At 36.7% G+C, this 72089-nt stretch overlaps 2 protein-coding genes, 1 long non-coding RNA gene and 1 other non-coding gene across 4 annotated transcripts; 3 read left to right on the top strand and 1 right to left on the bottom strand.

Moving 5' to 3' along the window:
- Positions 1 to 5470: 5470 nt before the first annotated feature.
- LOC140013454 (uncharacterized) lies at positions 5471 to 23622 on the top strand. The gene is made up of 4 exons (XM_072062739.1): positions 5471 to 5779; positions 22295 to 22559; positions 22642 to 22741; positions 22896 to 23622. The coding sequence occupies exons 1-4, from the start codon at positions 5471 to 5473 to the stop codon at positions 23620 to 23622; spliced, it is 1401 nt and encodes a 466-aa protein (XP_071918840.1).
- Positions 15349 to 15455, top strand: LOC113707525 (small nucleolar RNA R71). The gene has a single exon (XR_003452252.1). It is a non-coding gene; the product is annotated as a small nucleolar RNA R71 (small nucleolar RNA).
- Positions 23623 to 51051: 27429 nt separating the features above from the next.
- Positions 51052 to 56061, top strand: LOC140013455 (uncharacterized). Its single transcript, XM_072062740.1, has 2 exons — positions 51052 to 51921; positions 52249 to 56061. The coding sequence occupies exons 1-2, from the start codon at positions 51052 to 51054 to the stop codon at positions 56059 to 56061; spliced, it is 4683 nt and encodes a 1560-aa protein (XP_071918841.1).
- Positions 56062 to 56170: 109 nt separating this feature from the next.
- On the bottom strand, positions 56171 to 58155 carry LOC113707442 (uncharacterized). The gene is made up of 2 exons (XR_011820616.1): positions 58023 to 58155; positions 56171 to 56516 (listed from the first exon to the last, which is right to left on the bottom strand). It is a non-coding gene; the product is annotated as an uncharacterized lncRNA (long non-coding RNA).
- Positions 58156 to 72089: the final 13934 nt, after the last annotated feature.

A 72089-nucleotide genomic window follows, 5' to 3' on the forward strand; every position in this document is an offset into this window, starting at 1 on the left:
CAGTTGTTTTTGTCAATGGATCTTGAATAAGACAACCATTACGAGAAAAGAAAAGGTGAAGATCAAGATCACATAATTGGCCAACAGAAAGAAGATTAAGAGATAATTGAGGAACAAAATAGACATCAGATAAAGAGATGTCATTAGATGAGATGGTACCAATATGTGTAACAGGCATAATAGTACCATCAGCTATGGAAATGGAAGTAGGTTGTAAAGGTAAGGATTTTGAGCAAAAAATGTTAGAGTTATAGGTCATATGGTTACAACATCCAGAATCAATGAGCCATGAAGAGGTACCTGGTATGGCAGAAAAAGCACTTGCAAAAGTTGAGTAGTGCGAGCAAGAACTTGAGAAACAATGGCTTCCAAATCAGCAGCGAAAAAAGTAGGAGCAACAATAGGAGATATAAGTCCCGGAGGTGTAGCAGGAGGGTGGGCAATCTCAGTAGTAGCCACAGTGTGAGGAGAAGAGTTTCAAGTACGCTATCCTGGGCCTCCCTTTCTATGTTGAAGTTTGTGGCATTCAGAAATAGAATGACCTAAACGGTGACAATAACTACACTTAATAGTTGATTTTGAAGCAAAAAATATAGGTGGTCGAGATGCTGAATTAGTTTGGCAAGGAGTGACAAGGAGCATATCAGTAGAGCGAGGAGAAGTTGTATGCCTTCAAGTCTCTTCAGATATCAAGCTCCTTAAGAGCAGCATCAAGAGAAGGTAATGGCTTTCTATTGAGAATTGCAGTCTGAGTGGAAGTCGTCATGTAAGGCCAAGAGAAATTGAATAAGGCAATGAGAATCACAATACGCATAGAATTTTTCTGCTTCATAAGGGTTGTTCCACCAAGGTTTTGATTCAGCAATCTCATCCCAAAGATAGACCATGTCGAACCTGAACAGATTGACCAGGTTGTTGTTTTATGGTATACAATCGAAGAGAAATTTGGTACTGTCGAGAGAGATCGGTAACAATGTAACGATCAGCTAAGAAGTCTCACACTCCCTTGGCAGTATCAAATCGCTTAAGAAGGCAACTAATCGCAGGCACAGAGGTAATCCAAATGATAATTTTATGATTATCACTGCCCCATTCTTTGAAATGCATGTGAAATTTTCAGAAGATTTTCCTTCGATAGCAGTAGGGATAGTGACACCACTAGTGATATATTTCCAAAGTTTACGACCATGGAGAAAATTTTGGAATGCTTGGGCTTAATGAGAATAGTTGGTGCCATAAAAAATAATATGAATAGGTTGAGAAACAACACCTTGAGTCATTAGAGATGATAAATAACCAAAAATATTCGTAAAGGAATGGAGAAATAACAGTATAGTACTGATGAACCGGATGAAATGAACCAGATCTGGCCAAATGATGATGACATCAACAGATGCAATTTGCAAGTTAGTCTCAAATCTTGGAGTAGCAGTCGTAAATTGTGTCTGGAGCAAAGCATGAGATGTGGGTCTGAGCAATACATGAACTGGAGTAAAAGAATATTGGTGTACAAGAGCTAGAGATGCAAGATTGAAAAACCAGCTAAAAATTGACTGATTAAAACATCGGTAGAAATTTTGAGGGAATGAGAAACGAAGAATTATGGAGAGTTTAAGCAAAAGGCTCCGATACCATGTTGTAAGAAATATTTGGGAGAGAAAAATTTATTGAATCCATAATTTCTACAACAATATAGTGCCAATATATATAGGCATACAGAATGAATCTAGACTAATATTATACAAGGTAAGTCTCTAATTGTGATCCTAATTGATGCTAATTAATACAAGATAATAATCTAATTTGCTAATATTATTTACATTAACAACAAATATAAAAATAAATACATTTAATATTATTAAATATACATTATATTTTACTAAAAAAGTAATTATACATCAATTTAGCATTATTTTTTCAAAATCAATAAATACTATTAAGCTTATTCTAAATAATGTATTATTTATTAAAAATATAATTAGATCATTTTAAAATCAAATTCGAACTTGAGTTTGAGCTCGAATTCAGCACATACAGTTTAGCAAGCTAAACTCAACTTAGAAATCGAGCATTTATACAAAAAAAACTAATTGCATTTGAATAATATTTGTAATTCATTAATATTCGAATTGTACTTGAACCCTACTCATATAATGTACGAACAGAGCCTAAGCACTAAGTATTGAGCTTGATTTGGCTCGTTAAAAGCTCTAGCCATATGATATTCTAAAAGGACAATATATCATATTGTCCGATTTTGATTCATCATATGTACGCGTTCATCTGGTCTTAACGTTTTAGGCTGGAGGAAGCATAAAAAGGACAATATGTTAGCTGTAACATTATGGATCACGGCTACTTTAATAGTAGAGAGCCAAGGGAAAATATAGAACATTAGTATCACTTACTTATGATAAGAAAAGTATGTGGCAGTTCATTTGTTTACCAGAAACACAGAATTTTAATCATCATGCATGCAGGAAAATTCATTGCGATAAACAAGTAGTACAAGGGAAAGAGTACTTGGTAATAGGAACTCACGACTTCAATTTCAATGTCAAACAGTCCAAGATGTATATAGCTGCACAAATATCTTAAGTAAACCTTAACTGTTGTTACATTGAAGTTAATTATAGAGATACATGTTAGTGACGTTAGTAGGAATTTACTTCCAAGAAATTGACCTATTCTAGCTTCCAATTGGACAGATTTGGGTAGTTTGATGGCCTTGTTTATGAAACAACCTTAACAAATGCCGAAGCTCCAAGCATGGCGTAGTTGCACAAACTCATCCAATGTTAAAATTTCATCTGTACATCAAAAAACTAAGATAAGCAATTTAATATTATTTAAACAAAAAAAGTTCAAACTGTAGCAGGTTAGTAACATAATAAATTAGGAACACCAAATCACTTAAAGGTATTCCCACATATCCCTGGCATTCAAACAAATAAAATGTCGAGTTTTTGGAACTCAATAGAAGCAAAATTAAATGCCTTGGAAACCAAATAAAGTTCTAAACTAAATAAAAGAACAAGGGAAAGCTTTAATGGTAAGTCCAAATTATAATCCTAATTGATACGAATCCTGCATATTTGCCAAATTTTAATGTTCGAGTAAACGAAATCAAGTGAAAACTGATTCAAAAGGAAAGAGTATAAATGATTTACAACCAGATATCAAGCTCAAATCAGTAAACCAATAAAGTACATAAAATAATATCTCCGAGAAAAGGAAGTAGCAGTAGATGAGATGTTGCAATAGTTTACCTTTCACATAAACTTCTTGCTTTCTTGAATAACTCCCATGTGTTGTTAAAAATATATACCACATTAACGCAATAAGCAAAACCAAGTTAAAATGGCTGCTATGATTGAAAACAATTTGTATATATTTATTTGCTATTTGCCATCTTTGGTGATTGACGATGGTTTTCAGCAATGGCGTTGATTCGACATCCAACTTTGCCACGGTAGATTTTTCTTGAAACAACAAAGACACAAGAAAATATGAACAAAATCAAATAAAAAAGATGCCTAACAACCGGTTGACTTAACGTCTGTAATCTTGAGGATTACAAATGTTTGTCACCCTACTATTGTCCAACATCAAAATTATCGCAAAAGGAAATCAATGGTTGAATCGAGTGAGGGGAATACGAGATAGAGTTTGTAAAGTCTATTAGGACAAAAAATTATTACTAATGATACTTAGAACATGGAAGCGAGACAAATATTTCGATTTCAACATCCTTACATCAATAGCATTCATTACTGAATCCAATGCACAACCAAATGAATATTAACAAAAGCCGATTTAACTTGAGTAATTGAAACTACTGAATATATAGTTTTGTTAGAGCTTAATGATGTCCTTTAATTAGTGGTAAATATTAGTCTGTCCTATTTTTTTGGTTTTCATTTCAGTGCTTTGTGACTTATTATAGTCTTATCCTGTTGATTTCGTCTATCGATTGTGTTCATCTTTCTGTTTCAACTGGTAATACACTAGTGAGCCAGTCTGAAAACTTGTAGCGTGTGGTAGTCCCCAGTCATGGAGGACCTGGAGAAAGTGATGAAAAAGTTCTCTCTAACTGAAGTCGAACAAAATGGAATCCACTTGGAAGATCTGGATGTGGTTAGTGGAAGGGACGAAGATGCTTTGAGCTTGATACGGAAAGTGTATGGGGAAAAAGTGGCTAATATTAGGGGGATAAGAAGCTTTGCTTGTAATATGTGGAAACACCCAAAGAACTTGAAATAGAGGAGCTTGGCCCAAACCTTTTCCAATTTGCCTTTCAATCAAAATAGGATATGGAGATGGTCCTAGAAAGGAGACCGTGGATCTATGATGGCCAACCTCATATATTGCAACAATGGATAGAGGGAATTGAGACTAATGAAGAGGCATTTAAGAAAACCTTAATATGGGTTCGGGTCTAGAATTTGCCACTTCACTGGATTACCAAGGAAGTTGGGAAAAGAAAAGGAGGTTCGTTCTGTTCCTTTAAGGGGATTATTATACCCATAGGTGGTAGGTACTTGAAAATTTTAGTAGAAGTAGATCTTATAGAGCCATTATCGAGGGGTACTACTGTTAGACTAAATGGTCTACCACACTGGATAGAATTTCGTTATGAGCGATGTCCAGATTTTTGCTATTGTTGTGGAAGGATGGGGCACAGTGAAAGGAACTGTAGTGCAAAAGGACAGAATGTAGACAAGGTGGCTCAGTATGGGGGATGGATGAGAGCTAGCTTTCCCAGGAGTCCCTCTAGAAAGAAAGGGTATAAAAGCTCGTACAAGAGTAACAAGGAAAATGAAACTAATAATGGCATTAGGAGAGAAAATATGAGTTAGCCAAAATAGCTTCTGCTTACTTTTTATGATGATAGTGCAAGTGGAAATGAGAGCAATTTAAGACAGAATAAGGAACACAAAGGAGAAGTGAAAGCATACTAGGGAAGCAAAAAACATGAGGAAAGTGCAATCAACACAATGGCTACAAAACTAAATAGGTAATACCACTGAAGCTCAAAAGGACAAAGCCAAAGGTGAGATGGCTAAGGATAGTGGAACAAAAGATCTTATGTGGATAGATGGGACTTTAGATGAGTGAAGGATAGGAACTAAAGATTGTAAGAAGCTAGAGCAAGGAAAGGGGAGGACTGCCTTAAAGGAAAAAGGAAAGAATGCTCAATCTGATACAAAACTAGCTGTAAAGGAGGGAAAGGGTGGAAGAGTCTGGTTAGAAAGGTTAGCTTGAGAAAACCATTGGAGCAGATAAACATGAATTCTGTTACGGAAATAGATATTGGAAAAAGGAAGATTAAGGACATTGAAGAGATAGCAGTAGGGGAGGAATTGTTTGAGGAAAAGCAGAAAAAAGCAAAAATTGGTCAAGGAAGCTCAGAAGAGAGTGTGACTCTGAAGGTGGAGGGGTCCGACCTTAAATGGGTCCTACAGGCCCAATGAGAGCCATGTTGTGGAACTATCGAGGGGCGGTGAGGTCCTTGACAGCTCCTCAACTCAAGGAAGCCATTAGGCTCCACTCTCCTAGTTTAGTATTTCTTTTTGAGACTAAGAATAGTAAAAATTTTATGAACAAAGTAAAAGCAAAGATTGGCTTTGAGAATATTTTTGTAGTAGACCCTGTGGAGAAAGCAGGTGTGCTTACACTTTTTTGGAAAAAGGAGTTGGAAGTTAAAAACATCCTGTTTAGTGATTTCTCTATTGAGGTAAAGATTGGGGAAGGGAAGAGTAAGGACACCTGGTGTTGTGTATGTATATATGCTAGCACTGATAGCAACATTAGGAGGAACCAATAGGAGATTTTAAAGGTTAAACAGATGTGGGGAAACAAATGGATGGTAGCATGGGACATGAATGACATAATTTCCAATGAGGAAAAGTGGGGAGGGAACAAAGAGCTGAAAATAGCTTCAAAGATTTCAAAAACTTCATCAATCAGAATATTCTAATTGATATAGGCTATGAAGGTTCCCCGCAGCCCTATCTAACCTCTATTTGATATCCCTACCATTTCCTGTCTTTCCAATTCAAGTCCAGGGGCCCCTGGACTTGAATTGGAAAGATAGGAAATGGTAGGGATATCAAATAGAGGTTAGATAGGGCTCTTTATACCAGAGAGTGGAGGGATGAATTTGGGAAGGCTGTTTGTAAGCATGTTTGGTGTAATGCCTTAGATCATTGTATGCTGGTCATAAATACTAGACCAACAATTAAAAGGAGGAAAATATTCTATTTTGATAGGAAATGACTATTGTATAAGGATGTTGGGAGGGTTTTCAAAAATGCTTGGGAAAAGGAGTAAAGGGGATCTAGAATGTTCAAGCTGCAGGGGAGAATTAAGGAGTGCAGAGTTGCTTTGCTGAATTGGAACAGAAGCATCAATAATACTGCTTTGAAGCAAATTAAAGAATTAAAGGACAATATTGAGTAAGTCAAAAAAACCAATAGGGAGGATCAGAGATGTCAATTAGATAGATTACATAAGGATCTCTCTGAAGCCTATAGGAAGGAAGAGATTTTTTTTAGCCAAAAGGCTAGGAGCAGATGGATCAAGGAAGGTGACAAAAACACCTCTTTTTTCCATGCTTGTGTTGTTGGGAGGAGGAGAAGTAATACCATATCAGTTCTACAAAAGGAAGATGGTAATTAGTGTACTGAGAAGGAGGATGTTCAAGAGGAGATCATAGAGTACTTTACTAAGATGTTCACTTCTTCTCAGTCTGAGGACATGGAGAAAGTGCTGGATGGAATACCACACACACACTATTAGTTATCAGATGAACCAAAGGCTGATCAGACCTGTTATTGAGCTTGAAATCAAAAAGGTCCTTTTCTCTATGAACCCAAATAATGCCCCTAGCCCTGATGGAATGACACCAGTTTTCTTCCAAAAATTCTAGAACACCATTAAAAATGAACTGTGTGAAGCAGTGTAGAGTTTCTTTCATTCCAGGAATTTACTCAGATCTATCAGTCATTCTCTAATTAGTCTTGACGGGTGTTTGATATGTGTATAAGTTTAATTCCGAAATATGCCCATTGTACTGCAAGTATACAGATCAAATTAGTAGTTTAGGGCAAATAACAGATCGATCCCACAGGGAGCAACTTAACAAGTACTAAGACCTTACTTACTATATTATTTAGACTAATAATCAATTAAAACAAGAAAATTTGTAATTACTACTATCTAACTAGTTTTAACTAGATAACTTGTAACGTAACAATGGAGACAATTCACAAAATACTTGAGTATAAGGATGTAGAGTCCACTTATAACATAAAAAATATAAATAAATAGATTTACCTCTTGTTACAACTCTTGTTTAACTAGGGATTCATTTATAATATTACCAAATTTCATTCTCATGATGAAGTGGCCTAAACTATACTAATTTTTCCTATTCTTATGGTAAATAACTAGATCTACTCTTATTTCTTTCATGAAATGCAAGGGTAATCCACTTAAGTGTATCTCTATTCTCATGAGTCTACTACTTAAACTCTATTATGTTAAAACAGAGTCATCCAAAGGGCATATAAGTCCCTTAGGGATGATTTCACCCACCAAGTAAGGTTTTAATCTTTGTCCGTTGACCTTGAACTGTTCATTTATTGCATTAATCACCTCAACGGCCCTATAAGAAAAGAGTTGAGTAACTTCAAATGGTCCAGACCATCTTGATTTGAGTTTTTCGGGAAACAATCTAAAGCGTGAATTGTATAAGAGAACTTTTTGCTCCACCTCAAATTGCTTAGGTATAAGATACTTATCATGCCAATATTTGACTTTATTTTTATAAATTTTGGCATTCTCATAAGCATGTAGTCGATGTTCCTCAAATTTGCTCAATTCAAGTAGTCTTCTTCCACCTGCAAGAATAAAATCCATATTAATTATTTTAATAACCCAATATACTTTATGTTCAATCTCTACAGGTAAATGATAAATTTTTCCATATACTAATCGATACGGCGACATCCTCAAAGGTGTCGTAAATGCCCGTCCGATAAGCCCACAGTGCGTCGTCGAGTTTCTTGCCCAAACTTTTCTTGATTTGTTCATTGTTTTCTCCAAAATAAACTTGATCTCTCGATTGACTAACTAAGCTTGTCCGTTTGCTTGAGGACGGTACCTACAACTATACTTAAGCAATAAAGAATCAATTATTTATTATAAAAGTGCTTTCTTTCATCGCCGACTATGGTCCTAGAGATACCAAATCTAGTAAAAATGTTCCTTTCAAGAAACTGAAATACCACCTTAGTATCATTAGTAGGTGAAGCGATTGTTTCAACTCATTTAGAAACATAGTTTACGGCTACTAAGATGTACTTATTATTAAAAAATTAGGAAATTGTTCCATAAAATCCATACCCAACACATCAAATAACTCTACTTCTAAGAAAGTAATTAAGGGCATTTCATTTTTCTAAAGATATTTCGATTCTTTGACAAACATCACAGCTTTTAACATACTTCCTAACATCTCGATATATGGTAGACCAATAAAATCACAATTGCCACACCTTAGTTACGATTTTAGAAGTACTAAATGACCATCCATTTCTAAATTATGACAATGATATAGAATATCACGTACTTCCTTTTTGGAAATATATTTATTAATCATACCATTGGCACAATGCTTATAGAGCAATGGTTCCTCCCAAAAATAACTTTTAACATCATGTAAGAATTTCTTCTTTTGGTGAAAATTAAAACCCTTCAAAAGTACTCCACTCACTAAATAATTAGCAAAGTTCGCATACCATGGAGAATTGATAAGTGTTAGAACAAATTCATCCAAAAAATTCTCTTTAATTGGAATTTGGCCATTTGTCGGGATATACTCCAATCTTGAATGGTGATCTGCTACAAGGTTCTCTGATCCCTTTTTATTCTTAATTTCAACATCAAATTTCTGCAATAAAAGAATTCACTAGATTGCTGAGATTCTACATTTTCCTTATGCAGTAAATATTTAAGAGATGAATGGTCCATATAGATGATAACTTTAGATCCTACTAAATAGAATCTAAATTTATTTAGGGCAGATATTACCGCCAATAGCTTCTTTTCCGTAATAGCATAATTGAGTTGCGCCTCGTTTAGCAATTTGTTAGCATAATAGACAACATGCATCCTTTCTTTTGCCCCAAAACTGCTTAAACCACGTAGTCGCTTGCGTCACATATCAATTCAAAGGGTAGCAACCAATCCGGTGAAATTATAATGGGCGCAGAAGTCAATTCCTTTTTCAACCTATCAAATGTAATTAAACACTCATCATTAAAATGAAAAGAGTTATCTTTACATAGTAAATCACACAATGACTTTATTATTTTAGAAAAATTCTTAATAAAACGTTTATAAAAACCTGCGTGTCCAAGAAAGCTTCTTATCCTCTTGACATTGTTTGGAGCTGGCATTCGCTCAATAACTTCTATTTTTGCTTTGTCCACCTCAATTCTTTTAGAAAAAATCTTGTGTCCTAAAACAATTCCTTTACGAACCATAAAATAGCATTTCTCCCAATTCAACACAAGATTTGTCTCCTTGCATCTCTGCAAAATTAAATCTAAATTATGAAAATAATGGTCAAAAGATGAACCAAAGATTGAAAAATCATCCATAAAAATCTCCATAATTTTGTCAATATAATCATAAAATATGGCCATCATGCAATGTTGAAATACAGCAGGAGCATTGCATATATCAAATGACATCTTTCTAAAGGCAAAGGTGCCGTAGGGGCAAGTAAATGTGATCTTTTTTTTATCTTACAGAGTTATCGCTATTTGGTTATAACCTAAAAATTCATCAAGAAAATAATAAAATTCATAGCCAACTATAAGTTCTAATAATTGATCAAGAAAGAGTAAAGGAAAGTGATTCTTTCTAGTAACTGCATTCAATTTTTTGTAATCAATGCACACTCTCCACCCAATCACAAGTCGTGATGGAATCATTTCATCGATCTTACCCATTATTATTGCGATTCCACCTTTCTTAGGGACAATATGAATGGGACTAATCCAAATACTATCAGAGATGGGAAAGATTATACCTGCATTAAGCCACTTGAGAATTCCAATTCTTTCCACCTCTTTCATATTTAGATTGAGTCTTTTTTGTATTTCCACCATTGATTTGCTATTGTCCTCGACTTATACCTTTGATATCCGAGATTGTCCATCCAATCACCCTCTTGTGCTTTCTTAGAACACTTAGCAGTTTTGTACATTGTTTCTCATCTAGGTGAGCACTTACAATCACCGGTAGAGTATTATTCTCTCCAAAGAATTCATACCTTAGATGGTTGGGAAGCTGTGACGCCCCGAAAAAAAAATGAGTTTGAGAACCCGGAAATTTTGTAATTTTCTAGGGTTTATTTTTTTAATCGCCCGTTTTTCTACATTTTCTTGATTAGAAAAATTCCCCAGATAAAGTTTATGAGCAAAAATAGTTTTAAAATGATTTTCCTAGTATTGGAGAGTTTTTAGAAAATTAAGAATATATAACGGACGTGGGACCCACAAGTGCGAAAAGTTCGGAAAAATTCTGCCAATTAGGTTAAATTCCGGATACTGTGTAAAATTTATCGGGTGTTAAGGGATAAGTAGAGGATGTGAATTGATTGATGTGAGAGGAAAAAGAAAAGATAAGATTGCATTTATGGAGGTGACAAGTGTCACCATTGTATTGGAAATAGCTTATGACTTACTATTCATTTTCATGACTTTTTGACCAATTGCTTAAATATCTTAAAAATCACACAAAATTCATTCTTGTCTTCAACCTCTTGGCTGATTCTCTCTCTAGCAAAGAAGGAAGAAAAAACCTCTTCAAAGTTTGGCAATTATCTAGCTCAAATCCTCCAAAACACTTGCTTGATCTAGTTTCTACTCCATAAAACCTCTTCTTTTAGTGATAGTGAGTTGTTTGGTGAAGTTGTTTGGAAGCTTAAGGTGACAAGTAGCTCTCCCTCTTGTTTTGCTAAGGTAAGTGGTGGATGAACACCTCTCCTTCCTCTAATGATGTTCAATTCATGATTAGTGGTGTCATAAGATGCAATTTCATGGATTATTTCTTGAGTTTGGTTGAATTGGTGAAGTTTTATTATTTTTGGGGATTTTTCTGTTTTCATAGGGATATGATTGGGTGGTCATGTATGATGATTGGAAATGATGTTTAATGACTCTAGGAGGTGGAAAAAGTGATTAAGTGCAATCAATTTCTGTTTTGGAAGAAATTTCAGAAAATTAGGTTTTGTAGTTCTTCATTCTGCCCGAATTTATTGCACCATGTTAGAGGCCGAATTGGACTTTTCTCAAAACATGAAAGTTGTAGGTATTGATGAGTTTGAAGTGCCTGTAAAATTTCAGGTCATTTGGATTAGTGTAGAGTGAGATATGCCGATTTTACTGTTGCTGTTCTGGGTTGATCAGAATGCGAAAACTGCACTTGTAATTGGCCATTTTGACTGGAATTGCTTTGGATTTAGGTGTTGGTGTCTTCTGATGAAATGTATCTGGATGTCTTAGCTACCATATGCCTTTGGAATTTCGGCATTTGGACCTGTATAGACTGAGTTATAGTAATTACAGCATTATGTGATTTGTAAACCTGTTTTTGGTGTTTCCGGTTGAGTATTTGGCACATTTGACCTAGTTGTGCTAGGATTTGGACTGAGTGGCCTTCTACATTGTTGTAGACCTATCTCTTATCTTCGAAACGGTGGGTCTTGCACCTTCTTCCGACAATCATAACGCCTTTGGTACCATTACCGCAAAATGACGTCAAAACTGTTTTTCTGGTTTTGAGCTTAAGTTTCATTTCCGGATTTTTTTTCCCCCTAGCTTGACTTGCACTAGTATTACTTGGAGCTTGCTGAATGACTATGGATGAACTTGTTGTTGTGTGTGTACCTTTGGAACTGGCTGAGAAAATAATGAAGCCACGATGGCTAGAAAAGTTAGCAAATGTAGGGGAAGTGCTGTCCGAACTTTTAAAGGATTTGTTTGCATTGAGTTTGTGATCTAAGACTTGGGTTTGAGCAAGGCAATGATACATAATGGATGATTTCTGAGCCATTGAGGTGAGTGACCTCAAACTATTTCTGAAGTTACTTTTGTACCGTTTTCTTGCATTATTTACTTTTAAACTATTTCCAAAGTTACTTTTGAACTGTTTTCTTGCATATCATGCGTGCTTGCATATGAGTGTTCCTTGTTTGCTGTAATTCTTGACTTATTGGCTTGTTATTATTGATTGATAATGTGTTAAGTGCTTTCGATGATTGTTAAAACGAGTTTTCTAGGCGAGTGTGTACTTTATCGCACTCGACCTAAATAAATATGAAATTTTCAATGATTAATGATTAAATGCTAGTTGCGCATGATGTAAGCCTTTGGGCTGAATTGGCCACTGCCCTTTGTTACCGATCGACTTGAGCCAGAAGCGGACTCGGTCGGGCGATATGGTGACCCTGGGTGAATTTGGTATACTCGAGTATTACCTTGTAGTCCGGCTACGTCCGGATGGGTAGAGTCCGGCCAACGTCGGATGGGTGGAGTCCGGTCAACGTCCGGAAAAGGGGATGAACGAATAAAAAGATGAACGAGGGTTTATTTATAAAAATGAAATTTTCAAATAATTGGAGGAATAAGGGGAAATGTCAGGGGAACGAACAAATGAATAACTCCATGTGAGCGGTATCCTTTTAATGAATATGTTACTATCGCTTTCCATTGTAATTGTTTCTTGAATTATTGATTATTGATGGTTAATGTGTTGGCTTTGTTATGAAATTTCATGTTCGGAACCTTATTGAGATTTTAGCTCATTGAGCTTTGTGGAATTACCATGTGGTGTCATTTTCTGCTTTTGTTTTACTCTCACTGTGCAAATGTTGACCTGTAACAAAATTACATTTTTACCCCCGGTTACTTATTGAACTTCTAAAACATTACAATGATTTCACTGGCTCACGAGAGCAAAAATACGTACATCTGATTTCTGAACCATGACATCAATGAAATGAATTTTTGTGAAAACTATTTGATTACTGATTTTACTGGTTACTCACTGGGCTTTTAGCTCACCCCAAAAATATTTTATTTCCCCCCCCACAGGGCTCAAGGCGAAGGAAGGGCTTGTTGTGCTTATTCACGTGACTGGATGGCTTATATCGTGTACAGTTTAAGTTTGGATCTATTTTATGTACGAGTTGGTCTTGTATAAATATTTGAAATTGATATGGATGTAAGTATACATTCCACGATTGGAATCAGTTTCCGCTACATTTGTGACATGTAATTATTGGAGACTTGGATGTATGTTTGTGGACCATGTGATGTATATTTGAGATTTATATTGTAATTCATTTGAGGATTGTAGTGATCGACTGAATCCCGGCGAGAGCTGGGCAGGCGGCCCGCCGAACCCTCTGGTTCGCCTTAGGGGGAGGTGGGGCCGTCACAGAAGCGGTTTGAGTTCTAATTTTGGCAGTTTAATCTCCGAAAGTGGGGGGAGTCCTTTTCCTTGACCAAGAGTCTCATAAACATTACCTCTTCTATAAAGTGTTTGAAAATCCAAATATTTGATCAATACTTCAATTTCTTCATCATTTCCCTCCTACGTTCCTGCACTCATTAAACAAAGCTCAAGAGGATCAAAATCAAGATTGACTTGATTCAACTCTTGAGTTAGTTTTTCAATAGTGCCAATGAAACAAGCATGGCCAGTAAAAGAATGGTATTTTTCCTTCAAGTTAAATACTACCTCTTCTTCATCTACTTGAAATTTGAGTTTGTCATTTTTGACATCAATGATAGTACCCACAATTGCTAAAAATGGTCTACCAAGAATATCTTTCTCCATATCTAATACCATAAAATTCACAGGAATGATGAATTTTTAAACTTTAATCAACACATTTTCCAAAACTTTTAATGAATATCTAATAGACCGATCAGCTAACTGTAAAGTAATATTAGTGCGTTTTAATTCATGTAAACCTAATTGTCCAACCACAGTCAAAAAAATTAATGATACACTAGCATCAAGGTCACATAATGCCTTAGAAAATTCAATGTTATCGATGATGTAGGGTATAGAAAAACTCCCCGGATCTTTCAATTTCGGCAACAGCTTGTTTTGTATAACGACACCGTGCTCCTCCATTAATGCTATCGTTTTGTGATCCTCCAATTTTCTCTTTCACATTATGATCTTCTTGAGAAATTTTGCATATAAAGGGATCTATAAAATAATATCAGTGAAAGGAATATTAATATGAGAAATTTTGCATATAAAGGGATCTATAAAATAATATCAATGAAAGGAATATTAATATGCAATTACTTGAAAATTTTGACAAACTTTTCAAAATCTTTGTCAAACTTATTTGGCTTGAGTTGTTGAGGAAATGGAACTGCCAGAGGTATCAGAATGGTAGTGGAGGATGAAGGTTGATTTTCTTTCGACTTTTCCCTACTACATTCTCTCACACTTATCTCTTGTTCCACTCGCTCATCTCCTTACTTCTCACACTCATTGTTCCCTTCATTTTCTTCCACCAAAGGATCCTCTAATCATTTACCACTATGAAGAGTAATGACCTTGATATGTTTCCTTGGATTCACCTCCGTATTACTAAGTAATTTTTCCTGATTTTGATTGTTAATATAATTGACAATTTGACCAATTTGGACCTCTACGTTTCTATACATCCCGATCAATTGATCCAACAGCCCCTCTAGTCGCTCAAATCTCTCTGAAGTGCCCTTGACAAGCTTTTCTACCGTAATTTTCCAACCCGATTTAGTATCCACTTGTGGTTGTCTCGGTTGGAATTCTGATGGATTAGCCGGTCTTTGAGAATTGTCTTGATCTTTTCACCTAAAATTTGGATGATTTTTTCACCCTGGATTATATGTATTCGATTATGGGTTATTTTGAACATTCCTATTATTAATAAATTGAGTTTGGTCAAGATCAACACACTTATTAAGTTACATGTACATTAGATGAACTTGAACCACATTCGACTTGTCTACTTAACACTTCATTATATTACTTATTTGGGCACTAAATATATTGATAGTATCCATTTCGATCATACCTGCTTGGTACCTTGGATTACCTCTTTCATTAGTCCATTGATAATTATTTGTCGCCATTTCCTCTATCAAACTTTGAGATTCTTGGAGTGATTTTGCCATCAAAACTCCACTTGCGGCTGCATCAATAGTCATTTTAGTAGAAAAGGATAAACTATTATAGAAGATTTGTATGATTAACCAATCGGGAAGTCCATGGTGTGGATATTTTCGAAACAAATCTCTAAACCTTTCACATGTTTCATATAATGATTCTCTCTCCAGTTGACGAAAACTAATAATGTCCATTCTAAACTTAGCCATTTTATCCGGTGAAAAATACTTATTCAAGAATGCTCTAGACAAATCATCCCAAATAGTGAAAATATTAGGAGCATGACAGTGTAGCCAAATTTTAGCTTTATTTCTTAAAGAAAATGGGAACAACCTTAGCCTTATAACATCCTCACTAACTCTATTCATTTTAATAGTAGCACATATCTTCAAAAATATGGCTAAGTGGCATTTGGATCCTCTACGGCATTAAATTCAAATTGAGATTGTTGAACCATTTGAATTAATGATGATTTAATCTCAAAATTCTTAGCATTTACTGTCGGCCGTACTATACTTGTTTGAGATCCTTGGGTTCTCGGTAAAGCAAAATTTCTAAGAGCTCGCTTATTTGCTTCGTTTTCTACCATTTCGTCTTCAAAAGGTAGTTTTATGGCGATTTCCTCAATTTGTTGTTGCACCTCTTCTTTCTCTTGTTGTAGTGTACGCTTTCCTTGTCCACGCAATGTCCTTTCAATTTTCGGATCAAATGGTGCGACTACCCGTAAAATTCGGTGCATACACTACAAACAAAAAGAAAATAAGAAAGTTAGTAATTTTACACTAAAAAGTGACTCAAACAAAAATCTATACAAAGACCATACAAAAGTTTTAACTACAATTAAAAGAAAGTGTCTAAATTAATAAAACTTGCTTGGTCCTAATATTGCAGCTCCCCGACATTGGCGCCAAAAATTTGCTGAATTTTTTATATAAGTACAAGTTTAATGTCGCGCCCCATTTTTGGAAAATAAAAAAAAAGTTGTTTTGAAATCATAATGTGTAGTGTGTGTGAAATATGTGAAGTGTGTGAATGTGAGAAATAAAGGAAAAGGCCATGGGACTTTTAAATGCGACGGTTTGGCAAAATAATAATCTAAAAAGGTTTTTAAACGGAGAAGCAGGAGTCGCCACTTAGTATTGAGTTGGGGTACATGGTTGAAAAAGTGAAGTAAAAAACCTTTTTAGATGACTCCTAGCCTACAAAAATCAGAGAGACGAGTTCGGGGGTCATGGTTGATAAAAGGGAAGGCAAAGACAAAGTTTAAGGCACCCTTTTACCCTAGCCTAAGCTAGTTGCATGATTTAGTCATAATTTTCCTTAATTTCACCAAAAGATGTATTGCATTTGGATGCGTCTAACATGAATGCGAACCTAAATCTAATGAGTGGTTCGAATGGGACAAAATGTCTCTTTTGAGGCTCGATTGGTGCTAATCACATGAATTGTGATAGCCAATGGTGAACCCTCAAAGAGGTCACGAATAAATACAAATGAATGCTCGAGTCAATAATGAGAAAAAGAGAGTGTACGGCAATGTCTTTGAGTGTAAAAACGAGTGCCAGGTGTAAGTGTGCAAAGTGCAAATGCGCCAATGGGTGTGTAAAGTGCAAGGGTGCAAATGAGTTTGTAAAAGTGCACATGTACAAATGTGAGAGAGTATAAAGTGATAGTGTGAAGAGTGAGAATGTATAAAGTGATAGTGTGTGAAGTGAGAATGTGTAGGATGAGAGTGTGTAAGGTGAGAGTGTAAAGTGATAGTGGGTAAGGTGATAGTGTGCAAATGGTAACGTGCCTTAGAAATGCATGAGGCCTAGAGGAATGCGAGCAAGACGGGTACGAGGAGACCCTAAATCGTGACTTTTGATTTGCCTTTTGGTTAGAAAGAAAACAAGCGTGCTAAGCCTATGTGTAGCCAAACTCGTCTGTTTCCCTTACCAGAAGGGTGACTCCCTAACCTAATCAAGCAGATGACCCTAATAACTAGATTGAAATGCAAAGTTCTAAAGATCGTGTTCCAAATGCGGAAAAAGGGTAAGGGTTCATGCAAAGTGTAAAATACAAAAAGGAAAAATAAATGAAATGTAGTGAAGGCATGCGAGTATGTACTAGCGAAGGACGGCCCTATTGGGTCTAGCATTAGACTAGCCCTCTACTAACGCTCTCTCACAAGCATTGGACTTGTGAGCAATCGGGAATAAATAGCCATGATTAGCATTGGACTAGCCACGGCCATATCGTGCATCTACATCCACCATATACATAACCAATAGGCATAGTTAAAGCAAGTAGGCATGTGAGCACGTAATTCACATAACACGTAAGCATGTATATCTAGATGCCAAATCCTAGGAAAGCAATTAAACACATAGGCACACACAAGCACATAGCACATAAGCCCTATCTATTATATTTGGCGGGACCTACTACAATTTAAGGGGTAAGGAATAAGTAAAATGAATACCAAACTATTACATCTTGACATTTGAATGCCCCCTAAATAATCAAATTTGAACAAATTAAAACAAATAAAGCGAATAAATAAATAAATGAAATGAAAACATTCAAAAAGGCATCAATTAAGCACATAAAGTCACGTAGGGGCGTATAAAGTCAAGTAGAATCAAGATAAGGGGTAGAGTGTACCTCCCTGGAGTTGAAGCTCTAATGAGGAAAAATTAGTTTCAAAACAATAAAAAGGTCAAGGCGCCACTTTAATTAACAAATAATCATATGAAATGAGAATAAGCATGAAATTGCATCAATCAAAGGCACTTAAAGAAGGCAAACAACCCATGCCTAAGAAATTAAAACAAGTAGGGGCATAATTTGCAAAAATGGAAGAATTTTGGGGATCAATTTGATTGATTTTTCCAATTGTTTTGGCCATAGCAGTATAAGAGGAAACTTGTGAGGCCAAAGTGCAGTTTTCAGGAATTATTTTCATGCATGCTACGAAGCAATCTTTCATCTGCAACATGCCTTCGCAATTTGCTGCAACTTTACAAGCTTCTCTAACAAGATCAATCGCAAACTCAAATAGAAAAAGCTATACATTTGTCAACCCAAATACCACAAGAACTTCATCCCATTTTGATTAACGTAATCTAAACAAATCGTTTGAGTATCCAAACAGAAATCTCACAGCAGCAGAAAATAAAACAAAAGCCAGCATCCGGTAGCTTACGATGGAAACGTTAAGGGCCAACATTCACTTAACCCAACCCCAGAACCATTGAACATTGATCCATCCTAATCTTTTGACGAATTCAAGCCACAAAAGACAGCTTTTCCGCAATATCAGAAGCCAATAAAACCCGAGGGAAACAATTCATTCAAGGAAAAGAGAAAAGCTCACGCAATAATTCTGAAACTTCATGAAAGATTCAGCCAAAGGAAACTATCTCCATCTATAAACAATAAGGGACGTAAGCTAGTATAGGAGAAGCTCAGAAACGATCACCAGAATTGCTGGGGCCAAAGCAAGAGTTTCTGCTGCGTTTTCGTTCAAAGTCGAAACTGGTGCAGTAGAGGCGGAGCAGCTCCTTCACGGCCAGATTCGGCAATCTTCCAGTTGTTTTTCCTTCAAGATATCTGAACAAAAACCCTCCTTTCACTTTGTAGATTGAGCAGAAATCAAGATCTTCTTGAAAGAAGCTAAGCTGGCAGAGAAAAACCCCTTGAAATGGAGCCCGGAAGTCAGCTTTGTCCCAGAAATTGCAACAAGCAATTCTTCTTTTTCTCGTCGATTTTCTTCTTTCTTTTCTCTATTTCTGATCTCTCGCTTCTCCCTTAGCTTTCTTACAACTCCAGCCACAAAGCTCCCCCTTTTTCTCTTAGTTTCTTCCCCAGCTCTCTTCGTTTTCCTTGCTCCTTGCCTGTTCCCAGAACCTCCTTTCTTTTTCGTCGAGAACTCCCCTTCTCCTTTCAACCCCGTAGCTGCCTTTTTCTTTTCCGCCGTCAAACTTCACTCTAAGCTGCCCCTCTCACTTTTCACTCTTGCTTTCTAACCCTAGCCGCCATCCAGATTCTATGCTTCCTCCTCCTTCCGCTGTTATCTCCTCCTACTCCCCCGCCAACTCTGTTTTCCTCTTGTTTTTTGTCTCTCATTCTCTCCCCCAACCCTAGCTGCCACTCCAATCTTCCCCTGTCTTTTTTCTCTCGCGAAGCTCCTTCGACCTTCCCCAAAACTTCCCCAGCCTTCCCCCGCGCTTTTTTTTTTCCTTTTCCTTGGTCAGTTTTTCCTTTTGTCCCAAGCCCTCTTTTTTTTCCGTGGCTTTTTCTTCTTCTTTTTTTTTTCTGCCGGCCATCCCCATTTCCTTTTTGTTATTTTTTTCTTCAAATCTTGGGCCTCCAAGTGTCTAACACCTAACCCCTTAGGTGCCTTATTGTCTAATACACAAAGGGATACTTGTCCCCATTACATGCCCCCATTTGTCATTTTTACTTTTTTCCTCTTTTTTTTTCTTTTTTTCTTTTCTTTTCTGAAATTTAGTAGATAAAAAATGCTTTTAACCCTAAATAAAATAAAATAAAATAAAATTGAAAACTAATAAAGCCAAAATTAAATTAATTAAACAAATAAAGTTTAAAATAAAAAATTTGGTGTCTACATTTAATTCTAAATTACACTCGTTTTACTGCAAGTATACAGGCAAGTTAGTAGTTTAGGGCATATATAGGGTCAATCCCATAGGGGACAACTTAACAAGTACTAAGACCTTACTTACTCTATTATTTAGACTAATAATCAATTAGAGCAGGAAAAGTTATAATTACTACTATCTAACTAGTCTTAACTAGATAACTTGCAAGGTAACAATGGAGTCAATTCACTAAATACTTAAGTCGATAGATGTAGAGTCCACATATGGCATAAAAGATACAAGTAAATAGATTTACCTCTTATTACAACTCTTGTTTAATTAGAGATTCATTTCCAATCTTACCAATTCCTATTTTCATGTGGAAATGGCCTAAACTAGACTAGTTTTCCCTATTCTCATGGTGAATAACTAGATCTACTCTTGTTTCCTTCATGAAATGCAAGAGTAATCCACTTAAGTGTATCTCCATTCTCACGAGTCTACTATTTAACCTCTATTATGTTGTTCCATAATTATTGCCAACCTTCATTGAATAATAACAACTAATAACTTGTTATTGGCAATCAAGCAACAACAAGTGATAAGCATGCATAATAGACAAGTTAATACAAGGTGTAACAAGTGTAAATTATATTCAATTCATATCAAATAATCATAAGTTTCATCTACTCCTTAGATTTAGAAATTTAGCTACTCATATGATATATGACAAAAAAGAATATTGTTTCATTCCATGAACACATATTGGATCACAAATAAAAGATAGATAAAGAAAATTTTGCCAAAATGTGAAGAAGCTCCCAATGATCTTCTATTTTTTCAACAAAATGAGTTGTACAATGAAGTTTCTAATTGTTCTCACAATATTCTAACTAGAGAGAACAATACAAAACTAAAACTAAGTTTCAATGCTAAAATCTGATGATAACTCCTCGAAAATCTCCTTTCTCCCTTTTTAATGATTTTTATATTCTCTAGTGTTAAGAGAGTCAAAAAGTTGTTAATGACAAAACATAAAACTCCTATTCTCTTCCCAAAATGTCCCTTGAACATGTGCAGTCGAAATTCTTGTCTAGAGTAGAGTTGAAAAGTAGTGTAAAAACATAGCAAGTGACTGAGTAAGTTGCAAAATTTTGACTACAATATGCGACCTCAGGAATACTCGACTTAAGGTCACTATTGACAGCTTGCGTATTCACCTCTGCGAATTTAGTACCACTTCAACTGATATTTTCTCAGTAATGGAAGCTAAACTAGCTCTTGTGCAAAACATGAAAGTTGTATCCCTTCGTGTTAGCTTTCCAATGCTTTAATAATCATCCAATTTGGAGTTCTGTGGACCGAGAAATAACTAAAATAATGCACTTCTGTATTTTGCCTTTTTGACAATGAAAACGACTGAACTGGACTTTGATATCTTCATACCAAATGTAGATCTATCTCTTAACTTCAAAATAGTATAAGAATCACTTCAATCCAATGCGTGTAGCTCAAGCTATAACTAAAACACCAAAAGGTATCAAAGCTATTTACCTTGCATTTCATCCTTTGAGTATTTTGCACTTCATGTTTTCTTTATATCACTTCAAATCATCATCAATCATCCAATTATCTTTTCAAATCATGCCATTTGATGATTGAATCATTAAACTTACAAAAATATGAAGTTTTCATCATTAAAATCCATAGAAATGCAATTTTTATCACTTAAACCACAAAATGTATATTTTCACTAAAAACTTAGTTAATTAGCTAAAAGCATGACTAAAACACACCAAAGTTAAATAATAAAACACACTAAAAACACGTAAACTATGCACTTATCAAGTCTCATCCCCAAAGTTGAGTCTCCTACTGGAGTGAGTCAGTATAGGCCTATCAGACTCTGTAATGTGGTGTATAAGATAATTGCAAAAATCCTTATTAACAGATTTAAACCTATACTGAGTGTTTGTATAAGCTAGAACCAGTCCGCTTTTGACCCTCAAAGACAAATCCTTGACAATGTTCTAATAGCTCATGAAAGTATTCATTTCCTAAATTGTAAAAGATTTGGAAAGGAAAGATTCATGGCTATTAAGTTAGATATGACAAAGGCATATGATCGTATAGAATGGAGCTATCTTATAAGTATTATGAGAAGAATGGGATTTAGTGAGCTATGGCTAACTTGGGCATTACAATGTAACTCCACTTTTTCATATTCTGTAAATTTCAATGGAGAAAAAGTGGGTTTCATTAGACCTACTAGGGATATTAAACAAAGGGACCCACTATCCCCACATTTGTTCGTTTTGTGTACAGAAGGATTGTCAAATTTGTTGAAATAAGCTATATCCTAAGGAAGGTTGTCTAGCTTCAAAATTGCAAAGGATTGCCCGGTGGTCTCCCATTTGTTTTTAGTAGATGATGTTTTAATCTTTTGCAAAGCACAGGGGCAAGAAGCTGAAGAACTTTGGATACTATTGGAGATTTATGGGAAAACATCATGGCAGATGATCAACACTAATAAATCATCCGTGTTTTTTAGCAAGAATGTGGGGAAAGATCACAAAAACATGATGCTTCAGAAGCTGAATCATATGAGGAGTGTAACTCAAAGTAAATATCTGGGACTACCAGTGGTTATTGGAAGATCAAAATTACAGGTGTTCCAGTATATAAAAGATATATTATGCGGAAAGTTGAATGATTGGAAAGGTAAGCTATTGAGCAAAAAAAGGAAGGAAGGAATTAATGTTGAAATCTATGGCTATGGCACTTCCATCCTATGCCATGTCAGTATGTAAGCTGCCAAAGAAGCTATGCCAGGAAATGAGTAAAGAGATGGCAAGATACTGGTGGGGAGCTACAAAGGAGGAAAAAAAGATTCATTGGACAAGGTAGGATGACTTGGTAGAAGTAAAGGCAAAGGGAGGGCTAGGCTTCAGGGATTTACAAGATTTCAATCAGGCATATTTGCTAATCAGCTATGGAGAGTAATCACAAAGCCTAATTTGTTGATGAGTAAGGTATGAAAGCAAGGTACTTTTCAAGAGCACCAATATGGACCATGAGAAAGAAACCAAATGATTCATGGATGTGGCAAAGTATCTTGCAATCAAGGGAACTACTGAAGGAAGGATTGAGGGAAAGGATAGGAGATGGTAAAACAGTACATATGTGGAAGGACAAATGGTTGCTTGGGAAGGGTAGTGGGCTGATAAAACCAAGGAGAGATAACGAGGAAATTGTGGAGAGGGTAAGTGAAGTCATTGTAGATGGGAAATGGAATAAGGAGCTACTAGAAAAGGTATGCAATGAAGAGGATGTGAAAGAAATTTTGAAGATACCTTTGAGCCTTGAAGGGGGCAAAGATAGAATATATTGGTGTCACTCATCCACAGAAGTATACACAGTTAAGTTAGGGTATATGGTAGCTAGAGGGCAAAATAAGGAAAAGAAGAGAAGGAATAAGGAGGAGGCAAGTAACAGCAGCCGAAACGAAGAGCAAACAAGAATATGGAGAATGTTGTGGGGCATGAATATTAAACATAAGCTAAAGCATTTCATATGGAAGAGCCTGAAGAGGATACTACCTGTAAATGAGGTCAATAGAAGGAGGACAGAAATAGGAGATCCAATGTGTAAAGTGTGTGGAAATCAAGTGGAAATGCTAGAACACATGATGTTTTTCTGTGAAAATGCCAAAGAAATATGGAGGAGAGCTCCAATAAGTTGGTATGGCTTGGAATGTTTTCAGGAGAATTTCTGGTTGTGGTAGGAGGAGCTGATAAAAGTGACCAAAAAGCTGAAGGAAAGGAGCATATAGACTTAACTGTGAACATACTATGGCAAATTTGGAAGTGAAGGAATGAAACATAGTTCTAAAACAGTAGAAAGAGTCCAATGAGGGCAATCAACAAGACTCTTATGGAATGGAATGAGTACCAACAAGCCCAAGAAGAAATTGAAAAGCAACCAGAGAATGAGGAGATGAAGGAGAAAGACAAAAAATAGGTGCCTATGAGAGGACAACAAATTAAAATCAACACTAATGCAGCTTTACAGGGGTACTACAGGCGAGCAGGGTGGGGAATTGTGGCAAGGAACAATGAAGGCAAGCTAGTCCAATCATGGGCTTTACCACAAAAAAGTTGCACGGAACCAAAACTGGAGGAAGCATTAGCAATTTAAAGAGCACTCTAGGTAGCAATACAGGAGGGATGGTAGGAAATTGAAGTACAATCGGATTGCCAAAATATCATAAAGAAGCTACAGCAGGAAGATGTTGAGGGCAGCACATGTTCGACTGTGTTGGAGGATATATGAAGATTGAAGAAGCAGTTTAAGTCCTGTACTTTTTCATTTATTAGAAAAGCAGGCAATGTAGTGGGCCACAAGTTGCAAAATTTGCCTTAAATTGTTTGCTTAGATGTAATCTGGAAAGGTGACTTTCCTCCTGGCTAGTCAATGCTGCAAGGGATGATTTAACAGAACAGTTGCTCTGAGTGTAAATATTGACAGTTAATGAAATGCAATTATCGTTTGGGAAAAAAGGCATTGTCAAGCACAGGATTTGAATTTTGAATCTAACCATAAACGTAACGGCGAGGAAACTATAAGAGCTATCTCATAGCTATTAGGCCGATAACAATGGTTTAAGTAATACAATGTTTTTATACCCCAACAATTGATAAAAAAGTCTAGTCCCTTGGCATAATCACAGATTCCATATACAACTATACTTGTTCTTTATGTCTTCCCCATTATAGTAACTTTCTAAACTCAAAAAAAAAGAAGCCTTGCAAGCGAATGTAATGCGTCTTTATTTGTGCGGACAAAATACATTAATTTAAGGTTGTTGAGCAAAGCATGAAACTGGTCCTATTACATTTGAAGACAGTGTAAAGACTAAAGCACGTTCAAAATTATTTTTGAAACAAGAAAGAAAATAAGTTATTCTGATAACTAGAACGATAATTGGAAACTCAAACAAGCCTTTTTCTTTTCTTTTTTTTTTTTTTTGAAAGTACACAAGTCTATATTCAAACATACTACTAGCATGCAACATTAAGATAGTGGTCTCTCAAATTGATTTTCTTTAGTTCACCCCATTTGATATTGTGACGACCCCACCTCCCCCTAGGGCGTACCCTAGGGTTTAGCAGTCCGCCTGTCCAACTCTTGCCAGGACTCACTCACTCACTTCAAATAAAATAGGTTACAACCTCAAGAGTAAAGGAACTAACAGTTCCCAAACCTGGAACGTACATGTACATTCATTTCTATTCCAAACATTCATATAATCCCAATTATAACAAAAGATATGAATCCCAGATACATTCAACCCTAACCGAGCACTAGCGCGAGTACAATCGCAAAATTTTCAAAAACTAGACTATGCTAGCCTATACCAGTCTCACGCCCTCGCTCGTATCCCCTGTAAGGAAAACAAATTTAACGGAATAGGGTGAACTAAAGTTCAGTAAGGTTTCAAATAGTAAGTTGACCATTATTTAAAAGTGCACGTATCAAAGTAGCAAAGTAGCGAGCATAACAAGTTCATAAAAGTGAGCAATCACACTTCAAGTAGCAAATCTCAAAATGAATGAGTGTAAAATTCTTTTTCTAAAAAAAACAATAACACTACGAATAACAATCAAAGTGTAAGAATACAGATGGCTCTCAGGAGCCAAAATCCCGTTGTTTCACCAAAACATGATCCAGTATTAGTTGACACTCCGTCAACTTTTAAGTAAAGTAACCAATCTAGTAGTACTTCGCTTCACACCAATCTGTCCACCATTCAACCCTCTTATCGGGCCCGAACACCAACTAACCACTGGTGGTAATACTCGAACACACCGATTAGTCGAGGAGGTATCACTCCACTCGACAAAACAAGAGACCCATGGTTCGTTATCTAATCTACCAAACCTTTGCCAGCTCGACTCGATTAACTAGCCAATGGGGTTTGGGTTCCCAAGTAGTCACTATAGTCGATGACCAATCGACTTAGTCAAGAGAAAAGTACAGAGACGGGAATGAGAGGTACCTCCCACTCGTATCGAGTGTGGTACATACTGCCGCTCAACACTTACAAATCAAGCACAATTACAAATACAAGTATATGTCAATGCAAATCAAGTCACTTGTACAAGCATGAATAAGATATCAAGTGATTAGTTGAGTTAGATCAAGTGCGATAAAGTACACACTTGCCCGATCAAACCAAGCAAATCTTATCCGATTACGTTGGTAAAGAATTTAATCAAGTATCAAGTTCAATCATGTATTTCGAAGCACTCACCAAAGGTCTAGTGCTTTTCAAAATCATGTTCAGGTCCAACTCCTTGGTTGGAGTCCAAATCTACGATAAAATATCATTTAAGAATATAAAACTCTCTAGAGTTCGAAACATAGGAGTTTCGCTTCAAAAAGTCAAATAAATAAAACTCATTTAAGTAGGATTCATTTTGCTTATCACACCCTAAAAAAACTCATGCTCGCTCTATTGGTGTTGCTAAAGAAGCAACTAAAACTTTGAAATTCGCATTTGAGTCTAAAAGACGAGAAAAACATATTCCGAGTGGTCACTACTTTCAGTTTTTCAAGGGTACGAGTTTCGACCAAATTTCAGTTTATATACCTCTACGAAAGAAGACTCGAATACCATAGACAATCTAAGTTCAATTTGACCTCAAATCTTCGCTCAAGTCACGAGTACACACGCTTAACACTCGAGTGAAAATTTGGGCGGCATGCCCTTTGCATTTAGCTATTTTTCCAGCCATTTATGGATTCATTATATTTCTCAATTCATCCCCAAAGTCACACACAAATAACCTTATCACAATAGCTTTTCACTAGATTCAATGTGATTCAATTATAGAATAATGCTTGCAATGCGACCGGAACTAATGTTCAAGACAAATATCACAATAATAGGTTTGACGTCTCTTGGCGTTTCGATCACAACCGAAGCTACGCCTATCGGTTTGGGGTACACTTTATACCGTTTCGAAGCTAAGACAGAGAACTACAAGTCTTATGAATACATTGATAGCCATTTCATTCATTTTCAAGGTCAAAAGGTGCAATCTCAGAAAAAACAGGAAACTGTCTGTGAAACAGTACATTTGGCGGTCAAGGGTATTTTTATCATTTCACATATTGCCGTGCTCCGATTGAGCTGAAATTTTTTAGTCAACTTACTAACAACATTTTCTACAACTTTCATGTTTTGACCTAAGCATGATTCGGCCTCTAACATGGACGAATTAAACAGGTCAGAAGCAGGACAGATTTCTCTCTAAAGCTGAAAATTTAATGATTCACTGCTTACTAGTCACATTTGTCGCGCCCCATTTTTTGATAAATAAATAAAATGGTTTAAAAATGTATTTGTGTGATTGGAAAATTAATTGTGATTTAAAAGAAAGATGGGTCTAAATGGGACTTTTGAAAATGCGACGATTTGACCCAAGAAAAATAGTTCAAACAGGGTTTTTTATATGAAAAATGGAGTCGCCACTTGGTATAGAGTTAGGGTGTACCAAGTCACCCAAAAAAGTGAATTTTTTAAGGAAAAAAGTAAGAAACCCTTTTGAACGACTCCTAGTCCACGTAAACCAATGAAAAAGGTTCGGGAGTCACATTTGACGAAGGGGAAGGCAAGGATGAAAATCCAAGGCACCCCTTTGACCTAGCCAAGGCTAGTTGCGTTGATTTAATCAAAGATTTTCTTGTTTTCACCAACGAATTTATTACATTTGGATGCACTACATGAATGCAAACCCTAGACCTAGGGGTATTGGGGGAAATTTCCCTTCAAAGGTTGAGTGGTGCCAATCACATTAATCGTGAAGCCCAATAACGATCCTTTGAAGAAGTCACGAATAATGCGAGTGGGATGCAAATGAATGGGATGCATGTATGCAATGTGAGGACATGAGTTTGAAAAAGTAATAAAAGATAAGAATGTGTAAATGGAAATGTGCACGTGAGTGGGCAAGGTGCGGTGTGTGAAATGATAATATGAAGTACATGTGTGCAAGTGATGATAAAAGTGTTTGTGTGCAAGTGATGGGATAAAAAGGTGTACGTGTGCAAATGAGGGGAGAAGTGTTCGTGTGCAAGTGAAGGGATAAAGGTGTACGTGTGCAAATGAGGGGAGAAAATGAAAGTGTAATGATAGAGTGGATGCATGAACCTAGGGAATTCATGCATAATGGGTACGGGGAGACCTAAATCGTGACTCAATTTGCCCTTTGATAGAGAGGATACAAGCGTGCTAAGGCTTAGAAAAAGCCACACTCGTCTATATTCCATATTTAAGGGGATTTCCACGCAGATGAACCCTAACTAGCATGAGATGCAAGTCCTAAAGTGAAGGGGAAGGGGTTTGAGGAACATACCAAATGATAAAACTAATGAAAAATGCGTGATATGTGGTGATCATGCATTTAATGAAAAAAGGAAAAAAAACCTATTGGGTCTAGCATTGGACTAACCCATCCTATGAATTCCGACTAGCGTTGGACTAGTGGAAACGATAAAAGAAGCCACAACTAGCGTTGGACTAGTGTGGTGACGTACATTCATCCATTCCATTCATCTATACTACAAAAAACGAGTAGACATGCTAATCACTTATAAACACGTAGCACATAACACTTAGCATGCTTGACTAGATGCAAAATCCTAATAAAGCATTTAACATATAACACATAGGCATGCAACCATTACATTTGCTAACTAAAACAAAGAGGAAAGGGAAAATGGACCAAATTACTTGCCACGCCCTATCTATTACAAGCCAAGAGGTGTACACATACCCCATTATTAAAAATCAAAAGTAAATGAAATAACTGAAAGGAAATAAGGAGAGGCTAGGAAAGCAAGTAGACATGCAAATTTCAATTAGCACATTAGTCCACATATGAGAGAAACAAAAAGGGTAAAAGAGATTATACCTCCCCATTGGTGATACTAAGGAAGTAAACAAACTCAACTTGGCTAGAGTCACCCAAGAAAAGACTAATTTAGGCTAAAATCATCAGAAACAAAAGATTAATGCACCAATTTAGTGATAAGATATAAATTAAACAATTTGAATCCACCAAACATCAAACTTTCCCTCAATTGCAACTCAATGAAGTCAAAACTACTTAAAGACCAAGGCAAAAAGCATGATCATCCAATCCCCAAGCATAACATCTACTAAAAACCCAAATGCAAGCACTACTCAAATCATTTGAACCTAATTGAAGCATTTAAAAACTCAAAGGTCCCCAAGTAAAAAAAAAATTAAAATCCAAGCAAACATCATATCTCAAGAATCCAAGAGTGAATGAAAGTCCATGAATGGTTTAAACTTGCATTTGTAGGACCCAATAACGACCACTAATCAATCACAATCAACGTCAAAACGAATCATCAAAGAGCTTCAAAGGTCCCAAAAATAATAAAGATCAATTAATGATTCAAATGCGAACACCTTAGAACCTAATTGCAAGCATTGGAATGTAATTGGGCCATAATGCATTGCTGCAAAAATCTCAGGGACCCAATTGATTAGTTTTTCTCAATTTTGGGTCATAGTTGCATAAGGGGAAACTTGAGGGGGTTAAGAGGCAATTTTTAGAAAATACTTTCATGCAGAACATGCAATCTTACGAAGGAAAATCTGCTTCTGTAACTCAAAACAAACATTTCTGCAACCAAGAAACCATCGCAATTTGCATTTCATTTCATTACCTCAAGTAACAACGCTTCTATCTCAAACAACTAAACACATCACTAAGCATTCATCTCACTTTCCATCATAAGACACTTATGTTTAAACATCAGAAATTCGGACAGGAGATCATGCAAAGCATCAAAATAACATTCTGCAATTTTCATAGCTGTGGCTTCCATTTCATCACGCAGACCAGGTTTTCAATTCAAAAACACAGCTTTGATCAAATGTTTTTCAGCCCAACATCACAACTCTAACTAAATAACAAATTACCTGGTGATCACAATCCAAAAGACCAGAAAACTTGGGAAAAGATCATGCAAAAATTCTGAGAAAGAAAACAAAACTGGTTCGGCAAAAATGGTTGCTAATTTCAGCAAAGTATTCGAACATGATTCAGACCCTTCAGTCCCCAAACATGCATACCCAACACCCCTTATCCAATTCCTCTCAACCAGCACTCCAACCTATCGAGCATGCAAAACCAACCAGCAAAATGGATGACCGAAACTTGAATGAGCTGTTGCAGGAAAGAAAATAGTAAAAGAACGCAGGATTCGGAACCAGAAATTCCAACCCGTTTTCAAACCAACAACAAAAACCATGTTATCTAAGCCCTTCATTGCTAAACCCATTGTCAACATTGCATAAACACCAAAGAAACAGCAATCAAGGAAGCTTTAGGAAACCAAACATGACAAAAAATCATAAAAGCTGAAAGTTTTTATTGCAGCGTTTTCTGGTTTTGTTCATTCAAACACTACTAATGGATTCAATCAATGAAACCATGAATCAAAATGACAGCATAACCGTACATTCTTTCCACTTTTAAACCTCAAAACTCTCACGTTTTAAACATGAAAAACCGAGAGCCAGAGGATGCGAAAATCTGGAAAGTGTTCAGCCACTTGGGTCTTCATTTCCAAAAATCACAGAAAACTTGCAGCCCAACATACATCATGAACACACAACTAAACATGCCACAGACGAGATTTAAGGTAGGGAGGTGTCAAAAACATGGATCTTACGAAGAGCAAGCAGATTCTAAGTAAAATCATCCACCAAGAACTATCAGATAGCATGGAAACAAAGAGTGAACCAGAAGACAGCAATAGGCGAACAACTAAAAACGAAAAGAGGCAACTTGGACCTTGAATGAAAGAAAGAAGAAGGATCCACAGCGGGCAGCTTGCTGCAAAACCCGTGCCTTTCAGCGATGCTTGAAGACGATGATGGTCAGTTCCAGTAGCGATGGCGACTTCGGTTCTTCGGCAAGCCGTTGGCCACTTGGTTACACTGGAGAAAAAGGGTTATGGTTGCTGGTGGCTGCGATGGAGGTTGTGCCAGTGGGCTTCGGAGTGAAGTGTGGTGGTGAAGTCCACGGCGGTAGAAACAGCAGATGCGGACTGGTGGTTGGAGGTTCGTGGGCGGTGGTTATGGAGTTTTGCGGGCTCTCCTGGTTTCTCCCTACCTGAAACTCTCTCTTCCCAGCTTTCTCAGACTCACTCAGCCGAAGACCTTCTCCAGTTTTTCCTTTTTCTTCCTCGATTCTTCCTGCTCAGCCTGTTGCCTCCTCAAACTTACAGCCGAGCCTCTCTTTTTTCAACCCCCCCTGGCGGCTCCCCTTTTCCTTGGCTTTTATAGGTTAGAAAACCTAGAGACCTAGCTACCCTTTTCAACCATTTGCAGCCGAAACCCCTCAGGCCCTTCTGTGCAAGCTGCGCTTGCAGCTTGCCGCGACTGGAAAATTTTTTTTTTCTTTCTTTCTAAAGATTAATTAAAAATAATAAAAATAATAAATAAAAAAAATGACAAAAACAAATTAATTAACATTGGATAACATAAACTAGAAATAACAAAAAATGCAAATTCCACTTTCCCTTTTTTATTTTCCATTTTTCACCATTTTCATTCATTTTTCCTTTTTCCCAAATGAACCAAACGAAAATAAAAGATAAATTAAGAAGAAATGACTAAAGAAAAGATAAATAAGGCCAAATAAAACAAAAAATTGCTATTTTTCTTTTTCCTTTTTCTTTTTTTATGATTTTTCTTTTTTTTATTTTTTCATGATTTTTCCTTTTTCTCTTTTTTCATGATTTTCCTTTTTTCATTTTTTTTTCATTCATTTTTCACTTTCAAGAAATCATTGAATTTAAATTACAAACGACTAAATCATATTTTTTGAATGCTTTTTTTTTCTTTTTCTTTTTTTTTCTTTTTTCAAGAAATTCTATGTTAAAACTTAAAAATAAAAATAAAAATAAAACTAGAAACTAAAAACTAAAAAAACGAACACGACAAATAAAACTAAAAAAGAAATTACACCAAAAATTTGGTGTCTACAGTTTGCCCCTCTTTGTCTGAGTTTTGGAAAAACTTGAGACAAAGAAGTAGACACCAAATGCTCACCTGTGTTATTCGGCTACGAAAATGATTCCAACGAACAAGAATTCTAAAAAATGGGACTGACCCGAACATGAATGTAAAAATGGGGTAGACCCAAACAGAAATTTAAATTTGGGATAGACCCACGGGATAGATCCGGACAGAAATGTAAAATTAGATGAATTGAAGTGAGATGGAGTGTTGGTGGGATGAAAACACGCACATTAGTGAGATAGGCTCGATGCTAACGGCGGTAGAATGAAAACATGCACGTTAGTGAGATAGACTCGATGCTAACGGCGGTAGAAATGAAACACGCACGTTAGTGAGATAGACTCGATGCTAACGGCGGTTGAAATGAAACACGCACGTTAGTGAGATAGACTCGATGCTAGCGGCGGTTGAAATGAAACACGCACGTTAGTGAGATAAACTCGATGCTAACGGCGGTTGAAATGAAAACACGCACGTTAGTGAGATAGACTCGATGCTAACGGCGGTTGAAATGAAACACGCACGTTAGTGAGATAGACTCGATGCTAACGGCGGTTGAAATGAAACACGCACGTTAGTGAGATAGACTCGATGCTAACGGCGGTTGAATGAAACGCGCACGTTAGTGAGATAGACTCGATGCTAACGGCGGTAGAAATGAAACACGCACGTTAGTGAGATAGACTCGATGCTAACGGCGGTTGAAATGAAACACGCACGTTAGTGAGATAGACTCGATGCTAACGGCGGTAGAATGAAAACACGCACGTTAGTGAGATAGACTCGATGCTAACGGCGGTAGAAATGAAACACGCACGTTAGTGAGATAGACTCGATGCTAACGGCGGTTGAAATGAAACACGCACGTTAGTGAGATAGACTCGATGCTGCTAACGGCGGTTGAAATGAAACACGCACGTTAGTGAGATAGACTCGATGCTAACGGCGGTAGAATGAAACACGCACGTTAGTGAGATAGACTCAATGCTAACGGCGGTTGAAATGAAATGTGGTTGTCAAGAGTGGGGAATGGAAAGGTGCGCGGCGGACACTAAGCTTTGCCAACAAGAAATGAAAAATGGATTTTCAAGAAATAGGAATTTGAATTTGATTTGATTTTGATTTGATTTTTTTTCTGATTTTTGATTTTTCTTTCTTTTTTTTCCTGATTTTTTGATTTTTTGATTGAGAGAGACTTGTGGAAATAATTTGCCCCAGTGATGAATTGGTCAGTGGGATTAACCCGAGCCTGCCCAATGAAATTTTTGAGATGTTGGCGGCACCAAGTCCAGGCCCAATAGGATTTTTGTGAAGTTGGCGGCACGAAATCCAGGCCCAACGGGATCTTGTGAAGTTGGCGGCATGAAATCCCGGCCCAACGTGATTTTTGGAGGGTTGGCGGCACGAAGTCCAGGCCCACCTTGATTTTTGGAAGGTTGGCGGCACGAAGTCCAGGCCCAATGTGATGTTTGTGAATGGCCAGTGGGATAAGACCCAGTCCTGCCACCCAATTGGTCAAGAAATTGAATTTGATTTGTCAAGAAACAAGAAATTTGATTTTCCAAGAAACAAAAATTTGAACTTGATTTTTGATTTTTGAATTTTGAATTTTTCTGATTTTCGAGAGAATCTTTTTCAAAATAATTTGCCCTCGGTGTAGGGCCCTTTTTCCCTTCTTTCTTCTCTTTCTTCGGCATCGGCCTCCCACATCACCAGATGCTTTTTCGTCGATTTCAACTATGAATACCTGCACAGGGGCTCACTATGACATGCACTTGAATTTCAAAAAATTGCAACTACTATTCATAGAAAGAGTAGCGTGACTGAAAAAATTTGCCCCAGTGTGGGTTTATTTTACGCAATCTTGCAAATAAAAATTTTGCCCCAGTGTGGGCCCATTTGATTGCAAAAATTGATTTGGATGCCCTTCCAAGTAAGAAACTGTGTTTCCTATACAATGTGAAGGAAATTGAATGTCTTGCTTAACTCATACAGGAAATTTCATGATGAATTTCAAAATAATGCCAAATTACGAAAGATTTTTCCCACTTTAGCATCAATGCTTTGGGTGATGGGTCACCAATCCTTATTGGCTCATTTTTCAGGAGCAATCCAGTGATCTTATTTCTGATTTTTGAGGGGTTATGGGAAATGAGAAGTCAAGATTTGTTTGGTTCTTGTGCCCAAAATTGTAATTCTTTCAATACCACATCTTAGTGAAAGCAAAGAGTTTGTCACTCTTATTTCTTAAGAAAACTTAGTCAACGTATAAGCTTTATAGGCTTGCAACAATATGGCTAGAAGCGATAGCTAAACCAGTGAAAAATGGTTATACCCCTATGATCACAAATGATTGATGGATTTCTTACGAGCATAATCCTCACTTTGGATTGTCATGAAGGAATAAGTCAACGATGGACTTTGTTAGCTTGTAATGTGGCTTGAAACGATAGTTGAAGGATAAGACTTTCAAGGATATTGCACCACAGATCGCATTTTTCCAAAATTGCCCCTATTTTGAACCCGAAGATTCTGAACTTTGTTTGATCACTCAAAAGGGACTTCATCATCGAATCTTTTGTATTTCATTTTTCCTTTTTGCTTTTCCGTTTTCTTTTCTTTGATCTGTTGGGTTTTCACATGGTGAGTAGCGTCAAACTTATACTCAAGCAATTCAGAAATACAGTTAAACTTTTCCGGCATCAGAAATTTTCTTGACAGGGCCATTGCAAAAAACAGAAGTCAGGACTTTCGGCTTTTGTAATGGGGTCAGGTGGGGTGTTTAGAAAAGTTGAGGCTTGAAGGCAGATTTTAAAAATGGTTTGAACAATCTGAGATCGCATTGTTGCGCCAACCCTATTTTAGGGTTAAATCAGAATTTGCCCCAGTTTATGCTCAATTGAGGCTTTTTCTCTTTCATTTTCTTTCTTCTTCGGCCTTTTGCCATTCCTTTGAAATTTTCAAAAATTTGCCCCAGTTTATTTTGAACTGAGGCTCTCTTTTCTTTTGCTTTTGTTGTTGCCTTAGCACTTTTCACCTCTTGGGACTTTTCTTTTCTTTTCCAACTCAAAGTTACCCCAGTGTGGGGTTTGCGATTCTCAGGGGTTGCCAAACGAAGTAATTTATTCTGAAAGCTCAAAAGGGATAATTAGGGATAGAATGTTCGATTGGAAAAGAAGAGGGCCTGACTTTTAATCCGTTCCTTACATTAACTCTGAAAGGAAAATTTCGTGAATGCGAAATTTTTGGCATGTATCTGAATTAATTGACTGAGGAAGACTCTCCATAAGTGGTTCGTCGAACAAAACCCTTCCTTTTCTTTTCTTTTTCAAAATTGGACCCCAAGTGGAATCAAATTTCCCCAATTTGCGGTTCCCTTTCCCCTTTTTCTAGCATTTTTGCTTTTCCTCCTTTTTTTTCAAAAAATCCCCAATCTCCTTCCCCAATGTGGGGTGCGATCATATGTGCACTCGAAAAGAATCACCAATTTTTAGCTCAAATGAGGATGCAAGGGATGATCAGTGTTTACGTTGTGGAAACGACGGCCAAAGTATCATTCTCACACTTCATGACAACCAAAGTAACCAGAGGGTCATTGAAAATCCATGCCCCTTCTTGGATATTTGAAAATTTTCCAATATAGGGTAGTGATCATTAGGGCTCTTATTTGAAACGAAATTATTCTTTCAAAGGCTCAAATGGGAGAGCAAAATGATAAAATGTGTATAGGTAGAGAAAAGAATGCTCGAAGTATCATTCCAAATTTTCAAAACAAACAAGAGTAATGCACATTTTGCTTTTACTTAGATGTGAACTGAATTGGTTAAACACAATGGATATTTTCAAGCAAAGATGGCCCCAATTTATCAATCAATGTGACTGATTTTATTTTGGGGTTAAGTGAAGGAGAAAAGGTATCTCATTGGGCCTTTTGAGTGATCTCTTTTAATTTTGAGCACTCTTATTGTGTAGCTTGGATCACCGATCTAGTGTATACAAAAGTTAGAAAGCATACACTTGTGAAATTCAGGCTATAGGTTGAAACATCTCAAATTGGATCTTATTTCTCAAAATTCATCATGAAATCTCCAATGAGTAAGAATAAAGAATGAAATGTACATGAATATACATATAAAACAATAATTATCTGAATAAAAGCTTCATCAATGCCAATGTTTGAAAAATTAAAAGCAATACATATGACAAAAATTCTACAAAATTCCTTTGCACATGTATACACATTTTCCCTCTTAATATCCCCTTTTTCTTTGAGCAATGAAATCCCTTAGATGTTTTGCACGAGCGCTTTCAAATGAATTTTCGACTTCAGATTGTATGGTCTGCCTAAGAATCAAGTATTTTTCAAATTTTATCAGATCAGAATTGTTTTCACACTTTATTTTCATGTTTTCACGTTTTATGAAATTTTTATGAATGCAAGGGAGGGGGAAAACAAAAGAAAAATACCCAGAGTTAGTAAACAAAACTGCAAAATCGGTATGCATGTCCTATGGGGGGACCCTTTTTTGTGCCAAGGGTAGGCCTAGAATGAAAATGCAATCCTCTAGGGTAGGCACTATACCATACCTGATGAATCTGATCAATTTATTGAGTGAAAAATAATTTTGAAGAATTTGGTCAATTGGAGAGACGAAAGACACTTTGTCAAAAAGAGGACCTCGTCCGAAGGGATTGATCACTTTTGATCGATATTTGCAAAAACGCATGGGTTTGACCTTGACGAACTTCCTATCGAAGAGATTGGAATTCCTTGATAAAATTTTCTCAGTGAAGCGCTGGTCAAAATTCCAACTGATCAAATGTCTGGATGCAATGAATGGTTTTCTCAAAACCGACTAGGTTTCCAAATTGAAATTCGTCATTGAAACCCTACTTGGTCAAATAGGTTGAACGAAATTGACAATTTTATTTAAAATCGACCGCATTACCCTAAAAAGGGAATCGGGTCAAATGAATTGAGTGAAATTTAAAAACTTACTCAAAATTGACCGAATCATTCTAAAAAAGGGATTTGGTCAAATGAAATCGAGAATTTATTCAAAATTGACCGGATCGCCCTAAAAGGGTAAACTGGTCAAATGAATCGGACGAAATTAATGATTTACTCGAAATCGATAAGATCGCCCTAAGAATGGAAAAATTGGTGATTTATTCAGAAAATCGACTAGATTGCCCTAAAAATGGGTGAATTGGCCAAATGAAATGAAATGAAGATTTATTCACAAATCGACCAGATGACCCTAAAAAGGGTAAATTGGTCAAATGAATTAATGAATTTGATTTATTGCAAAATCGACCAAATGACCCTAGAAGGGTAAATTGGTCAAACGAAATGAATGAAATTGATTTATTCAAAAAATTGACCAAACGACCCTAAAAAGGGTAAATTGGTCAAATGAAATTGATTTATTCAAAAATTGACCGAATGACCCTAAAAAAGGGTAAATTGGTCAAATGAATGGATGATTTTTCAAAAATTGACCGGATGACCCTAAAAAAGGAAACGGGTCAAATGAATTGACGTTTTATTCAAAATCGACCGAATGACCCTAAAAAAGGTAAATTGGTCAAAATGAATTGACGATTTATTGAAATGAATCGGCAAAATGGATTGGTTGAATTGTCCGGCCATTGGTTATTTCAAAATCATTGAGGTGCATTAGTTTATGACCGTCTAAAAATCAAATTTTGGCCTTAATTTATTTATCGTCTCAAAAGGAGGAACCATTTGTGAATTTCTTCAAATTAATGTCCTTCACGCAAGGGAATTTTACCCATTTTTGATAAAATGGCCAAAAGGTGATTATTAGATGCTCATATTCCAAAGATCACTCTATGAAAATGATCGGATCCCACCTTACCTTGTGCACTACCCCTTTGGATGGTACAAAATGTAAACGTGCAAGTCTCGTTGGATTAAGTATCCGAGACACAAGGTGGCTTATTCCTAACACGGGATCCCCTAAATGGCATTCCCTTTCTAGGGTTTAATGCATGATGTCATTTATTAAAGCGATGTAAATATGTGACAAATATGGCCTAAAGGACATGAATAATGCATCGGGGGGAAAAAGTCTAAAATGAAATGTATTTATTGAAAATTAAGTGTAATGACTGAAATTTAAACATGTGAGTTATCTAATGGGTAGGTCACTAAAAGAGTGCCAAAGAGGCCTCTTATTGCTAAGGCACATGAATGCAAGCCAAGAAAACAAAAAGAATGGTTAGTGCAATTGATAGTACACATAACACATTGGGAGCAATTAAGAAAAGAAATACAAATAAAAACAAGTAAAAGGGGTGGAAACCCCTTCCCTCGTGCCTAATGTGCTTAAAAGAGGGTGAGGCCGACTCTAACCTAGGCAAATGCTAACATGGATGCATGAGGCTGGGGTTCACTAATGCAACTATACTCGATAAGGCTTCGGCTCCCAAGCCTTCAAACCTAAAGGCAAAGGGTTATCACTCCCAAGGCCTTCGATCGGTGGCTCGAGTGATCCCTTAGGTAGCGCTATGGGCGCAGCGCACACCAGCCGCCTACCCAAGGCGATCGATCCTAATCCTACAAGGCGGTGTGGGAAACGCCCACGAAAAAATAAAATAAAGTGGGATAACAATAAGTAAACGTGCACGTATGAAGTGTTCCCTATTTTGAGCGAAGGGGTCGAGAACCAATCGCAAGGCTCTAAGGGTGACACACCCCCCCCAAATGCAATGCATAGCGCGAAATCATACATAAATAAATCATCCATCCATCCAAACAATCGTAGGCGAATGTGTGAGGAAGTGAGTTGATACGCGAAATGCAAAAATCCTAAAAAAAAGGAAAAATGCAATCCTAAACATCCAATGTGATAAATGAAAAGGTTAAAAGAAAAAAAGAATTGACTAAATCGATTGCTCGGACTCTCAAGTCCCCAGTGGAGTCGCCAACTGTCGCGCCCCATTTTTTGATAAATAAATAAAATGGTTTAAAAATGTATTTGTGTGATTGGAAAATTAATTGTGATTTAAAAGAAAGATGGGTCTAAATGGGACTTTTGAAAATGCGACGATTTGACCCAAGAAAAATAGTTCAAAAAGGGTTTTTTATATGAAAAATGGAGTCACCACTTGGTATAGAGTTAGGGTGTACCAAGTCACCCAAAAAAGTGAATTTTTTAAGGAAAAAAGTAAGAAACCCTTTTGAACGACTCCTAGTCCACGTAAACCAATGAAAAAGGTTCGGGAGTCACATTTGACGAAGGGGAAGGCAAGGATGAAAATCCAAGGCACCCCTTTGACCTAGCCAAGGCTAGTTGCGTTGATTTAATCAAAGATTTTCTTGTTTTAACCAAAGAATTTATTACATTTGGATGCACTACATGAATGCAAACCCTAGACCTAGGGGTATTGGGGGAAATTTCCCTTCAAAGGTTGAGTGGTGCCAATCACATTAATCGTGAAGCCCAATAACGATCCTTTGAAGAAGTCACGAATAATGCGAGTGGGATGCAAATGAATGGGATGCATGTATGCAATGTGAGGACATGAGTTTGAAAAAGTAATAAAAGATAAGAATGTGTAAATGGAAATGTGCACGTGAGTGGGCAAGGTGCGGTGTGTGAAATGATAATATGAAGTACATGTGTGCAAGTGATGATAAAAGTATTTGTGTGCAAGTGAAGGGATAAAAAGGTGTACGTGTGCAAATGAGGGGAGAAGTGTTCGTGTGCAAGTGAAGGGATAAAGGTGTACGTGTGCAAATGAGGGGAGAAAATGAAAGTGTAATGATAGAGTGGATGCATGAACCTAGGGAATTCATGCATAATGGGTACGGGGAGACCTAAATCGTGACTCAATTTGCCCTTTGATAGAGAGGATACAAGCGTGCTAAGGCTTAGAAAAAGCCACACTCGTCTATATTCCATATTTAAGGGGATTTCCACGCAGATGAACCCTAACTAGCATGAGATGCAAGTCCTAAAGTGAAGGGGAAGGGGTTTGAGGAACATACCAAATGATAAAACTAATGAAAAATGCGTGATATGTGGTGATCATGCATTTAATGAAAAAAGGAAAAAAAACCTATTGGGTCTAGCATTGGACTAACCCATCCTATGAATTCCGACTAGCGTTGGACTAGTGGAAACGATAAAAGAAGCCACAACTAGCGTTGGACTAGTGTGGTGACGTACATTCATCCATTCCATTCATCTATACTACAAAAAGCGAGTAGACATGCTAATCACTTATAAACACGTAGCACATAACACTTAGCATGCTTGACTAGATGCAAAATCCTAATAAAGCATTTAACATATAACACATAGGCATGCAACCATTACATTTGCTAACTAAAACAAAGAGGAAAGGGAAAATGGACCAAATTACTTGCCACGCCCTATTTATTACAAGCCAAGAGGTGTACACATACCCCATTATTAAAAATCAAAAGTAAATGAAATAACTGAAAGGAAATAAGGAGAGGCTAGGAAAGCAAGTAGACATGCAAATTTCAATTAGCACATTAGTCCACATATGAGAGAAACAAAAAGGGTAAAAGAGATTATACCTCCCCATTGGTGATACTAAGGAAGTAAACAAACTCAACTTGGCTAGAGTCACCCAAGAAAAGACTAATTTAGGCTAAAATCATCAGAAACAAAAGATTAATGCACCAATTTAGTGATAAGATATAAATTAAACAATTTGAATCCACCAAACATCAAACTTTCCCTCAATTGCAACTCAATGAAGTCAAAACTACTTAAAGACCAAGGCAAAAAGCATGATCATCCAATCCCCAAGCATAACATCTACTAAAAACCCAAATGCAAGCACTACTCAAATCATTTGAACCTAATTGAAGCATTTAAAAACTCAAAGGTCCCCAAGTAAAAAAAAAATTAAAATCCAAGCAAACATCATATCTCAAGAATCCAAGAGTGAATGAAAGTCCATGAATGGTTTAAACTTGCATTTGTAGGACCCAATAACGACCACTAATCAATCACAATCAACGTCAAAACGAATCATCAAAGAGCTTCAAAGGTCCCAAAAATAATAAAGATCAATTAATGATTCAAATGCGAACACCTTAGAACCTAATTGCAAGCATTGGAATGTAATTGGGCCATAATGCATTGCTGCAAAAATCTCAGGGACCCAATTGATTAGTTTTTCTCAATTTTGGGTCATAGTTGCATAAGGGGAAACTTGAGGGGGTTAAGAGGCAATTTTTAGAAAATACTTTCATGCAGAACATGCAATCTTACGAAGGAAAATCTGCTTCTGTAACTCAAAACAAACATTTCTGCAACCAAGAAACCATCGCAATTTGCATTTCATTTCATTACCTCAAGTAACAACGCTTCTATCTCAAACAACTAAACACATCACTAAGCATTCATCTCACTTTCCATCATAAGACACTTATGTTTAAACATCAGAAATTCGGACAGGAGATCATGCAAAGCATCAAAATAACATTCTGCAATTTTCATAGCTGTGGCTTCCATTTCATCACGCAGACCAGGTTTTCAATTCAAAAACACAGCTTTGATCAAATGTTTTTCAGCCCAACATCACAACTCTAACTAAATAACAAATTACCTGGTGATCACAATCCAAAAGACCAGAAAACTTGGGAAAAGATCATGCAAAAATTCTGAGAAAGAAAACAAAACTGGTTCGGCAAAAATGGTTGCTAATTTCAGCAAAGTATTCGAACATGATTCAGACCCTTCAGTCCCCAAACATGCATACCCAACACCCCTTATCCAATTCCTCTCAACCAGCACTCCAACCTATCGAGCATGCAAAACCAACCAGCAAAATGGATGACCGAAACTTGAATGAGCTGTTGCAGGAAAGAAAATAGTAAAAGAACGCAGGATTCGGAACCAGAAATTCCAACCCGTTTTCAAACCAACAACAAAAACCATGTTATCTAAGCCCTTCATTGCTAAACCCATTGTCAACATTGCATAAACACCAAAGAAACAGCAATCAAGGAAGCTTTAGGAAACCAAACATGACAAAAAATCATAAAAGCTGAAAGTTTTTATTGCAGCGTTTTCTGGTTTTGTTCATTCAAACACTACTAATGGATTCAATCAATGAAACCATGAATCAAAATGACAGCATAACCGTACATTCTTTCCACTTTTAAACCTCAAAACTCTCACGTTTTAAACATGAAAAACCGAGAGCCAGAGGATGCGAAAATCTGGAAAGTGTTCAGCCACTTGGGTCTTCATTTCCAGAAATCACAGAAAACTTGCAGCCCAACATACATCATGAACACACAACTAAACATGCCACAGACGAGATTTAAGGTAGGGAGGTGTCAAAAACATGGATCTTACGAAGAGCAAGCAGATTCTAAGTAAAATCATCCACCAAGAACTATCAGATAGCATGGAAACAAAGAGTGAACCAGAAGACAGCAATAGGCGAACAACTAAAAACGAAAAGAGGCAACTTGGACCTTGAATGAAAGAAAGAAGAAGGATCCACAGCGGGCAGCTTGCTGCAAAACCCGTGCCTTTCAGCGATGCTTGAAGACGATGATGGTCAGTTCCAGTAGCGATGGCGACTTCGGTTCTTCGGCAAGCCGTTGGCCACTTGGTTACACTGGAGAAAAAGGGTTATGGTTGCTGGTGGCTGCGATGGAGGTTGTGCCAGTGGGCTTCGGAGTGAAGTGTGGTGGTGAAGTCCACGGCGGTAGAAACAGCAGATGCGGACTGGTGGTTGGAGGTTCGTGGGCGGTGGTTATGGAGTTTTGCGGGCTCTCCTGGTTTCTCCCTACCTGAAACTCTCTCTTCCCAGCTTTCTCAGACTCACTCAGCCGAAGACCTTCTCCAGTTTTTCCTTTTTCTTCCTCGATTCTTCCTGCTCAGCCTGTTGCCTCCTCAAACTTACAGCCGAGCCTCTCTTTTTTCAACCCCCCCTGGCGGCTCCCCTTTTCCTTGGCTTTTATAGGTTAGAAAACCTAGAGACCTAGCTACCCTTTTCAACCATTTGCAGCCGAAACCCCTCAGGCCCTTCTGTGCAAGCTGCGCTTGCAGCTTGCCGCGACTGGAAAATATTTTTTTTTCTTTCTTTCTAAAGATTAATTAAAAATAATAAAAATAATAAATAAAAAAAATGACAAAAACAAATTAATTAACATTGGATAACATAAACTAGAAATAACAAAAAATGCAAATTCCACTTTCCCTTTTTTATTTTCCATTTTTCACCATTTTCATTCATTTTTCCTTTTTCCCAAATGAACCAAACGAAAATAAAAGATAAATTAAGAAGAAATGACTAAAGAAAAGATAAATAAGGCCAAATAAAACAAAAAATTGCTATTTTTCTTTTTCCTTTTTCTTTTTTTATGATTTTTCTTTTTTTTATTTTTTCATGATTTTTCCTTTTTCTCTTTTTTCATGATTTTCCTTTTTTCATTTTTTTTTCATTCATTTTTCACTTTCAAGAAATCATTGAATTTAAATTACAAACGACTAAATCATATTTTTTGAATGCTTTTTTTTTCTTTTTCTTTTTTTTCTTTTTTCAAGAAATTCTATGTTAAAACTTAAAAATAAAACTAGAAACTAAAAACTAAAAAAACGAACACGACAAATAAAACTAAAAAAGAAATTACACCAAAAATTTGGTGTCTACAGTTTGCCCCTCTTTGTCTGAGTTTTGGAAAAACTTGAGACAAAGAAGTAGACACCAAATGCTCACCTGTGTTATTCGGCTACGAAAATGATTCCAACGAACAAGAATTCTAAAAAATGGGACTGACCCGAACATGAATGTAAAAATGGGGTAGACCCAAACAGAAATTTAAATTTGGGATAGACCCACGGGATAGATCCGGACAGAAATGTAAAATTAGATGAATTGAAGTGAGATGGAGTGTTGGTGGGATGAAAACACGCACATTAGTGAGATAGGCTCGATGCTAACGGCGGTAGAATGAAAACATGCACGTTAGTGAGATAGACTCGATACTAACGGCGGTTGAAATGAAACACGCACGTTAGTGAGATAGACTCGATGCTAGCGGCGGTTGAAATGAAACACGCACGTTAGTGAGATAAACTCGATGCTAACGGCGGTTGAAATGAAAACACGCACGTTAGTGAGATAGACTCGATGCTAACGGCGGTTGAAATGAAAACACGCACGTTAGTGAGATAGACTCGATGCTAACGGCGGTAGAAATGAAACACGCACGTTAGTGAGATAGACTCGATGCTAACAACGGTTGAAATGAAACACGCACGTTAGTGAGATAGACTCGATGCTAACGGCGGTTGAATGAAACACGCACGTTAGTGAGATAGACTCGATGCTAACGGCGGTAGAAATGAAACACACACGTTAGTGAGATAGACTCGATGCTAACGGCGGTTGAAATGAAACACGCACGTTAGTGAGATAGACTCGATGCTAACGGCGGTAGAAATGAAACACGCACGTTAGTGAGATAGACTCGATGCTAACGGCGGTAGAAATGAAACACGCACGTTAGTGAGATAGACTCGATGCTAACGGCGGTAGAAATGAAACACGCACGTTAGTGAGATAGACTCGATGCTAACGGCGGTAGAAATGAAACACGCACGTTAGTGAGATAGACTCGATGCTAACGGCGGTTGAATGAAACACGCACGTTAGTGAGATAGACTCGATGCTAACGGCGGTTGAAATGAAACACGCACGTTAGTGAGATAGACTCGATGCTAACGGCGGTAGAATGAAAACACGCACGTTAGTGAGATAGACTCGATGCTAACGGCGGTTGAAATGAAACACGCACGTTAGTGAGATAGACTCGATGCTAACGGCGGTAGAAATGAAACACGCACGTTAGTGAGATAGACTCGATGCTAACGGCGGTTGAAATGAAACACGCACGTTAGTGAGATAGACTCGATGCTAACGGCGGTAGAAATGAAACACGCACGTTAGTGAGATAGACTCGATGCTAACGGCGGTAGAAATGAAACACGCACGTTAGTGAGATAGACTCGATGCTAACGGCGGTAGAAATGAAACACGCACGTTAGTGAGATAGACTCGATGCTAACGGCGGTTGAATGAAACACGCACGTTAGTGAGATAGACTCAATGCTAACGGCGGTTGAAATGAAACACGCACGTTAGTGAGATAGACTCGATGCTAACGGCGGTAGAATGAAACACGCACGTTAGTGAGATAGACTCAATGCTAACGGCGGTTGAAATGAAATGTGGTTGTCAAGAGTGGGGAATGGAAAGGTGCGCGGCGGACACTAAGCTTTGCCAACAAGAAATGAAAAATGGATTTTCAAGAAATAGGAATTTGAATTTGATTTGATTTTGATTTGATTTTTTTTCTGATTTTTGATTTTTCTTTCTTTTTTTTCCTGATTTTTTGATTTTTTGATTGAGAGAGACTTGTGGAAATAATTTGCCCCAGTGATGAATTGGTCAGTGGGATTAACCCGAGCCTGCCCAATGAAATTTTTGAGATGTTGGCGGCACCAAGTCCAGGCCCAATAGGATTTTTGTGAATTTGGCGGCACGAAATCCAGGCCCAAAGGGATCTTGTGAAGTTGGCGGCATGAAATCCAGGCCCAACGGGATCTTGTGAAGTTGGCGGCATGAAATCCCGGCCCAACGTGATTTTTGGAGGGTTGGCGGCACGAAGTCCAGGCCCACCTTGATTTTTGGAAGGTTGGCGGCACGAAGTCCAGGCCCAATGTGATTTTACAAGTCTTCACAACCACACTACCAAAATGCACACAAAAACACACACCAAAACCCTAGTATGCACAAAACCCTAACTTATGCCCTTCCTTTAGAAAAATCATAACTTGAGTTATAAATACCAAAAATTCATACAACTTAGCTTGTTAAAAACTAGACTTCAAATACTAATAATCTTTAGAAGACCCCTCAAAGAGATTTAGTTCATAAGTTGGTCCAAATTGAGTTATAAACTACTACAACATTCCTATGTTTACTTGTGCAAGGCAGAATTTTCAGTCAACTTTGCCAATTTTCTGGAATTTATAGAGATTGAATCAAACCCTAAATTTTTCAAATAGGAAGTCCTATGAGTCTAGTTTCAAAAGCAACAAATGGAACTTAATTCTGACTTTCCTATACGAAGTTATAGCCAATTTCCCAAAACTGTGCAATGCCTCCTGTGAAAATTTCTAGATTTTCTAACAACTTGAGATTATGAAATTTTTCTCAGTAAAATTCACTCCTTTGTCTCATATTCAACCAAGAATCTAAGACAAGTAAGTTCAAATAAGAGTTATAAAGATAAGTGAAATTTCGGGGTCTCACAGATACAATTCTTACAATTGTTGGTGTAAACTAATATAACTTTGATGTAATTATGATTTTTCTTTAACATCCATACAATATATAAGAGGCACTTCTTCTTTACTGTACAAGCCGTTTTCATCTGCTCGCTTGGGGGTTTTTTCGCCATTTTACCCTGCATTGTATTGCTTGTCTTGCCTGCTGTACTACAGTCTTTTGCATGTGTGTTGGTTCAGATTACGGTTTGGCCCATTTGCTTGAGCTTCAGTCTTTTCATCTGCCTTCAAGCAGGATATTTTGGTAATTAGGCGACTCTCGCAAAAAGTGTATTGACAATAATAACCCAAAAGATGCCTTTTGTCTGGTTTCTAGACAACCATCTCCAGGCTAGGATCGTCCTTTTAGCCCAAAAGGAAGTTTCCAACTCTCCAAGGATAATTCTATGCCTCCATATTAGCCTCCACCCCTACATTCTTCTTGTTATTTTCTCTTTCTTCCTTCCCATTTCGTCTTTCCCTTAGCCTCTTTGTTCATCTTTTCTTTTTCCGTTTGAGGGCTATTTAAGATCGTGAAACTTCAATTATGCCAGAAGATTGTTGTGTGCTTCAATGGTGACTTTTTTTTTTGTAAGTATCAGCTCCGATGGTGATGTTATGATGTGAGACACGGAAGCTACTTAGGATCTTAGAGGGCACGTTGACGATTTGATGGAGTTGAATCCAAACTTGGACCACTCAAGAGCGAATTCAACGGTAAAGGACGCCACAATCAAGTGTGATCGCTTGATTGATAAGTCAATAAACAACCTAAGATCAACTCTAGGACGTTCAAACTAGCTTTCACAAGCTAAAGGAATTTGCCACAATTAATGGATGAAATTCTGGAATTTTATTGAATAATATCGGAAAACTGAATGTAAAACATCACTTAGGGCTATTTATAGTCTTGACTAAACCCTAATAAAGTTTGGAAAAACAATAAGGAAATTCGACCAGCCCATGTCTTCTACTTGGCCGAAGTTGGTCCAACAATACATAGACTGTAAGCCTCGGGGGGGTTGCCCCTAAACCCCCACCGGAGGCATCGCTGCCCCCCGGACCCCCCCAGCCGGGGCGCGTCGCCCCCTAGATCCCCGACTCGCTGACCGGTCAACGAGACCCCCGTACAGCTCAGCGCCCCAATCCGTCGTTTGGAGTTTGAACACTTGCAACTTCAATAGTCAGCAATACTTTAGTAGTCTTGCAAGGATCTTCCAACTCAATTCGTTCAATGGGCGATTTCTCTTGGGTTTGGACGGCATGAACCAAAGCTTGAAGTGACTCCTTGAATCTCGTGCTCGTGTCACTGGGCCTTGGGGCACCTTCACAGGGTCTACTTGAGCACCATAAGCCCCGCGCTCAAGCGCATCATGTTAATTTTTGGCCTTTTAAATCAAATTTGGTTATTTTACTTTTTCGTTTTTGTCTTCATAGAAAGATCTCTATTTCGTAATCAATTATTGGCTGAATGATTTGCAGTACTCTCCATATGGTAAAATTGATGTGTCGATTATTTCCTTTACTGAGAGGTAAGCTTTATTTCCTTTTCATTTTTGTTGTTAGATTTTTCAAATATTTTCCTTTAACCATTGCATTGTTGATGATTATAATATCTTTCCCTTTTGAATTTTATGTGTATTCTTATTTTATGTCCTCTCAATATCCTCAGTTTTCAATTCATTTTTTTAATAAAAAAGAAAAAACTCTAATTAACTTTGGCTTCTTTTGTGGTTTTAAAGTTTTCAGCTATTGATGTAATTGGCTTGGTTAGGTTTTACTGCGTGAGGTATGTGCTCCTTAGTTGTTGATTTACATGGTTTTTTTACTTTATGTTTCATGCCTTCTTGTAATTTTTTTGTATTTTACTTTGATTTTTCCTGCATATTATTTGTTGTATCTACAGGTGTTCAATAAGTTTTAAAGGTATCATTTTTAGTAGCTTATTTAATATGCCTTTTTATTATTTAGAAAATCTGGATATTATACTCCAATGTTTCCTACTCTTTTGGGGCTTCTACAGGAAATTTGTGTTTGATTGTTGATAAGAAGATAAGATGTTCTCACTGAATAGAAACAAATCTAATTTTTTGCAATATTTAAGTATCTTTAAATTTAGTTTGGCCTACTGGTTGTAGTGTGCAATCATACTGCTTAAAAAATTGCAGTTTATTGATCCTCTAATCTTTCTTATTGGTAGAGACAGTGCTAAAATTCTTGTTGATCCTCTGATTCTTATCCATTATGTTAAAAAAGAGCTCATGCTGATAGGTAGTTCATTTCTATCTACTAACAAATTATTGCTGCTTCAAGCTCATTTGGGAAAAACATAGTACCTTGCGCAGAGCTACTCTTTTAATTAGACATTTCCTCAGTCACTGATGTCACTGAAATTAGTGAATCTAATATTTTTGTCAGGTAAAATTTCTCATGGCTATTCATGGTGATTTGTTTCTTCTCTTTAAAACAATTTCTAACTATACAAATCTATTTTGATTTTATACTACTGCTTTGCTTAAGTGGTTTCAAGCTCAAGTGAGGCACATTTTATTAGTATGATGAATTCCAGTATCTTTGCAATCTAGAAAAGACTTATAATTGTTGTTTTGCAGAATGATCTTCAGGTAAAATATGGTGTTTGTTTCTTGGGGATATTTTGTTCCCCACACAACTGAAGAAGACATTTACACCATTCCTTCGATGTCATCAAGCATCTATGATGATATTTCAAATCTTTGTGTCTAATTGTAAAAACAATTATTCACAATTTCATTTGGATGAAAACTCTAGCACTATTGGTTATTTATATTTTTATTCTGTCTAATATTTATTCGTCTGCGTGACAGTACAACAACTGGTTCAATCTGGGGTTACAAATCACGTGACACGCCAAACTTTCGACCTGTAGAATCCATGAATAAACCAAATCGAACAAACTGTAAACTCAAAAAATGCACTATTTTACCTTTACCACTAGCTTATTGCAAACTCAGGTCACAATTGAAATAGTTCGCATTCGGAGTAAACAAACTAAAAAAATTTACAACCAAACAAATTAAGGTAACAAGTATGATGCATCCTGTGTACAATAATAAAAAAAAATTTAGTAACGGGGCAACACCAAAAAAAATAGGCACCTTGCCCGCGCCTCGCGTGGGGAAGGGAACTTGCTCTTTCAGCGTTCCCTTGCATTTTCATCTGCACCTCGAGGCATTTTTCTGGAAGCCTGAGATGAATTTTGCACCATGTTATCGCACCTTTCTGGGAGGATTACAGATATTTTAGGGGGCAAAGTGACATTTACAGGCCCTGTTTGTGTCTTGTGTATCCTTTATAATGGTTTTTCTCTCTCGCGTCCTTCAAAGAACTATTTCCCATGGCCTATTAGACATGAATTAGAGGATTTGTTGGTCAATTCACTTGATTAGATTGCTCAGTCCTATCACTAAACAGTAATTATATCACCTAATTTACCCACATAACCCTTGAAGATGCTTTTTACTTGGACTATACTGCCTTAAATGGGGCTAAAATGGGAAAGTGACATTTGTTTTTTCCCATTTGCTTGGTCAGCTATCTTCGGATATAGTGCACTGCAGTTCCACTGTCCGACTCATTGATCATAGAATTGCATTTTGCTTGTTCTCTTCCTGTTCATTTGCTTTCTTTGCTGAGCTTCAGCCTGTCCTTCATCTTTCCCTTCCAGGACCGGTAAATTTGACTCATCCATGTTTATCCATCTAACTTCTGCATTATCCTCTCAATAATTTACTGCCGTTTTGTAACTACAATTACTTTTACCATTTATGTTTTGAACGAAAGTGTTTTGCATGCATCTGTTTATTCTGCATTTATCATTTCCATGCATTAGCTCGCTATAGCTGTCAAGACTTTCCTTTGAAGTATTGGTAAGTTAAAATTTGTTCCTCCACATAACAAAAAATACTCGTACGAGGCGCGGTGAAGTTCCCCTAGTAGTCATATAAGTTGACAAACTCAAGTTTACATGAAAATTGTACTAATTTACATCAAATGTTATGAAAATTATATCACTGGACAGAAATCGCCAACAATTCAACTTGGCAAGCTCGGATCTACAACATTCATATATGTCTACATTCTTACAAGGCTTTTTTAATTTTGTGCCCATAATATAAAAATATTATTTTGAACCCTAAATTTGTGTATAATTTTGCACAGAAAATTTAAACTTTTATTGACAAAAAATAGTTAGCCCTATATTTTTGTCGTCTGCCATTCGGACACAAATAGAAAGACCTTTCCCATTTTTTATCCTGTAAACTCAAAAGTGATTAGAGGTTTCAACACAGGTCGTCCTTAGGTCAAGGTAAATGTTTGATGAAGTATTTTCATGATCGATAGGTCCAGTCTTCACCAAACATTTGTTGAAGTGAAAATTCTTGGAAACAACTTGAGTAGAATTTATTCTTGACTATCTAGATAAAAAAGAAGAATATTTTCTTGACTTACCTGATGATGGCAATGGCATGACAATTGTGAAGAAGATTTGACAATTTTATTTTTGAGATTTATATGTGACGTTACAGAATAGGAACATTAATTGTATATGATTAGAAGTTACAAGTGGTAACAGTTGGCAAAGTTTTCTGACCAAGCTGAATAATAATGAACTCGAATCCATATTTTTTACTGCAGTTGTTAATGAACTCAAAATCTCTGCTCGTATTAAATTAAAGCATGAAGCCATATGTTGGGCCATTCGGTGGAGGAATGCAAGAAGGATACGCACAATGGTGTTGGGGCTGTGCTTAAGGGCAAACAGGCTCAAGTCGTAAAGCAGCGCGAAACTGCTGAGGCTGTCGAGGAGGCCAAAGGAGGTGCAACGACGCCTGGGGAGATTGGGGATTCAACACGAGCAGAGTTGATGGTGGGGCAGTCTTCAAGCATGGCTGGTGACGGAGGCAAAAGTCAGGCGGACACGGCTGCGGCTGCGGCGACGACGGACCTTGTGCAGCAGCCTGCTCGTTCCCTTGTTGCTGATGCGACATTGACGCTGCTGCAGAGCACTGGGCAGGTCGATGGCGCACCAGATTGGGACCGACCCTTAGGCCCTTTGGCGACAGAGGGAGTCTTGACGGAGCAGGTGGAGGTTGGGGTGGAGGGCATGCGATCCAACGCCGTTTGTGGGCAACTACGGGAGAGTGGGCAGGATGCTACAGCTGCTGGGCAGGAGGGGCAGGTTGTATGTGACGGAAGGGAGGAGTCGTTGAACGGGGAGCAAGGGGTGCGCGATACACAGCAGGCTGATGCGGGGCAGCTGATTCTGCTACACAACAGCGAGCTGGGGAGTTTGGTTGTTGATTTAAGTGGGAGGGAGGAGGTGCCTCACGATAGCCAAGGGGACAACATTGGGTTATCGCCTGTGGCAGGGAATCTCTCCCCACGGCTGGTTGTTCGACAAGAGAGGGTGGGGGAGTCAGTGGTGGTGGCTTTGAACATTGACCAGTCTCAGGCAGTTGAGAGAGATGCCAAGCAAGCGAGAGGGAAGGGTGTGCGTGCTCGCATTCCCTCTGACAGACAGCTTCGGTCCGCGACATCTTCCCATAACTCCTTTCAGGTATTATCTCATGATTAATGGCATCTTTTGGAATATTAGAGGGGTGGCTAAAGCCCCTAATTTGAGACGTTTGATTAGTTTAGTAAAGTCTCATCAGGCTAAGTTTGTTGCAATATGTGAGCCCAAACTAGATGTGTCTAGAATTGAGTCCATACGATTACGCTTACATTTTGATTTTGGCTTTTGATTTGCTCGGGAGATATTTGGGTGTTCTACAATAGTCCTTTCGTGTGTTCCATGGTTGGTAATTCGAGCCAACATTTATCTCTCTCTGTGCAATCTCCGTTGATGCCGGGGTCAATTATAATGTCTTTTGTTCATACAAAGTGCTCCGTGGAGGAGCGGAGGGAACTTTGGAGCAACCTAGTAGCGGATAAGCCTAGCTCTCTGCCATGGTGCATTGGGGGGGACTTTAATGTCATAATGGCTCCTCATGAAAAACGGGGAGGTCGACCGTTTGCTGTAGCTGAGGGGGTGGAGTTCATGTCCTTCTTGGAGGAGGCTGGGGTTTTTGATGTGGGCTTTTCAGGGCCTAGTTTCACGTGGTGTAATAATCGGAGAGATAGAGCTAGAGCGTCAAAGAGATTGGACAGGCTGTTAGTCAATGGGAAATGTTTGGACTTCTCTGCAGCCATCTCTGTGGTTCACTTGGCGAGACATCCCTCGGACCATGCGCCGTTGAAGATTTCGTTTGCTTCTAGGAGTGACAATAAGCCAAGGCCTTTCCGTTTCTTGAATGTCTGGACGACTAAACCGGACCTTTTGGAGGTGATTAAACATGCCTGGGGTCAAGAAGCAAGTGGTTCTCCACTGCGTGTATTGTGCTTTAAATTATTGGCAGCGAGGAGGGCTATTCAGGTCTGGAACAAGCAATGGTTTGGAAATGTATTCGATGCTGTTCGTGAGGCAGAGCAGGCGGTACAAAGGGCTGAGGAGGCTGTGGATCATGATGATTCGGAAGAGGGTCAAGTTGAGCTCAGGAAGGCTCAAGCGGAGCTTCGCTATGCTTTGTCTATTGAAGAGCAGTATTGGAGTCAAAAGGCACGTGTCAAATGGCTTCGAAGTGGGGATCGTAATTCGAGGTATTTTCATGCGGTGGTAAGGCAGAGACGGGCCCAAGGGATGATACATCGAATAAAGAAATCCAACAGTGAGTGGGTGGATACGGATACTGAGATAGCAAGTGAGGCTATCGCGTACTTTTCTAATCTTTTTGCTGGACCGTTGGAGGCTGCCTCCGATATGTTGCACCTCATTCCTCCCTTGATTACAACGGAGGACAATTGCATGTTTGAGGCAGCTCCTACTATAAAGGAGGTGCATCAAGCGGTAAGGGCAATGGATGGGGATAGTGCAGCGGGCCCTGATGGATTCACAGGTAAATTTTACACCTTTGCATGGGAGGTTATTGCTCAGAATGTTTATAATGCGGTACTCAGTTTTTTCTATGGGGCAGAACTTCCTCACTTCGTCACCTCTACCTCGATCGTGCTGCTTCCTAAAGTCTCGAATCCTCAGGATCTCTCTCAATTTAGACCAATTAGTCTGTGTAACTTCTTTAACAAGTTGTTATCCAGAATTTTGGCTGATAAAGTGGCTGGTGTTTTGCCAAGGATTATTTCCCCCGAGCAATCAGGGTTTGTTAAGGGCCGCAATATATCGGAGAATTATCTACTAGCTCAAGAGGTGGTGGCGGGTATTGGGAAAAAAGCTAGGGGTGGCAACGTCGTTCTGAAGCTAGACATGTCCAAAGCTTATGACAGGGTATCTTGGTTGCATATTATTGGGGTCTTGCGGAGGTTTGGCTTCGGGGAGCGTTTCATAGATATGGTATGGCGGCTATTGTCTAATGTTTGGTTTTCGGTTCTGATCAATGGGTCTTCGCACGGATTCTTTAAATCTATGAGAGGGTTACGTCAGGGTGACCCATTGTCGCCAGCACTATTTATTATAGGGGCCGAGGTCTTGTCGAGAGGCTTAAATGCACTCATGGTGCAACCGGGTTTCTTGGGGTTTAAAGTTCCATATGGCTGCCCCTCTATAACTCATTTGGCGTTCGCGGATGATGTGCTTATTTTTGCGAATGGGTCCTCCTCCTCTCTGAAGGACATTATGCAGGTGTTGGAGATGTATCAACGGTGCTCAGGCCAGTTGATAAGTGCCCAAAAAAGTGGCTACTTGGTTCATCCGTCACTGTCCCTGGCTAGAAGAAGGGTGATTGAACGTGTCACGGGGTTTACTTGGCAGCCTTTCCCTATCCGCTATCTAGGGTTTCCGCTTTACTTTGGGAGGTGTAAATCTTCATATTACGCAGCAGTGTGTCAGTCTATCCTTGGACGAGTCTTGTCATGGAAATCGAAGTTTTTGTCTGCAGAGGGCAAGATGGTTTTAATCAAGCACGTGTTGTCATCCATGCCAGTACATTTGCTATCCGCTGCTGTGATTCCTTCCTCGCTTTTTAAATCCATAGAGCAGGTTTGCTCGAATTTTTTGTGGGAGTCAACAGCCGAAGAGTCGAAGTTTCACTGGATACGGTGGACTCAACTGTGTTACCCTGTTGAGGAGGGTGGGGTAGGGTTTCGGAGGCTAAAGGACGTCTATACAGCTTTCTCGTGTAAGCTTTGGTGGAGTTTCCGTACGGGAATGTCACTGTGGGCTGCTTTCATGCATGCTAAGTATTGCAGAATGGTCCATCCTTGTCAGGCAGAGATGAGGTTGACGGATTTGGCTATCCGGAGGCGTATGTTGAACGTGAGCCGACATGTGGAACTTTCCATGGTACGATTAGTCAATGACGGGTCGTGTCACTTCTGGTATGATAACTGGCTAGGCAGCGGCGCCTTATTTCTTAGAGCACCAGTTGATCTATCTCTCTCATTTTGTAATTTTATTACCAATGGGCACTGGGACGCAAGTCTTCTGTCTCAAACCTTGCTAGGGGACATTGTTCCCTCCATCTTACAGTACCCAGTCCCTGATGGAGGGTGTGCAGATGAAGTCATTTGGGTGCCATCGACGGCTGGTACATTCACATTAGCATCTGCTTTTCGAGACGTCCGACAAGCCCGTAACACGTCGGTGATTTCCTCTAAGGTTTGGCATCCTCGCCTCCCTTTGAAAGTGTCATTCTTTATGGTGTGCTTATTGAGGGGGAGGCTGCCACTGCCGGATGCTTTGTGCAGACTTGGGTTCTATTTACCTTCTAAATGTTTTTGCTGTCATGGTGCGTCTGAGGAATCTATTGAGCACGTGTTTGCCATTGGTCACGTAGCGTCAGAGGTCTGGTCTTATTTTGGTGGTTTGTGCGGTTTGAACTCCCCAAGCTCTTCACTGCGGGCTCGCATAGTCGATTGGTGGTTGCGGTCACACGATTCTGCGACTCGGCGTTTTATTTGTCTTATCCTTCCAAGTTTTATCTGTTGGCATATTTGGAAGGCTAGAAATAAAGCAGTGTTTGAAGGGGAACAGATGCGGTCTTCTGTCATTTGTCAATCCATCTTCTCGGAAGTCAAGTCCATTGTGGAGATCCATTTCAAGCAAAAGCTTGGGGTGCAAACTTTCTGTCAGTTGTTTGATTGGTCGCATTTGACTACCAGTGCATTTGACGTTAAACTTGTTCGCTGGGAGGCGACGTCGACGGGGAGTCTGGTGCTTAATACGGATGGTTGTTCCAAAGGTAATCCAGGAGTGGGTGGAGGTGGAGGGGTTCTTCGAGATTCAACTGGGATGCCTCTCGTTGCGTTTTCGGCTTTCTTCGGGGAAACTACTTGTCTTCGCGCAGAGACGTTAGCCCTTCTCATTGGCCTTCAAACGTGTGTTCACCGAGGTTTTATTAATCTATGGGTGCAATCGGACTCATTGGTCTTAGTTGGGGTTCTCCAGCGGCTCATTCAGTGCCCGTGGCAGATCCGAAGGGAAGTCCGACAGATTTGGCGGTTGGTCGAGGACCCTGCCCGATTCTCACATTGCTTTAGGGAGGTTAATAAAGTTGCTGATGTATTATCCAATGTGGGCATATCTCATCCTGAGCAGCAGGTCAAGGTCTACGACGGTTTTCATATGCTCCCGAGGCTGGCTCGCGGGGCAATTAGACTGGATAGAATAGGAATGCCTTCTGTTCGGAAAATTAGACGTCTGTGAGAGGAACTTATTATTTGTTGCACTGAAATAAAAATTTAATTTTATCCAAAAAAAAAATATATATATATATATATATATATATATATGTCAAGTAGAAGAAAGAAATAAGTGGCTTTAAGAAAATAAAGTGTTGATTATTTTTAGAATATCATTTATGTGTCTTTGTGTCACGCCCCCAAAACCAGGACAGAACATCACCTTGTTTAGAATCAAAATCAAATAATTAAAGCTTTGTACCTACTGACTTCTAAATCTTCCTACCATGTACATCTGTAGCAATTCGCATGACCCAAAATTCAACATTCCATACAAAATATAACCATTTACTGCCATCATCTAATTCTATATACAAAAGTTACCAAACAAAACAGCCAAAGTAAGACTGATCTAAACAAGTCTTTAGTCCTCCCTAGAAGCTCCCATACCTGATCATACATCATCTCGTAAAACCCATCCTTCAATGAAAATATTAACAAATGGAGTGAGCAAATCACTTGCCCAATAAGTAGGTCACGTACTCATCTATCAACACGAGTAAGTGAATATCATAATAAATTTTAAAACACAATTGTCATACGAGTACATAATTATACAAATTCAATAATTAACAATATATCACAATAAGGTCAAGAACTCTCAGTCTCTATCAATAATCGAATATCTAATCCTGACTATTTGTCCTGTCAGGTAGGCCAGACAAAAGGTTCCTACTTATTTGTCCCGCTAGGTAGGTCAAACAGACGGATGTGGTGGAACTAGTTCCAAAGATAGTAACCAAGAAACTACAAGCTCATATTGCAGAACATACATTGCATTCAGAATTCAGAACAAATCATATTCATCTTTATCATAATTCTTCGCATGTCAAAAGCAGTAAATCTATTCTCACCCATGCCAAATTTCATATTAACATAAGCAGTTGAAACCATTTTCATTCATAAAACTTGAGTTGGAAATGCAGTGAGTACCAAAACCACTTAACTTAGCCAAACAAACAAATACCGAACTCAATTCAAGTAATCCTTGTAGTACATGTCCTCCCCACCTATAAACAATCCCAAATTACTCAACTCGAGAACTATCAAACGAGAAATATAGAAAAATGCTTCCCACACCTATAATATGAAAACTTAGTTCAAAGCAGCTTTTATTACGTATGATTTCCACCTTTGGCAGTGCTCAGTTAAACAACCACAATTTAAACTATACACATCAAAAACCTACAAAATTAGTACCGTTGGAAACTAAACTCTTAATGCTAATAATGTGTTCAAGACACCGTTCTGTGATTCGAAACACAAACTGGCCTATCATCATTCAAAAGTCTTGACATTTCTAGTACTACTGTACAGTGTAGAGCCAGAATTTTGGTCAACTTCCCGAATTTTCTGGTATCAATAGGGAAAGAATCAGAATCTAAATTTCATATCTTTGAAAAGGTCTATGAATCTAGTTTCAAAAGCAACAAAAATCACTCAATTCCGAAATTTCTACACCAACTTATGACCATTTTTCCAAAGTCATGCAGGGCTTACCGTTATCGCAGAAATAATGAAATTCAACTTTTCCTTAACTATGTATTACCTAGTATCTCCTCTATTTGTTATGTCTAATCCTTAATTATTAGTTCAATACCAAGATGTACATGAGATTATTCCAATCCAAAACCATCCAACTTTAATTTCCATTTCTCAACCAAGTTCCAAGTGCAAAATGAGTAAACTTAACCCATGGTCAACAAACCCATGATCTAATTACCACCAACTCTACAACTACATACTTGACCCATAACTTAATTCTACCAATCACAAAGTTCTAGGAAAAATGTCAACACATAAGAGATAAATTATCCCAACCAAATCAAGAATCAATATAATCCATTATAACAATAATGCATAAAAATCAAACGAAATAGTTCATCTAACCAAACCATAAATAAGGTTCAAAGTATTGAAACTTACATTGATAAGTTGGCTCGATAAGATCTCCATGCTCCTCCCAAGTCAATTAACCTTGATTCCTCAAGGTTAAACTTAATCAAAAAGAAAGAAAGAAGAAAGGAGGAAGAGCTTCGGTTGAGAGAAGGAAAGAAAGAATTGGGAAAGTACCTCAACAGCGAAACTCCACTACACTAATATATTCTTTCATTTAATACTTATTTACATAATGGTCCCTCAATTTTCTGTGTCTTGAAGTTTCATCCCTAATATCTTTGGTCTTCTCTTAAACTCCCAACTCGGAACTTGGTTATCACACTTTGTATTACGATTTCTCACATAAATCCCAATTTTTGCTGCTTTCATATTGATTGTGCAGAGAATTTGAAATGGGGATCTTTGTACGAATTCAAACAGATAAGTGGGCACTTTATTAACTAATTTGGTTTAACAAGTGCTCTAATTTGCTAATCATCATTTTCATTATTTTTTTGCTTAGAATTTATTCCAAGTCCGAGTGGCCATAGACTTATTACTAAATGATGCTCACCCACACGTATGTTGTGAAAGTGACCTTGCATATACTTCATTACCTGTATAAATTACGCAATACTTTTTAGTCCAAGTCTTCTTAAAGTAATGAACTCATGGGCGCTGTCTAGTCCACTTTTATTAATTGCGCAAACAATTGGGGTGATTTAAAAAACTTTTGATAAATTTAAAGTGCAAAGTGTCTATAGTAATATGGAAATGGCACAATGATTGCAACTTGTATGCTGGCTTTTTAAGTAACAGAAAAATATACATAAACTAAATATATTGATTGTAATATCTTATACATTAAACAATTTTACTGCTTGAAGATACAAAGCATTTTTTGACAGTAAATGCTCTTTTTATTTAAGCAAACTGGAACAAATTATGCTAATTTTATTTTTAATAGAGTTACTTTGCGAATATTCACTTCGAGTGACAATCAGTGTGTATGTGTGGAGTTTAGGAGAAAAATCAGCTATTTGGCTACAAATTGTGGCTTCTTGGTGGTGCATCTTCCTTTACTAATACAATCCGTACAAGTAGAGCCGATTTTATTTCCAATTTGGTTAGAAAAAGGAGTTCTTTTAAATGACAAAACTTGACTAGTTTTATGAGTTCTGACAATTAAAATTACGATCTTGGCTGATGATCAACTATTTCTAAATCATGACTCAATTTTCCTATCTAACAGTAGAAAATTGCTTCTTGACTCTAAATTATCTTAGTTTACTTCATGTTTTGCACTTTAAAATTACATTTGTCCTCTACCTTTTATTTCTTTCCTTTTAGTTTTGGTACATGAAAATTTAAGAGAAAGCCAGAAAGGGAGGTCACCACACTTCAAATTACGCCAGGGTAAATCAGCTACTCCCTTGACAACTTATAGGTGTTCTTACATATGGTGTATCATTAAGCAACTGCTAGGAGTGTATTTGAATATGAGTTTCGTTTAGGCAAATGGTACAAATCTTAACAGCTGAGAAAACCTTCATTGGCTGCATTTTATTATGACATATTTTAGAATTTTGAGTTATTTTGATTTAATTAAGTTGTCCCGGTAAAGAAATATACAATAAGGGTCGTTGCAGCATCACTTTGACTTCTTGTGTTCAAATTAGAATAAGATCCTTTAGGTCTATGAAGTTTGAGCTGGTGATCATAATAAGAGTATATCGCTTTATATATATATATATATATATATATATATATATATATAAGAAAATATCATAGAGATTAAATGATTTTTTGTTTTTTTCTATTGAAAAAAAGTTACGATAACATTGTTTCATCATGTTGTAGAATTTTATTAGTTTTCCTCTCTTCATTTACTTCTTTATCAAATCTCATCAGAATATTGTATAAAATATTTGTTTTTAAGGGAAAAAGAAAAAAAAAGATGAAGATGAAGATGATGCAATGTTACGAGTTTAAAGAAAAAGAATGGAGTATTATACATGCAACGTCTTCACAAAATACTTAATATTTTCATACTACAACGGTTCAAACAACAAACCAGTAAAGAAAAAAGCTTTTAACTTTCTGATTTTTACTTTTCTAGCTTTATACTTCCCCTATTACCTTGCTCAACATTTAAGAAAAATTTGTTACAACCTTTTCCATATAATACCCCCACCACGTAAATTCCGTGCCTTTATATAACCGTTATGCTGACACTAAATTTATCAAGCAAGAATGAAGAGACAGATAACATTTTTTAGTGCTTTACTTTTCTTCTTTCTATTGCAACCTCAAGAAGTGATCAGTTTCACTTTCTTGGGAGATCATTTGTGCCGTCACGATGATGCTGTTGCACTGCTTTTTTTTTTATTTTATTGACATTATTGCACTGCTTCAATTCGAAGAAATGTTTAGCATAACAGGTTATGCTTCTCAAGATTGTGATGAAATGGGTTAGCATCCATATCCAAAAACAACACATTGGAAAGCAGAGACAGCTTGTTGCAATTGGGCTGGCGTCACATGCCACAACTTCACAGCTCGTGTAATTGGGCTGGATCTGAGTTATGGAGTCATCCATCCAAACACTAGCCTTTTCCAACTTTCTCATCTCCACCGCCTCAACCTTGCTTTTAACGATTTCACCGATTCACGGATTTTACGTCGATTTGGCTCCCTAAAAAGTTTGGCCCACCTCAATCTTTCAAGTTCAAATTTCGAAGGTGAAATTAATTCAGAAATATCACACTAGTCCAACCTAATTCACTTGATCTCTCTTTTATTCTCACGTGTATTTTGTGTATTTTAAGTGTGTTTTATTATTTGATTTTTGTGCATTTTATTTATTTTCTATAGTTAATGAACTAGGTTTCTAGTGAAGATTGACATTTTTATGGTTAAATTGTAAAAATTACATTTTTATAGATTTTAATGGTAAAAACTTCATATTTTGTAGGTTTAATGATTCAATCATCAAATGGAGTGAATTAAGAAGATATTTGGATGATTATTGATGATTTGAAGTGCAAAACGTTCAAAGGATGAAATACAAGTTAAGACAGTTTTGATACCTTGTGGTATTTTGGCTCTATTTTGAGCAACACGCATTGAATTGAGATGATTCTTAAATCATTTTGAAACTAAGAGATAGATCTACATTTCTTGTGAGACCTCGAAGTTCGGTTCATTCATTTTCATTATCAAAAAGTCAAAATACAGTCGATCATGTTTTTGTCAAAAGTTGAAACAGGGGATTAATTAATCGAGGGTATTTTGGTTATTTCTCAGTCTACAGAGCTCCAAATTGGATGATTCTTGAGAAATTAGAAAGCTAATTCAAAGACTACAACTTGAATTTTTGTACAAGAGTTAGTTCAGCCTCCATCATCGAAATAATATTAGTGGAAGTTGGTATAAAAATAGAGCAAGGATGAAGATTAACAAGAAATGAGCAAACCTGCAAAAAAGGCAAAATGTGGGGTTAATACACGACCTTAGGTCCCGTTTTCAAGATCACGTATTTTTCAATTGTGGTTGAAACTTGTTCTACAACTTGTTCTCTATTCACACAAGTTTTTTGACCAATTTATCTATAAGAAATTCAACTGAAAATAAGCAAGCCAGTGGGGAATCTTGTAGAAACAACTTTTGGAAGTTTCAAGAGGCAATTTTGTCAACTAGAAACAACTCACTTTGAGCTTTAATTTCTCTATAAATAGGGCCTTTGGAGAGCTTGTTTTACAGCTTTGGAAGGCCGGAGAAACTCCACAAAAATGTAGTCTCCACTAGAATTTCCTTGGTTCATTAGTTAGGGTAGATTAGCATAGTTAGTGTAGTTTATCCTTCTTATACGTACTTGTAGCTAAATTTGGATGAAGATTAAGGAGTAAGATGGAGAGTTTGATCTCATGTGACAAGAGTGATATCTCTTTTAGTATTTTATATCTTGTATTTGATTTCATGTTTAGTTATTATATAAGTTTGGATTTGTGTTTCTTCATGTTTTGCTAAAGTTTATGCCTAGACTTATAGATGAACTTTCTATATCTTGTTAGTGATATTTACTTGGTTATTTGGTGATTTTTTTAACCAAATTCTTTATCACTTTTGCTTAGCTAATCATGGTTAACCGGCCATTAATTGTGATAATGTTAAGGTGTTAAATTTGCAATAAAAATTAAAATTTAACACTAGTTTAAGGAAGTGATAAATCTAGGGAGTATACTCATGAGAGCAGAGGTGCACTTTTGCAGTTTTAGTGGCTTGTTTCATATACTTTCATAGAAGAAATAAACTTGTAGTTAAATTCATAACCACGAGAATAGGTATGAATTAGTTACAAGTATAATTGATTCAATACGAGAGTAGGTTTTACATACAGTAGGAAATTACATCATAACTAGCTAAGATAATATCATTCAATTAATCGGTAATTTTATTTGTAGGAGTAGTTAGGAATTTCATACCTCTAGGAGTTTTTTATTATTATTTGTATTACTTCTATCTCATATTTATAGTGTATATTTAATTTCTTACACTTATGATAATCTAAATAATAAAGAATTTCAAAAAACATCAATAATTGGCAATCTTCGTTATGGGTTGACCCTAAATACCTTATACTCAACCACGACTTGTATACATGCGAAAAATCACATGTGGGGTATTTAGCATTGTATAGACATAAAAATTTGCAATGAATGAGCTAATTGTTAGATGTATACCTTGCGCTCATCAAGTTTTTGGTGTCTTTGTCGAGAAAGATTTTTTGTCAATATCGGTGCTAAGAATAACTTTATTAATTTAGACACTTTTACTTGTTTTTCTTGTCTTTGTGGTATTAAGTGTCTTATTTGTTACGTTTAGTGTTTTGTTGAGTCGTTTGTTTTGTGTTTAATGTCCTATTTTTGTATGTGTCGAGCCACCTATTCTTCTTGACTGACCAGCTTTGAAAGCATGTTTAGGCACTCAAGGAGAGTAGGAAACATGGGTAAACAATGCCTAAGAAGTAAAACAATACTTAAGAAGTGGAAGATCGATAATGAATTGTTACCAATTGCAAAACTCCTTAGATAGAGGTAACCAAGATGTGTCCGAAGATATATCTTTTGAAGACGGTTTAAGGAGCTTAAAGATTAAACTTCATGTTATAACATTAAAAGTTCAATTGGACACCATTACAAACATGCTTGAACAAAAGAGGAATGTTAATACTTTCTATTCTTATATGTGATTTGTGACTTGTATGGAGGTTATCATGCTACTCATACATAAAATGTAGATTATTTTGATGAATTTGGATGTTGCAATTCTTATTTTGATCAATATGGTGCTAATTCGGGTAATTCGCATGCTTATGGTTGGGGTAATTATTATACTTATAGTGATTTTCAATGTTATCATATGATTACCCACCTGAATGTGTCTAATATGAATCTAAACCATCTTGAGAATTGGCAATAGAAAGGTTAGCTAATAGATCTTTATCTTGGAAATTAGAAAGTGAACCATTAGCTAATCCATCTTGGGAGCTAGCCATAGAAAAATCTTCTAATCAATTTGATTTAGTTATAGAAAAACTAGCCAATGGAACCTCTGATCATTTTGCTTGAGTTGAGGATAGGTTAGATGAATTAGCTTCTCATTTTGGTAGAATTCATGACCAATTGCATGTTTTGTGTGAAATTATTTTTTGTAATAATATGAAAAATGACTCTAGCATGGATGGTGAGCATGTTGCATGTGAAAATGGATTGCATTTTGATGAAAATTATGCATCTAATATGTGTTTCAATCAAAAAATGCCCATTTCACATGATAATATCTTTGGAACTAATGTTGAACCTCAAGAGATAAGCATGCATGATTCATATTTAAACCCTCTTGAGAAGTGTTTTGAATGAGTAGGTTCTAAAGATATCATCACCCAAGTAGGTTATATGGACATTCCTTTGGTGAGTACTCAAGTGACATACATTCAAGCCAATATCTATGAATCATTTGAGTTTCTGGTGAATTACTCATTGACAAAACCTCCTCGAAAAATGAGATGAAATAGTCAAGCTAAAGACTATAAAAAAATGCTTATTGGGAGGCAACCCAATGTTTGTTTAAGTTTATGTTAATTTAAGTGTGATTTTAGGGTTAAAGTAAGTATTTATGTTATTTTGTTGTATTTGTTTTGTAGGATTTGGAAATAGAAGCAAAGGTGGTCAAATGAGATAAAAATGGTGAAGTTTGATCAATGATCTCAATACCTCAAATTGAGTAATTGTAGTTTTTGATGCGTTAAAGAGGGTTAGAATGCATGTTTAGATTATTTTACATGTGCGTGTATTATTTATTTTGATAAAAGAATGATCTAGGATATATTTTAGAAAAAATGGGTGATGCGTGTAATTTTAAAAAAAAAATTGCAGAATTTCTACACTAAAAGTGTAAAATTGTAAAAATGCATCCATGAAAACGCAGACCATACCCGCGTTTTCATTGTTCTTCAAACGCTTTTCTTAAAAGCCGGGTAAAAATGCAGGTCTTCTCATGTTTTACCCCACGTTATTCGCCTACACAACAAAACTGAAAACATGGGTAAGAAAATGCGACTAGAGCGGCATTTTCTTTACCTGTGTATTGGATTGTGCAAAATCATTTAAAGGAACCACATCCCATAAAATGCGACCCAGGGCCGTGTTTTTTACCCTCGTTTTCTCCTTTTTCTTTTAAAAATCGAAAACATAGCTTTATTCTTTTTCTTGTTCATCTTTCTTCTAGCCGCATTTTACACATACTCACACACACTTTCACAAAATCTCATTTTTACTCCATTTCATAACAAATCATCAACACAACATCTTTTAACCTTCGTAGAACCTTTTTAACTGATTAAAATCTAAGAAAAACATCTCAAAATCGGTTTAAAAGAATATTCTAGGCTAGGGTTTTAACTTTTTGTCCAAGAAATTGGGGGTCAATTAGAAGGTGTTTTATAGGGTTTTTTTTACATCATTAGCATCACCAAACATCCTTCTACGTGATTGAGGTAAATTTCTTCATTAAATTTTTGTATTTTAGAAGTTGGTATTTCTCACTTTCCTGAACTTTCTGACATATTCTAATTTTGAATTTTTAATGATGTTTGTTGATATTTTTGGCCTCCAATTTATTTATTAAGGTTGTTTAAACATGTTTACATATTCAAATGTAGCAATGTGATACTTTCCTAGTTGTTAAATTTTAAATTTGTTAAATTTGGATAAAATTGAAAAAGTGGATTAGATTGTTATTTGAGTCTTTTGATTGTTGATTATGACTAAAAATGGTTGGTTGATGATATTTTAGCATGTGCATTGTGTATAAAGAGTAATTTTAATGAATTTTTTTATTTTTGGGATAATTTTTACTTTATTATGTTTACGATTAAATGTGAATTATTGTTGCTAATTAGTGTTTGTCATAAACTTGGTTATTGCCAAATTTATTAATTGGAACATATTCATTGTGTATTTTAATAAATTGTTGATTTTGATAATTTTTGTAATTTTTTGACAATTTTAATGCCATGTCTCTTATGTTATAATATTGGGTATCGTTGAATATTTAATTAATTCTTTATGACATGAAGATGTGAATTTGTGGTTGTTTGAACCAATTTTAATCCCTAATACACGAATGATAATTCTATAAAGTATCTACAGTTACTATAAGTGAAAAGATTCTTTTTCTAGGTGTTTTGTAGGAATTAATTCTTGTACAATGTGTGAACGTGTGATATTTTAGCTAGGTTGTATGAGCAATTTAAAGATTTTTTCTTTTTAGACACCATGATAAGAAAAGGACAGACTATTATTCGTGAATCTTATAGTGAAGAAAGTGTTGAGAGGACACCATCTCTGGTAACCCAACAAAAGAGATTACGAAGAAGCTCATCTAGGCGTCCATCAGCTCCGAACTATGATATCGAGCGATTTATGTTCAAAGATAATTAAGATTGGTTCGAGGAGTCTGAGCACATGGAGTTTATATATGAGATGCACTTAACTTCAGAGATTGATGCCGTATATTGCATTACAGAAGCTTTTGAGTTATTAGAATGGGCACCTATTCTTTCTCTCCCTCACCACATATATCCAAATTTGGTCCGAGAATTCTATGCCAACATTGATAATAAAAAGGGCTATAGTGGAGAAGAAATTCGATCTTTTGTTCGAGGTAGACAATTCATCATCACTAGAGTCACAATTGCTCAAATTCTGAAGTACAATAATCAAGGATCGGTCATTAATTTAAAGAAGGTATTTATTTTGCCAAACAAACATTAGGACCCTTCACATGTCATGATAAGATTTGATCTACAATATCAACCATTTCGTTCATCTAGGAAAGAGACAACCCTAGTGCGTGTATTCGACTATCGACACTGCTTCATTATCTATGTCATGGCACATAATGTGATTCCTAAGAAGAGTGGCCAATGAAAAGTTTGACATAGTGACATCTATTTCTTGGATCACATGTTCCATAATCGGGATTCGCCTTAAGCTTGCATCCCACTCCCAAATATAATCATTAGCAAAATAAGGATGACCGCCCGAAGGAGTGCGACTTCCTATCGACCGAGATTTTCACATCTTCTATCCTTAATTTTCGAGTAGAAAGGCATAAATATGGAGGGCATCCCATAAGCTCTGGTGCAACCTATAGAGGAGTTAAATGTTGCCACTCTTATTGGCATGGGCATTCCTACGGATAATTTTCCTCGCCCAAAAAAAGATAGATCAAGACAAACTAGTCACGTTGAGCAAAGTGAAACCGGTCCCTCTACTTCTGATGGTTCATCTACTTTTGCCGATCCATCTACTTCTGCCAGACTGTCCACTTCTGCCCCACCATTGCCGGCCTTCCAACTGGAGCGATTTTTCGACATTATCGGATCAAATGACTTGATCCTATTCGGCGTTAAACGACTTGATAGGATCGATGCTCACTTAAATACCTATGATATTCGTATGTGTCATATAGAGGATCATTTGGGCATCACTCCACCTTGCACTACTTCTAGAACTAGTGGTGATGATCAAGGATCCGTTGGTGCTAGTGAGGGAGATGTTGGGCAAGCATCATGAGCCTCCGATTTGCTTTGCTTTTATGTTCTTTTAGCTTTTCTTTTCTTTTCTTATGCAGGGTGATGTTAACTTTTATTTTGCATTTGCTCCATTTGACAATATTCGTAGATGTTTAAGTGTTTTGTGAAGGTTCGTGCGTCATGGTTGATCTAGATCTCAGCCATTGCGTTGGGGAGTACTTTTTTCTATCTTTTATTATTTTTCTTTCCCTACACATTAAGGATAGTGTGTATTTTAAATATGGGGGAGGAAATGCGTGATACTTGTGCTTTTATTGCTTGGACTTGATGTTGGAAATATGTTAGAATATGAATTGCACTTGAATCTTGTCAAGCTTGAGTTTGTTGGTAGGGAGTTTCATCCATTTACAAGGGAAAATTCTGCCAAAGTTTTTTCAAAATCTTATCTAAAATTATAAAATTGCCCCCAAAGATTTCAAATTTTATCAATTTTATCCAAGGGCAACAAGTTTCATACCATTAGTAATTTAAATTTCTTCTACTTTTGAAATAAATATATGTGATTCGAAAATTTCGTTTTTCATTTAACTTGAAAATGACTATTATGTGAGTATAATATGTACATTTGTAGGAAAGTATATTATGTAAAGTGGAAAAATTATAGCTAAATTTTGCTTGCTTGATGAAATTTCTTCTCTTTACTTGATTTTATAAGTTAAGTGATAAATATAGTCAATAATTGCAATACTCTTCTACAATACTCTTCTCATGATTATTATTTTGAGGGAATGATTATAATTTTTACTTTGAAAAAAATAAGACAAAAAGTAAGAAAAAAAGGAAAAAAAGAAGAAAAAAAGGAAAAAAATAAAAGTTGTTCTACTCTAATGGTTCTTATACTTAGTAATCGGGAGGTTTCATCCACAAATGTTGAATTTCGTGTAAAATGGTACTTGAATTCAAAGTATGCAAGGCAACTTGAGAATGTGAAGTGTTGAGTAACTGGCGATCTTCATCTAAAAATGTCATTTTTCACGCCAAAATGTACTTTCACAACTTGAGTAATATTTAACTATGTCATATGAATAGAATCCCTCGTTGAACTTGAGAAGAGAGATGATCAAGAGTTTAGAAAGTATTTTTATTGACCTATGACTTGCTTGTGAAATTGGGAAAGGATGAGGAATTGAATTGAATTAGTTAAAATTAAAATATAATTGGCTCTTCTTTAGTTGATATTATGAGTACTTGAGTTCAATTGAATGATTGCATAATGGTTTTGTACCTTGTTTTGAGGAAATGAAGTTGAATTGTACAAATATGTTTATTTTCAAATTTTTGGACTATTGTTGGTTTTTATTTCTTAATTGCTTAAGGATAAGTAATAGTTCAAGTGTGAGAAAATTTGATAAGTGTGTATTTTGTGTGTTTTATTTATTTTTTCATATTTAATGAACTAGGTTTCTAGTGAAGATTGATATTTTTATGGTTAAAATATAAAAATTGCATTTCTATGCATTTTAATGATAAAAACTTCTTGTTTTTGTAGATTTAATGATTCAATCAATAAATGGAGTGAATTGAGAAAATATTTAGATGATTGTTGATGATTTGAAATGATTTAAAGAAGACGTGGAGTGCAAAATGTTCAAAAGATGAAATGCAAGTTAAAATAGCTTTGATACCTTGTAGTATTTTGGCTATATCTTGAGCTACACACATTGGATTGAGATGATTCTTAAATTATTTTGAATCTAAGAGATAGATATATATTTCTTCTGAAGACCTCGAAGTCCAGTTCAGTCATTTTCATTGTCAAATAGTTGAAATACAATTGGTTATGTTTGTTGTCATAAGCTGAAATAGGTGATTGACCAGTTGAGGGTATTTTGGTTATTTCTCAGTTTACAGAGCTCTAATTGGATGATTCTTGAGGCATTGGAAAACTAAATCAAAGGACTACAACTTTGGTGTTTTATACAAGAGTTAGTTCAGCCTCCATCATTAAGAAAATATTTGTGGAATTTGGTATAAAAATAGAGTACGGATGAGGATTAACCCGAAATGAGCAAACCTGCAAAAAAGGCAAAACGTGGGGTCAATACGTGACCTCAGATCGTGTTTTTGAGGTGATGTATTCTTCAATTGTGACTGCAACTTGTTCTTTATTCACACAAGTTTTTTGACCAATCACGTGCAAGAAATCCAGCTAGAAATAAGCAAGCAAGTATAGAATCTTGTAGAAACAGCTTTTGGGGATTTCGAAAAGCAAATTTACCAACTAGAAACAACTCATCTTGAGCTTTAATTTCTCTATAAATAGGGCCATTAATTGCACTGGTTTCATAACTTTGGAAGATTAGAGAAAAATCACAAAAATGTAGTTTTCACTAGAATTTCTTAATTCATTAGTTAGGGTAGATTAGTATAGTAAGTTTAGTTGATCCTTCTTATACTTGAAGCTAAATTCGGATGAAGATTAAAGAACAAGATGGAGTGTTTGATCTCATGTGACAATGGTGATATCTTTTCTACTACTTTCTCTCTTGTATTTGATTTCATGTTTAGTTATTATATAAGTTTGGATTTGTATTTCTTCATGTTTTACTAAAGTTTATGCTTAGAGTTATGGATGGCTTTCTATATCTTATTAGTGATATTTACTTGGTTATTTGGTAATATTATTTTGACCAAGTTATTTATCACTTTTGTTTATCTAATCATGATTAACCGGCCATTAATTGCGATAATTTTAAAGTGTTAAGTTTGCAATGAGAATTATAATTTAATACTAGTTCAAGGAAGTGATAAACCTAGGGAATACACTCATGAGAGTAGAGGTATACCTTTGTGGGTTTATTAACTTGTTTCATGTAATTTCATAGAATAAATGAACTTATAGTTAAATTCATAACTATGAGAGTAGGTATGCTTTAGTTACAAGTATAGTTGATTCACTATGAGAGTAGGTTTTATATACATTAGGAAATTATGCCATAACTAAGTTTCAATATAGTTGATTCAATTAACCGGTAATTTCATTTATAAGAGTAGTTAGGAATTCCATACCTCTAGGAGATTTCTATTGTTATTTATATTACTTTTATCTCATGTTTATGGTGTAGATTTAGTTTCTTACATATATGATAGTCTAAATAATAAAGGAGTTCGAAAAATGTCGTAATTGAGAATCTTTCCTGTGAATTCGACCCTTAATACCTTATACTCAATTACGACTCGTATACTTGCAAAAAATTACGTATGGTTATTTAGGATTTTATAAACGTAAAACTTAACTGTAGATGAGCTAATTATTATATGTATACCCCATGCTCATCATTACTCGATTCTAAAATATGAACCTAGCAATTTTGAAGCAATGCTTCAAAACTTAACCCATTTAAAAGAGCTGTCACTTTGGTCGGTGAAAATCTCATCCGAGTTTAGGGTGAATTTTTCTTCTTCTTTGACATATGTAGATCTCTTGGATACTAAAATAAGAGGTAATCTACCAAGTAATGTTTTTTATCTACTGAATATGCAAATTCTCTCATTAGGTGGTAATGAGAATCTTTCTGTTAGTTTGCCAAAATTGAATTGCAGCATTTCTGATTCTCTAAGGCAGTTGAACCTATTCAATACAAATTTCTCTGCTGCATTGCCAGATTTAATTGGGTGCATAAGGTCCTTAAATGCTTTGGATCTAAATTCTTGTCAAATTTCTGGTGTCATTCCTGAATCAATTGGCAACCTTACATAGCTTACTGAATTATCTGTGGATTATAACTATCTTCGAAAGAAAATTTCAAATAAATTTTCCTGTTCAAAAAAGATAATTATGTTCTTACTTGATCGTAATTTATTGTTTGGAAATTTCCAAATTCACTTCTCAACCTTACACATCTTGGCTATCTAGATGTCTTAAGTAATCAGCTAACTAGTTCAATTCCTCTATCAATTTTTACTATTCCTATCCTATCTTACCTTAATCTTTAATCATACCATTTTACTGGGGTTGGACAAGACTTGTTTGTGGACTTCAATCAGTTTCAAAAGAACCCTCTTCAGCATGAAGCACCATAGAACACTGAAAACAATGTAACCATTTCCTATTCAAATTTCATGCATTGAGGGTTGTCTTCTTGCCGAATAAAGGAAGTTCTAGAGATTCTTAGAAATTCAAAGAGTTTAGTATTTCTGGACCTCTCAAATAGCATGATTCATGGCAAAATTCCAAGCTGGTTCATGTCTAAGACTCGGCATATTTTGACCAAATTGAACCTTTCACATAAGTTTTTGACTGGTGCCATGGACCAACTCCCTGTTACTCCATTTATGGAGTATCTAGATGTGAGTTCCATGTTCCAACTCACTTTAGGGTCAAATACCTCCTTCTATCTGTGACCCAGGTTATCTTCGTATTCTTGATTTGTCAAATAACAATTTTTCTGGCCCAAATCCTCAATGCTTAGGAAACTTCAACTATCTAGAAATTGTGGATTTGGGAAATAACATGCTTTTTGGCTCCATTCCCACAACATTTTTAGAAGGCAACTCTCTGCAGTTTCTTATGCTGAATGACAATCAATTGCAAGGGCCAGTGCCGTGATCTTTAGCTCATTGTGAATGTTTGGAACTCCTTGATTTAGGGAATGACAAGATAGATGATAAATTTCCAATTTGGTTGGAAATTCTTTCTCATCTTGAGGTCCTAGTATTGAAATCTAATCGATTTCACGGAGCAATTGGCAATTGCCAAACTAAAAGTCCATTTGCTCAGTTGAGAATTATTGATGCATCCCACAACGAGCTGGCAAATGCTCTACCTAATGACATTCTCAACAATTTCAATGCTATGAAAAGTTCAAACCATTAGCGAAAGGAATTTGTCCAATCTATGATAGGATTTACCAATGGAGCTTATTATTACATCCATTCTATAGGTTTATTTATCAAAGGGATAGAGTATAGTCTTGAAAGAGTCCTAATAACTCAAACAGCCATTGACTTCTCAC

This window comes from Coffea arabica, chromosome 8c (genome assembly GCF_036785885.1).
Source record: "Coffea arabica cultivar ET-39 chromosome 8c, Coffea Arabica ET-39 HiFi, whole genome shotgun sequence".
Classification (NCBI taxonomy): domain Eukaryota; kingdom Viridiplantae; phylum Streptophyta; class Magnoliopsida; order Gentianales; family Rubiaceae; genus Coffea; species Coffea arabica.

Excerpts from the sequence above, each read along its gene's own strand:
- LOC140013455 (XM_072062740.1), top strand. The coding sequence starts at position 51,052 with ATGTTGGGCCATTCGGTGGAGGAATGCAAGAAGGATACGCACAATGGT. Across the intron at positions 51,922-52,248 it reads CTTCCCATAACTCCTTTCAG|TGCTCCGTGGAGGAGCGGAG; the intron begins GTATTATCTCAT and ends GTTCATACAAAG.
- LOC140013454 (XM_072062739.1), top strand. The coding sequence starts at position 5,471 with ATGAGAGCCATGTTGTGGAACTATCGAGGGGCGGTGAGGTCCTTGACA. Across the intron at positions 22,560-22,641 it reads AAAGTTGAATGATTGGAAAG|TATGTAAGCTGCCAAAGAAG; the intron begins GTAAGCTATTGA and ends ATGCCATGTCAG. Across the intron at positions 22,742-22,895 it reads AAAAAGATTCATTGGACAAG|AGCACCAATATGGACCATGA; the intron begins GTAGGATGACTT and ends GTACTTTTCAAG.